General features: G+C 36.4%; 3 protein-coding genes and 1 long non-coding RNA gene across 6 annotated transcripts; 3 read left to right on the top strand and 1 right to left on the bottom strand.

Annotated features, from left to right (window-relative positions):
- The first annotated feature begins 2,992 nt into the window (after positions 1 to 2,992).
- On the top strand, positions 2,993 to 4,645 carry LOC112461310. Its single transcript, XR_003041534.1, has 3 exons — positions 2,993 to 3,070; positions 3,179 to 3,247; positions 4,415 to 4,645. It is a non-coding gene; the product is annotated as an uncharacterized LOC112461310 (long non-coding RNA).
- Positions 4,646 to 26,064: 21,419 nt separating this feature from the next.
- On the top strand, positions 26,065 to 43,242 carry LOC112461308. Of its 2 annotated transcripts, none has more exons than XM_025026510.1 (4): positions 26,065 to 26,267; positions 40,518 to 41,061; positions 41,235 to 41,416; positions 41,766 to 43,242. In XM_025026510.1, exons 2-4 carry the CDS (start codon positions 40,525 to 40,527, stop codon positions 42,181 to 42,183), a joined length of 1,137 nt encoding a protein of 378 aa, XP_024882278.1. In that variant the 5' UTR covers positions 26,065 to 26,267; positions 40,518 to 40,524; the 3' UTR covers positions 42,184 to 43,242. The 2 variants fall into 2 exon arrangements, with proteins under 2 accessions (XP_024882278.1, XP_024882276.1); XM_025026508.1 differs by lacking the exon at positions 26,065 to 26,267 and adding an exon at positions 38,411 to 38,646.
- A 2,432-nt stretch (positions 43,243 to 45,674) lies between these two features.
- Positions 45,675 to 52,292, bottom strand: LOC112461306 (dynamin-binding protein-like). 2 transcript variants are annotated; one of them, XM_025026506.1, is made up of 9 exons: positions 51,844 to 52,292; positions 51,569 to 51,746; positions 51,310 to 51,428; positions 49,757 to 51,226; positions 49,498 to 49,647; positions 48,625 to 49,245; positions 48,362 to 48,544; positions 47,742 to 48,278; positions 45,675 to 47,607 (listed from the first exon to the last, which is right to left on the bottom strand). In XM_025026506.1, exons 1-9 carry the CDS (start codon positions 51,931 to 51,933, stop codon positions 47,413 to 47,415), a joined length of 3,543 nt encoding a protein of 1,180 aa, XP_024882274.1. In that variant the 5' UTR covers positions 51,934 to 52,292; the 3' UTR covers positions 45,675 to 47,412. The 2 variants fall into 2 exon arrangements, with proteins under 2 accessions (XP_024882274.1, XP_024882273.1); XM_025026505.1 differs by having other exon boundaries at positions 47,673 to 48,278; positions 51,844 to 52,291.
- Positions 52,293 to 52,942: 650 nt separating this feature from the next.
- Positions 52,943 to 54,789, top strand: LOC112461307 (putative GTP-binding protein 6). The gene is made up of 3 exons (XM_025026507.1): positions 52,943 to 54,163; positions 54,262 to 54,448; positions 54,536 to 54,789. The coding sequence occupies exons 1-3, from the start codon at positions 53,147 to 53,149 to the stop codon at positions 54,760 to 54,762; spliced, it is 1,431 nt and encodes a 476-aa protein (XP_024882275.1). The 5' UTR covers positions 52,943 to 53,146; the 3' UTR covers positions 54,763 to 54,789.
- Positions 54,790 to 72,089: the final 17,300 nt, after the last annotated feature.

The following is a 72,089-nucleotide window of genomic DNA, read 5'->3' as shown; positions in this document are numbered from 1 at the left end:
ACGGCGCTATACGATAAGACGAGCGAAGTTGGACGATGTCCGGATTCGGGACTGCTTGAGAATGCACGAACGCTTTCACAAAGTTTTAGCTGCAAATTTCGTCGACTCGTGCCGATGGCGTGCGCCGGCTTATCGTCGCTTTATTGCACTGGCAAACCCTCTCATCGTTGGTGTCTCAAAATAAATTTTCTCGAGATAAATAGGAGTTCCAGTTTGTTCGAGATAAGCAGACCAGGCGTGCGGTCAAAATATAACGATACTGGATACTAAAGTTCCAATTGATGAAAATTTCCTCATATTGAATGCAGGAGAAATATGAAGATGACAATATTTACGAAGTTTTAGAATTATCAATTTTAAAGTCGGGCTGATGAATATAAGCTGCAACGTAAAACGCACGATTCTTCATTTGTGGATGTACTTCATTGAAAGTTACGGCGGTAATAGAAACGAGGAATGATAATTTATAAGGAGATAATTCTCTTTCCCGCTCTCTCTCTCTCTCTCTCTCTCTCTCTCTCTCTCTCTCTCTCTCTTTCTTTTAAAAATATGACATCTTAGGTTGAAGACGTGAAATATGTTAAATTGTTAAATTTAACTAGTTTTGCAAATCAAAAAGTCTCGAAAATTTATGTAGTTTTAAAGCAAAATACATTTATTTTTACCATACATAAAAATGTAATGCTCTTCGATCTGTGAATTATTTATTGATACAATTTGATTAAACTTAATGACACTTGATTTATTAAGGACATCCATATTTTAAAAGAATATTGATATTTTTTAGATTTTTTTCAACTTTGTTTGATCGATCCATCAGTTATGAAGCTATATAAGTACTTGATTTAACTAATGCATTCTCCATTTAAATAAACAATACGTCATGATTGATACTGGCCCCGACATAGTCGTCTCGCAGAAAGCTCAGATATTTCAAACAAGAGAGAAAGGGCAGCTTGGAAAATCTAGCGACAGCTTAAAATATTATAAACCCAAGTTGCCGAGTTCTCGAACTGCCGGATGCATATCGAGCGCGCGCGAGATTGCCGGGGAAAACTTTCCACCTGGAATCTCGTTGTCTCTCGCGACGAGATCTCACCGTTGGAGTTTCATCGTCGATGTCCACGTACATATTTCCCCCGCGATAAATAAGGTTGACCCATTTAGCGGAGGCGACGTAGACGACTATACCGAAGAGGGGGTGGTGTGCGAGGGGTCAAAGTGCATTGTGTATTCCAACGTAGTGGCAGCGCAGTTTATACAACGGGGTCGCAGTAGCAACATACCAATTAGCCGTTTTGCATGGCGACCCATGCCGACTATACGCGTCGCGGCGTTTCCCCGGTTCGTACGAAAAAAAAGTTGCTTGCAACTTCAAAAAAAGAGGCTCCCTCGCCGATGGTGTGCCGATACGCTCGAGCGCGCGAGTTATCGAAAGCTTACTTACAAAATGCGCATCGATCTTCCTGAACTTCTCGAGAAGACAAACTCTCGTATAAGATATTGATTTTCATATATGTCCCAGATATACCTATCAATCTGCATCACAAGCGTCGTAAAATCAAAGTGTCAAGAGATTTCATCAGAAGATCGAGCAAGTACGTGCTTATGTTTCTGTTCTGTCACTGGTTATTCGTTACTTTTATATTGTACTAGACATCACAGACGTCTATTTAACTTTAACATTATAACTATTACTATTACACTATTAACCCCTTACATAAAACTGTCAAAATATATGATGACAGAGGCTCACGAAGTCAGCGCAATGAGAGAACCAATCAGCATCATCACTGGAGAAATGTCAACAATAAAATTTCTTACACGACTTTTTTATGAGTGGATGGATGGGCGGAAGATTACGCCCACAAGATTATTTCGCCTTTATCTTGAAATTAACTTATTGATAGCTTACTGCTGCGTTTCAAAGGGCATTTAGCGAGAGGCAATCGGCTAAAATTGCAGACGGTAATAATGGCGATGAACGGATGCCAGACGATAAGCTGCAAAACGATAAGCCCCTGTTTAAGTAGCAGTTAAGTGCAGATAATTAGCTACGATAATGACTAATGCATGCGCAACGTTTTATTTGCTCAAACGTCATGCAAACGTGTGCCCAATTATTCGCTCGTAATAATGTTCGACATTGAGCTTTATCGCTCGCGGAATGAGTAATGAGTAATGACTCAATGCCATATAACAGAACCTTAAGACTTGTCACGGGCTTCCAAAATTTTTTTAAATGTTTGTTTAAAATTGTATTATTTGCCGTGATAACACCCGGCATCGTATGTATCATTTTATTATTTATTTAATCTATTATATCTTCGAGATCTTACTTGTCTTAATTAGACCTTAATTATACTTTAATAAATGTAATCAGTAAAAACAGTAATAAAAACTTAATGATGCATCATTTAATCTCGTGGAAGTTTGTCGAAAATTTGGTGGAAATTAATCATGCAAAGCGAGATCACAATGTTTTATGAAAAAAAAATTCGGATTTGCTATTATTATCTCCACTATTGTCATTTCAAAATAGAAATATCTGCGCTTAAAAATATTTCATCAAAAAAAAATTAGATAGAAAAAGTTTCTGAAAATAAATAAAATTAACAAAAAGATTAACAAAAATTATTCAAACTAATAATATTTTACAAATTTGATTGTGTTCTAGAATATATAATATAGGATTTTTTAAATAAAACATAATATGTTAATAAGAAATAATTCTAATATATTAGTTTGCTTAATGAGATATTTATTTCTGAAAAAGTTTTTGAATTTTTTACATAAATTATCACATCTAGTTTTAGACACGTGCGCACACTTATGACAAAAATGGTATAATTACTTCAAAAATGACGGCTACTACGATGAATTACACATATAATTTTCCAGTAATTTAGATATGGAACAGTCTGTATGTAGGCATTATAAAACAATGACACAATTAGTATGATAGCAATAGTATATTATATATATATATAGTTTACAGAAGTAACATACGATAGTAAATATTCCATTCTTGTTGCATTTCTGAGCTAGCAGTCGTCTTAGCACATATTAGGTAAATATATGTATACATATATTACAATGATATATATATTGTTTACAGAAACAGTTAAAATATATTAACATATATTACAATCTCGCTCCATTTTTTTGTGATTATCAGTTTTCACCAGAAGAAGATACAGGAGAAACTAGGAAAGAAATCCCTTAAAATGCCTTCCTTGAATATGTCGTAAGTTCTGTTCATGTAGTTATTATTTAAGAAAGTACATACATCTAAAACGACGGGATAGAAAGTCACTTTTCTGAATATTTTAAAGGAAAATACCCAGGTAGAATAGCAAGTCACAATAAAGTCATGTGATGTCAAAATCAAATGATGTCAAAATGTGTCGATTTTTTGTCACTTTACCATCATTTTATCATTTTGACGTCCTTTGACTTTATTGTAACTTTCTGTTCTACCTAGATATAAAATAAGGTTTTATTATTAAAAAACATATATAGGCTTAAAACATTTTTAAATTTTTATATTGACACTTTTTAAAATGACATGGTGGTACTACAGCAGTTGACATCAAAAGCATCACAAACCGACTTTAAAAAATGGTACCAGCCGAGATAGCTAGAAAGAACGCATCTGCAATAAAAAATAAAAGTTTTTCTTAAAGTAAATTTAAATATTTTTTCAACTTTTTAAAAATTTTTATTTTTCAAACAAAGTGATAGATGTTTGAAACAAGCGTATCAATTTTACTCGCAAACTTTTATCATTAATTTTGCAATTGCAGGCGAAGAAATGTATAAAATAAAAAACCCTTACGATGCTAAAAGCAATTTAACATGTAAACATATAAAATTTTAAATAAATTAATTACAGATGCGTTTTTCATGGCCATTTTGTGACTATTTTAACTAGTAAATAATTAAGTTCTTATACATATAGATTATAATTATTTTACCCTGCAATTTGTAGAGTTTTTTAATAAGGTGCGTATAATAGAACGACATTAGTAACTTTTTAACCCTTGGTGGTCACACTTCTTTTTTGAACATTTTTTAAGGATTTTTTTGAACATGACGTCCCTCAAAAAGTTAATTTTTTTATAATGAGAATACATTCTATACAATGTTAAAACTTTGATCACTTGATCCTTGATCATCCTTTGATTCCGTGTGACTACCGAGGGTTGAACGCATAGTGTAATTAGTGTATTCGCACTACTTCCTATTTCTAATTCCTATTTCGCGATGATATTATAGATAATTCATAATCTCGAGGTACCCCGAGGTACCACGAGGCATCGTGTAGGTATGTCTGCTTTCGCGTGTGTGTTATATTACGAGCGTGCTCGAACGTTACGTATTACAGAGATCAGTATGACACTTTTATTTTTAGTTGTCACGACCTGTTTGACGAACGAGGAAGAAAATGATGGTCGGAAGTGCAATCGCGTCTCTACGCTGCACTCGATGGCTTATCGATCTTTGCATTTCCGCGCACTAGCCCCAATAAATTTATTTATAATAATACGAGATGCTGATTGCCACAGCTTGAACTCTTGAAATAAAAAGAATAAATATACTGAGAGAAAATCTGCATAAAGTGTATATCTTTTTTATAAATAAGAGGGAAAAGAATAATGAAATTATATGATTATATAAATAATAATATAATATAATAAAGAATATAATGAAATTCTCGTGCCTCTCTAAAAAGCACCGATCTGTCGATAATTAGATTGAACTATGTATAAAATTTTATTGAGACATAAGATTTTATTGAAAATATACTTTGTACATGAAACGATATAGCTGCAAGATACATAACACTCTCGAAGAATGTCAAAAATTCATTACTTTAAAGGAAACGTTTAATACAAAAGTGTTTATTACAACATTTATGTAGAATACAAATATTTTTCGTACCTAAAGTGACTGATTTTTCGGTATAAAAACGCGACCTTAATTTCTCCAATTTTTTTAGTGTCATCAGATATTTTGTAGAATATAGCTTACGATAAAAAGTCACCCATCGAAACTGCCTCGATATCTTTCATATTGATGGAGTATCCTAAGATCATGGGTATCCTAAGATAGACAAAGAAATATTTCAAGTAAAAACTTTATGATGTAGAAAACTATTTGCAATTTACTTTAACTTTTTGAAGACATCAAATATCTTAAATTCGAAACTGTCAAAAAAAAAATTTTAATTTTTCCAAATATTATAAGTCTATAGCAATAAACAGCTTTCAATATTGCGAGAATAGAATTTAAAACATTGTTTTTATGTATTTTAACCATGAAATTCAATTAAGATCAAATATATCGAATTAATTTTAAAAAGAAATTATTGTAATGCTTAAATTTATGGAAAATATAAACAGAACATAGATATCTTTTATTCTTAATTCCATTTCAATTACACCTACGTATTTTATAGACAAAATTGATCAAATATTAAAATAATTAAAGAGAAATTGCTAGACTCTTGTATTTCTTTTCTGTATAAATTCTTTATTTAAAAATAAACGTGCGAATTTTCTATCGGTACTGATACTCGGTACACCTCGATGTATCTCTTGCGCGACAATACCTCGTAAGGATCAATAAAGGATTAAAGCGCTGTCTTCTTCGCTTCGTGTATCGAATTACTGTGCGGACCGCATCGGTGACAAGGTTCAATCTTTTCGCAAAGTAATTAAAGACTCGCTATACAAAGTGCGCCAGCGCTCGAAGAATATTCGGTTTCGCATATTTAACGCGCAAGGAACCTTTCGCTGCGATGGTACGCGTGCCGTGAAAGCGAATCATTTCGAAGGATATTGCATTACAAGAGGCCCTGTTCGTGCAACGCGAGAGACGGGTCGATCCTAGCTAGAGTCTAGATACATTCGAGAGAGAGAGAGAGAGAGAGAGAGAGAGAGAAGGAGGGAGGGAGAGAGAGAGAGTTGGTAGGCTGCGGAATGCAAAACCAGACGATCTAAAATGCATGGAGCCTTCGAACGGTATTCTAAAATATTTACACCATCGGAGCACAATCTCGCAGCCACTATTCACCGATCGGCTTTCCCGATGCAAAACTCATAGCCAGTAATTATGCAACATCGGCTGCTGTTCTATCGGTATAAATATTTTACTGATCTAAATAGATGAAGTTCACCACACGACCTTTTTTCGGAAATTGCCTTGTATAATAATGCTTGAGTCAAATTTTTATTATATACTTGCGTACATAAATAATACAATATTTTTATTATATTATTCATATACGCAAATGTTCCATTATATGATTAAACCCAATTTTTAAAAATTGACAAACGTCAAATGTGTATCAAACAAAACATAAGTACAATCGAAGATAATGACTTGTAATCAATTTATAATTAAAAAAATATATGTTAACATAAAATAAAAATTTACTTTATATTTTATTAATTAATATTAATAATGAAAAAGAAACAAATATAGATATTCCAATAATAATATGACGTGGATATTACACGCTCGGATATTACACGAGCGCAGCATCGAATAGTTTCAACTTCGATAGAAATTCTCTCAGCTTCACTTTAAAAATTGTGTCTTTATCGAAAGGAATCTAACTGCGCCTCTGATCTCGGTGGTAAATTTTAAAGCTTAACCTTTTCTGCCGGGAACAGCGTCGACGATCAGATGCTCTTCCCAGATAGCCGTGATGGCGTCACGTTTCGGCATTCCTGTACGAGAAAACCCTCTTCTCTTAGGGAATATCCCCCGCGAAATATTCTTCCACCCCCGCTCACTTATTCCATGTACCGGCGCACGTACACCGCGCGCTCAGGCTTCGCGGGATTGGCAAGTCGGATGCTGTGCGACCTCCCCAGGTGCCCACACGGTGTACTTATCCGCTTTCTTTTTCCCCAAGACAATTTTCACTCTTCTGGCAATGTGATTTAACGGACCGAAACCACACTTTCCATGCATATTTATGAAAAGTTGCAGGAAAAAGCTTTACCGTGCAACGTTTGGCTGAAAATTAGAACGCCTGCGAAATACGTCACGGTACGGTTTTTTGTTATAGACGATATAGACAATCGATATGAAGCGGCTTTCATAGATTTTCAGATGCTAAGTATCCTCGAAGCGATATACATTTGTACGTTTTCCATTTGTTATTATTATTTTATATGCAAAATTTATCAAGTATTGAATTTAAATTAATGTAATAGGCCTCATTATATATATTCTTCTTTTGTTATTAATCTTATTTGTGAGATATTGAGCAAATTTATAATGGAAATTTCTTTTAATATTTAATCACATTTTATAAGCAAAAACCGCAAGTTATTTTTAAAAGGTTTTTTGCTTAAAAAAGAAATGAATAATGCTTCTAAGTAAAGCAAGCTCATCAGTTACATCCTAAAGCTTATATAAACTGTATGAAGCTTTAGTGTACACATATGAGTCATTTATTTTAGAACATATATAGTAAAACATAATTAAGAAAAGATTTCGTTATATTACTAAATACAGTTAATCCGCTGTTTTTTGCATTTTTATTAAAATAATTTTTATTTTTATAAATATATCTATACATAAACATTATATTAATTAACAAGATTTTAAATAATCTTGATATCTTAGGTTTCCAAATTTATAAATGTAGCGTTAACCTAGTTTACCCTCTACCTTTGGCAAAAATTTTATACAACATGATGGTATCGCTGTGAGCATTTCACCGCGGTCCCTCCGTTAACCGCTTGCAAACGCAAAAGTTTGCTTGAAAACAGCGAGACCAAGATATAAATGTCGCCACGAAACGAAGAAGCTGCATTCGTATCGGCGATCGTGCTCTCGCGAGGAAATTGTAGAATGCAAATGGCCGAGAATTTTAATCCGCGAACCAGCGCGACAACAACATCTATAAGCCTCCGCTTGTCACTGAAAAATAGTGAAAAAGCGACGCAAGAGAAAGAGAGAGAGAGAATGAAAACAAAATGAAATAAAAATAAATTTTTATATGACGTAGATTCGAATAAAAATTTTTTTATATATGCAAGATAGCTTCTTCAAAAAAAAATTATATAGTTGCTTAGTAAATTTATATAATTAATAATTTATGTTTTTCTCTTTTTTTTCTTTCTTGATCCGATATACATGCTTTCATTTATAAATTCTTGACATTATTAAATCCATTTTTCCTTTATGAAAATATGTGGACGCATTGATACTTTCAGGATTGTCCAATTGAAAATATATAACATTTTTGTATCATTTTTAATTATCCGTTGTTGTTGCTTTAAACAATTTGCTTTTGTTAATTTTATTGAATGGGCTCTCTCTCTCTCTCTCTCTTTCTCTCTCTCTCTCTCTTTCTCTCCCTGCCAGCTCCTTTCCTCCTTTCCTTTCGTCTGTGTTCGACTGCTCCTCTTTACTTAAAGAAAATAAAGATAAAGACCGGAAGTAATTAGATCGACGCGAACCAAAGTACACACATTACGACCGCATCAGAAAGCGTACATTTCCGCCTTTCGATCCGCGCCGAATAAACCCAGTCTCGGTGTTATCCTTCAGGGAAGGCTTGCTTAAGGGCAGCGACGGAAAGTATTCCGGCTCCTCTTTTTCGTTGAAGCCAACGAGAAACAACGGGGACGGTATAAAATTCGTGGTGCGGGGCTGCAGCCTTTAGTCGTTAAATATTTATGAGGCCTGGTTCTCCATTTTTTCCCCTTCTTTTTTTCCGACCGCGCCCAACCCGAAACTTTACAGTGGCGGCGTGGGTATTTGTCGGTGCCCGTCCGGCACAGCATCCGGACCGACGGGTCATCTGTTATAAAAATGGCGCTATGTTATAACAGAGAGGATGAGGACGCGAGGGAGCGTGTCCTCGCCTCTGTTTTTGCTGTCGGCGCGCGACAATTTCGTCGGATGATGAACGCGCTCTTCACCGGACGGCGGTCTTCATATACGTTCGACAGAAACGATTATAATTACGACCGCACTTTATCGTCAGATAACGACGCAGCAAATGAAGCGATTACGGAATAAAACGGATTTTGTTGATATATCTCAAGCTCGTTAATCTATTTTGATAAATCTCATAACATTGTTTGTTTTCCGAATCGCCAAGTTCGAGTGAATGTAGTTAATTGCAATTTGCAGCTTCTTTGATTCTGTCTTGCTATCGCGCTCTTCATCTTCCTCCTCCCCGTCTTTCTCTTTCTCTCGTATGCTCTTTCTCAGAAGTTGGGCTGCCTGCTTAATTTTATATTCCGGGCAGAAAGATTTCAGCGCAGTACCCCCTCATCGGAGCATACTTCACTTAATGGGTTGCTGACTTGGTAATTGCCGGTAGAGTACCACGTAATTTAGTCGTCCGTAACAAAGAGAGAGGAATATATTACCCCCTTTAAGTTAGGCCTCGCCCTTAGAGTTTAATGGAAATGCGAGTAAGAAAAATAAGTGCACCCCTTATAGGAGGAGACGGTAATGGGTGTTTGCCTATGAATACAAATGCACCGAATATCTCGCGCGTGCGTTTCGCATTTCCTCGTATGAGAACCCAAATTATAGCAGTGTAACAACTAACGGCTACGCAGACTTTGCGGATCTTTCGGAGAGATGTCTTTAAACAGAGGAATAGAAGGAAAAGATAAAAAATCGCTCAAATTTTTGCTAAAGAATCTACCAAGTACTCTTAAGATGTAAGAAATTAAATCCGCTCTTGTGTTCTCTTTCTTTAATATTAATTCTGTATGTTGATTACACGTACTATTGCAAATTTGATCGCGCACTTGTGTGTCTCAATGACATGAGAAAAGAATTTGTAATGGGTTTTTATACATTCTCAACAGCGTTTACATTCTGAGATCATACTCGACCTGTAAATTATCAATTATTCATGGATGAGTGCCGCGCAGTTTATTGTCCCCTGCTTACCGGGAATTTAAACAAAAAGAAGTATTTTTCTTTCTCTTTATTTTTTAGATTTTATTTATCTCTTAATATGCTCTCTGAATTTATAAAATTAAGGAAATAATATATTTAACGCAAAGCGTTAAGTGTTAGATCTGTTAGAAATACAAAAATATTGTGTTCACATATTCCACACGCATTAAGTTCAATCTGTTCCAGTAATAAAATTAAATTACGTGTTTCGCACAATTGCGTGAAAAAATATTAGCAGGACTGTGCCGGAAACACACACGCATTCTTCGCGCGATTTGCAGCGTTTCAGGTTGGCCAATTAAACGGAGAGCTTTCGCGATTTCGCGCTTTCGATACGCCGCAAATGCTACGGATGCACATACCAATAAAGCAGTAATTAAATCCAGCAATTATATTGAACGATTCGTAGTCGGATCGCATTGCACGCGGTATTTCTTGTGAGGATTCCCTAACAGCTCAAATGAGCAACATATATCGAAAACAAGATATTAGCAAAAAATTCTTTCAGACTAATTGCTTGCTTATCGACAAGCAAATTATCTATATGGAAATTTGTTATTTAAAAACTACAGAGTTTGATAAATGAATCCAAGATTTCTATAGAACCTCAATGTTGCGACTGTTGCGAGTTTTAATTACATTTATATTAACGAATACTTTTTTCAACTTTTAATACATCAGAGCATCTCAAATTCCAGAACTTAAATTTTAGCTCCTATTTTTATGTAATATAAATAAAATTAAACATATTAATTTTAATATCATAATTTTTCCTCTGTTTTGTATGTTTTAGATATCTTAGTTTAAAATAATTAATAAAAAACGGTCTAAAAACGAACCAAAACATTAATAAAATATGAAAGATTTGTTTATTATTAAGGAGATCCTGCAGGAGTGACAGCGACACTGACATAATCGGTCTAAGCAATATCTTTGAATTGGTTGAACAGAATAGAAAATCCTTTTACACGATTAAAGTACGCACAAAAATGTAGAGGGCTGTATACATGATTTTTTCTGATAAACTAAAAAAAAATTATTTTTATAAATATTGTCTTTACCTGACGACAATATTTGCTTTATACAAAAATTCTGCAGTTTTTCTGTAGAAAATTTTGATGCAGCCCTCTACAAAAAACTGTCAAGAATAATATCGTGCAATTAGAAGTAAGATTTGAAGCCTAAAAAAAATAGGTAATTTTGTCGGTTATACAGACGGCTCCAGCATCACCTTAATTATGTCAACTTTTTTTATATCACCAGCTAAATAAGAGCAGTTATTATTTCCATATGTAATGCAAACAGGAAACTGTGATAGGTATTTCTAGAAACAGTGACCATCCCTGCGCTATTCTAATAATAGTTATTAACGATAGCTTCTCCGGGAGATTGTGTTCTCCTTAACGCATGTGATCGCCGAAACATTAACAACAATGATTAGATTTACTAACTATTAGGTTTTTATTATGGATTATTCATTCTACGAACTATTGCGTACATGCTTATCGCCACACGTAGATTGACTCCTTTCTTTTATGTGCTATTTTTTCCCCTGTTTACGTGCAACCCCTTTAATGAATTTTCCATTTTTACTTAGCTCTAACGTCTGTCACATCTAAGAATAAGTACCTTTCGCAACTGAGTTGGTTAGAAAGCGTATCTTAAACGCTCCGTAGTTAATAATATCGCGTAATGAATAAAGGAATATATATTGCAATAATATTGTAACAATAAGTGCTCGCACGACATGAAAGAAATATAAATTTAGCACTAAAACCACTCAGTGCTATATATCGTGCCAAGTCGTGCCAGTAATTGTAAAAGAATCTTTGAGCGAACAGAAATAGAATAATTAACCCCTCGCAAACATATTAATTTGTGCACATTTCCTCTCTTTCTTTCTCTCTCTGTTTGTCCTCTCCTCCCTTTTCTATCTTTCTCGTTTTCGCTCGCAGAATATATTAACATTTAATTACGCATTAATGTGTACGCGCATGTACGTGATTTACATTTTAAATCCGACGCACGCTCATGATACACTCGCACCGCCCTTATTGTGTCCATTGATAATACTTTCCTATCGTTATATCCTTCGCGCACGTTGCACAAAATTTAATTATAGCATTCAATATCCGCGCGATGTTCTCGCAAAATAAGAAAACGGTGGCTTAATTCTTTTTGATACGGTGCAACAAATAATTTGAATGCAGCCGATGCAACGCAGATTCGCAAGATAAAATTTCCTAAAGATTTCGTATTATTGTAAAGCTGACGCAAATTATTCCTTTTAAAGTGTTTACATATGTTTATAGTCTGTTCTTATACGGCATGCATATCAATGCCGATAATTTTCCGCACAGAGTTGCGATCGGTAACGACTTCTGTACCACATTAACGATAACGATAATGATAACAGCAACTTAATGCTGTACACTACATGTGTGTCTGCGAATATACACATGTATTTTCGAAAAATTTTAGAAAATGAATAAAATACATTGGTTTATTTAATTAATAACATACGTTTTATTAACAAATTATTGTCATTTGATATTTTATTAACGCTTTTGCATTCTATCTATATCAACAATTAATTATAATAAACATATGTTAAATATCAACTTGTGAATTAGTTTCGTAATTAGTGAATTAATACACATTTTGTAAACATTTAATGAATGTTTATTAATTTTTAATTTAGCAATGAGCATATTTCGAGTGAGAAGTTATCTTTTTTCAAATCTTATTGCCAAATAAAACCTCAAAATATTTTAAACAATATTTAAACAATTATAATACTTAATAAATGAAATGATTCTAACCGAATAAACATATTTTTCACGACTAGTGTGAACGGAATAAATATACAAACTCCTGGCATATCGCATGTCGAATATATATATATATGTATAATTACCGATATACAGTAGCATCTATGTATTTATAACTTGTTGTTGAATTAACACAAGTTGAGATGTTTGTTAATGCTATTATATTTTAAACCATAACTGTTTAATTTCTATTAGTTATATGTAACCAACGGTTATATCTAACCAATTATTTTCCCGGATAAAATTTGAACCCTCAAGTAATATATATCTACAGTACTATATTACAATTTATAATAATCCAAGTAATAAAGTTAATATTTTTAATTGTAAATGTGGCAGCTTTATGAGTTACTGAGCGCTTGACAGCACCAGCAACTCGACTACCATTTTCTCTTGAGCGCCGAACGGCAACTCGGTTAATACTTTCTCGCACACGCATCGAGGCGAGACCTTTCGCGCGAGTGCTTGCAAGCACGCTTAGGTAGCTTCGCCAACTGCCCGGGAGAGATGTAGGAGGCCCCAGTCATACCCATAAGTAAGAACCCCTACGATAGGTAATAAAAACCGCTATATAAAAGGGCGTATTAATGCATTCATCCTCATTATGTGGTAGAAGGTGGATCCTGGTATAACGAGTTTTTTTTACGTTAAGACTATTCATTAAGAAGGTACATAGCGAGCGTCGACGGAAGTCGGCGTTATAGCCTGCGGAGCCCGGTCAATACTACAAATCCTCTCAATTGTCAAGAAAGGATTTCCACCTGTGGAAGTTATATTCGCATTTGAACTCTACTATCAGCTGCATACCGTACACGGAAAAAAAATTGCTTCAATTAAACGTCGACGTCACGAGCTGCCACAAACATAAATAGTTAATTCAATTGGATATTATTGGACTAAATATTTAAATTGTTAAAACATTATCTAATGTTTTTTGTTCATTAATATTGATGTTGCATCAATAGGTTTTATCTCAATTAAACTGATGCTGTTCATACATCATTTTCTTTCTGTGTAGATTAGCTAACAAGATCACCTACTTGGAAAACTGGTGATTTTCACGCAAAAAATGCAACACAGTACATTATATGTAACCGTTTGGTTCTTATTTATATTCTTATTTATTGCACTGCATCATAAATAAAAATGAATAAAATATAAAAATTAAAATTTGGGCATTATATATTTAATATTTAATATTTAATATTATTTATAATATAGGTGACATTAATATTAAATATAAATCCATAGTTCCATCTCTTCCATTTCTTTCTATTTATTTTGAGTTTTATTAGGAATTAATATTGAGTATTACTCTTGACTAACGTTTAAAATACGTTTTATATATGGAGGGGTAAAAGTCATAGTGGTGTAAGTCAAATTTTTTTAAATTTTTTCTCGCATGCGTATATAGATGCAATGTATACAATATATAAATCGCATCTATGCACACGAAAAAATATTTTTAAAAATTTGACTTACACCACTGTGGTTTTTACCCCTTCATATAGATTAACAATATATAAATAAAACATGAAAACAGACGACAATATTGCTAAAAATGACATTGAACACAAGTGTAAATATAAAATCCTAATGCACATTTTTACACATGTATGCAAAATAAATGTCAGCGCTTTAATTATATTTTATTTCACGTTTTGCATGTAAATAACAAAGCAACCATTTAAGTAGTAAGCGAGAATAGCTTTTCCATAAAGTTTTTTCTATCGTGCATTTTCACACAAGCCTCGAAACTCGACGCGGAAATGCATTTGTCGTTTGCAATATTGCACTCACTGACGATCCCGGTGCATTATACGGAAACGTTTCGCCTTCCTTATTTACGGGAGGAGGAAGTACACCGTGACGTGTATTCTACGCAAAGTCATTTTCGCGAAGGCTTAACGCGTATTTCATGTTTTGTCGTAACGACGAGTAAGCCCCCCTCTCCTCCCCCCCGTACTGCAGGTCGCGCTTTCGACTGTTCATTCCAAGTAATCCGGGTCTTGACTGGACGAGAAATATAGCGCGCCTCTTGAAAAGCGCAATGAATAACACCGCGCGCGGTTTCAGCTGGCCTTGTTTAGCATTTCGGTTGATCTGTGCTACGTTCTACCGTCTAGCCGTCTAGCGGGGAAGACAGATGTAACAATTTTTTAGCATCAATTGTTTTTTAATGTTATACAGATGCAAGAACATGTTTAAATAAAAGCGACATTTTACCATACTCGAGCCACTTGACTAACAAATGAAATGTAAAACGGTCGACGAAGATATTTTAACCGTGTCTATGTAGAAGTACATTTTTTCCGTAAACAGAAAGTATATTATAAATATGTAATTAATATATTACGCAGAAAATGTTAACTATTTACAAAATCTTGAAATCAGAAGACTTGGATCCGCTTATGAACATATTCAAGTTTAGGATGAAAATCTATCCTTTCAGGAAACTCATAATTTCTGTTTCGTATAATTTATTTGGCTTCGGGAAATTAACTGAGAAACTCTTAGTAGTCTTTGTAATCACTCGGCCTGCGAGAAAGCGTGGGTAAAATTTAGGTAATTATAGCGCCCCACCTCCGTTACAAGCTTATCTTAATCCTCGCTTACGATTGTAAGTCCAGCTTTAACTTCTATATGCCATTTGGAGAACGCGGAAATTGAGTATTACGTTTACAGATTAAATTTTGTTAACGCATCGACTTCGGTTCTACTAGCCTACAGCGAAACTCTGCAAGCTATATGTGGTTTTCGAACCAACTTTGTAACGTCGGTCAAAGCAAAAACGATTTATCTCCGCAAAGCAGAAAATGTAACTCTCTCGTAAAATTATTCCGAATTCACGGAAACACCCGGCACCAAAAGCCGTACATTTCGTTGTATCATTAAATTCTCGATGTGCTCCGTTGTGAATATAAGTGTCTCTATTTTGAAACTTTATCATAATATATGTGGCAGTGTATATTCATCAGATTTTTTTGAATAGATATAATATTATACAATAAACAAACTTTGAGTTATTCGTTTTTATTATTATTATATTATCATTTTATAATGATACAGAAATTTTATATGCGTGAAAACATCACTACGAATAAAATATGAACCATCAAAGCAACATTATTCTTTATCCGAAAAGAAACATCTTAAGAAAAATAAGACAAACCTGTACAAAATATAGTTTGAGCATTGTCATATTTATTTTTTGATAGACAGAGCAAAGCAGTTTTATTTTTGTATAATTTACTCTTTTTATAATCTCTATATTAAATATATTTGGTAAAAAATTGTTAATATCCATATTTGAAGATATAAAGATTGCAAAGTAATAGGATGTTGAAAACTGTCTACTATATTCGCGTGTAATTTTTACGTTTCTCGAAAATTATCAAAGAACTCGCGAGAAGATTTGTTAATCGACCAATTGATCCAATCACCAATATCGACAAATAAAATTTTTTCGGGATAATCGCGCGTTATCGCATTGCGCGGCGGAAGTATTTTCCACAAGATTACCTCCCGAAATTTTAGGAACGCGCGACTGCCAGTGCTTTCAAAGAGTGCATTCACAATGCCAATATACGCTGTTCCTGAATGCAAGAATTCCCGCTTGAATGCACCATTCCGCAGTGGGAACGAATGAAAACACACTTTCGGCAGCCGTACTCGCATCCTTTGATATCGATCACACATGACAAAATTTAGTGGTGATTACGCCTTAGAAGCCAAATATATTAAACACATTTATTTAGATCATACGCGTTATGTTATTAGTTTATTGCAAAATATCCTAAAGTGTGGCTTATATAAATATGACACAAGTAAATAAAATCGCGAATATTTATATTACTAAATTGCTTGGAGATCTAATTAATCCTAAATAGGCTACAGGTCTAAATTATATAACATGTAACATTGCAATAAATAAGATAGCGCAAGAGTTATTTACCTGATTCCCAGGATTTTGAAAATCTTTTGCTAATCTTTCTACATACAATTCTTTCTTTATATATCTAAAGTATTTTTTCAAGTTTAGTCTGCATAAAATTTATATATTACTCTTCGTTGTTATACATAATATTGTAGTTAAAATTATATTCCTTGTAAACACATTAAACAACTCATAAAATATTTTACAAATGTTAATATTCACTTAATTGTACGACTTATTAAAATTGTACTACTATAATCAGAATATTAAAGCATTATTAAATAAAACAACATTGTGGTTACAACATCGTCAGCCGGTAATCATCGAATAACGCATAATTGATTACTGGTGAATCGTGCGAAAATTATGAAGCATCACATTGATAACGTAATAATCGTTCGCTGAACTTCACAGTGTAAGCTAGATTCACCGCAAAGCCGGTCGTGGCTTCTGTCAATTTGTCCGTGTCGACAGAACCGACAGATAAATTAAACGGATAAAGCAGAAATTAATTTAATGGGGTTTCGATTACACAATATAATTTTCTAGTATGACATGCATCATTCTAACTTGATGACAATTGTAATATAAAATTTATGATACCTCACCGCTCCGATAATCCATAAGCATTTCACATTTATGAACGTCTTCTTTTTATAATAATCGTTGTGGCAACAAGAAATTATGTTACATTGTCCGCGTCAGTATCCTCGCTTGAAGCGTAAAAGGAAACATTTGTAAAAACAATATAACATTTGTAAAATTTGTTGTTTTTCCGTTATGGAAAGAATGCAATTTACATTTAAATTAGTTCGGTGTTCTGTTAACGCCGTTCTGTTAACCTTTTAATTTGTCATTTATTCATTGAACAAATGTTTGCGATATACAGCGTATATGATCAAAAGAAGCATCACACATGCGTGTACACGTAAACATAATAACTTCTTGCACGAAGTAATATTGAAACCCGACGATTCTTGCTTCGGTATTATTGACTGCATTTCCCTTTCTGCTTTCTCGCACAACTCTCGTTTCGTTTAACAAGAGCTATGGGAGCTTCCAAAGATGCACTGAGGATATACGAACTCTTTTGTGAGAATCTTTCGTGCGATGGTAGACGAGGAAATGTGTGCATTTCGGTATGTACCTACATTGAACGTGAATATGAATTTAATATCATTGCAATTCGCCTAAGATCGCGAAAATGTGTACCTTACCTCTCCTGCGTTCCTTATTGCTTTTATTTGTCATTTACTTAATTGTATACAAATTTATGACATCCCGCTTATTAATACTCTTATATTTATAAAATAGTTCAATATGTTTATTATTAAGGTATTCACAATTATGTATATAGCCAATATACATATTCATATATTTATATATTTATAAATATGTTTAATTAGTAAAAGAAAATAAAAAGTAGTATGTAGCCTGAACCAAAAGTTTAAAATACACTCAATAAATCGAAGCGGTTAATCGAAGTAATAGATCGTCTTTAGTATTTATTATAATTCTATATAAGAATTAAAATCTAGACTGTGAATAACTATGAGCAGTGTGAGCCGAATAAAACAAAAGAGAGAAGAAAGAAATGGCAAACTAATCCCATCAAATGATCGACTGCTCCACTGCTCTTATTCACTTCTTTTGATCTACCACATTCTGCTGATGAAAGTCATGTAACGCACAGCGTTTTACGTCAATCAAACGATTGTTGCAAACAGAGAGAAGTATGCGAGTGAAATGTGCATTCACTGCATTGTTCGCTTTTTAAAATAAATTGCGTTCAACTTTTCATCGGCAACTGCTGACACTTGAATGATAAATAAATTTTGTTAATTAAATTAATTAACTAAATTTTTAATTTAATTAACTTAGTATAAATTAAAAGAAACCAAATAAATTTAGAAAAAAATATATTAAAAAGGAATCATGCATAAGGATCAGCATTCACGAAAAATTTTATGTATATATGCATATTTACACAATATTTATTATGTAACAAATTATATAACATATTTTTTCTGAGGATTTTAACTCTTTTTCTCTCTCTTTAAAATTATTGGCTGTTAATTATCATATATATTCTGTAAAATGATAGACTATTTTAAAAAGAACATTTTAAAGAGTCAATCTTCTATATTTTCTCAGGGACAATGTTCTCCTTTGAAACCTGTCCTGTGTAGAAGCTACGAAATATGACATAATAGCTACAGATTCTTCGTCATAATGTCATCCAAACATGATAGTATATTAAAATTTCATATATTCTGCTAAAGTAGTGCAGTAACAAAAAGAAGAATAGAGACTGATAGATGTGACGGGGGCACGTACACGGGGGTTGAGGAATTAAATAGCTGATTTGAAATTCCCTGCAGGACACTGAATTATTAAGTAACAGACGAATTAAATGGAAAGGAGAGGGAAGAGCGTCGTACCATAATTCGTCTTCGGCGGTATTATCAATCTTACTCGGTCCGTGAGATGTAAATGTAAGTAACCGCACGGTGCGTGCGTTGAAGCCAAAAGAGAGGCAATTCAACATGCAAAATAACGATGATTGTACTTTCTCACGGTTTATCTACGCTTTTTCAGTTTTCTACCTTAATGAAAAATCAAAACGCTAGAACAAGAAATCACCTGAATCATATCTCGATGAAAACGAAGACTCCGAGACGCGAATTGTTACGACCGTACTTACGTTTTTCCTGATGCGTATTTTATCTCGTCGTTCGAGATAAAATATCCAAGTTTGGTTATAAGAGTATATAATGATATATACTTTTGTAATCGAGTACATTATTATATTTTCTAGTGTACTAAAATATTTTCTGGTATATTTCTAGTATGCTAGAAAATATAATCATAATAATAGCAAAGAGCTATATTTCCTATCAAATTTGTAGATGATTTTTTTCTTAACAAAAATTTGTTTGGTGCATCGTTATCATTAAACTACGCTTAGAACAATTTTATGTAACAAATAAAAAAAATCTTGCGAGGAGATAAAAGAAAATTATTTATATTTTTGATATGCCATTATTTGCTTGTTATTAATGACTCGTTGAGTAATAATATTACTTTAGCGATATTTATCAAACAAAAACATTTGATTTTATGATATATACTCCAATATACACGTATACATGCATACACGCGATTTACCTGAAACTGTATGTGCTTCGCGTTTGCGTTTGACAATGTTACAAAAACTAAAAAAAATGCTACGCATTCGTTGCAATCAATGCACCATTATTCTTGTTGGTTATCCTCTCGGGAAAATTTATTGATAAACAATAGTCCGACGATTGCGGTGTTGATCCGTGAATACTATTGCCGAAGCGCGTCATGCGCTGATCGACGGCCGAGCCGATTTTCATAGCGTCCGCTGCGCGCGAATTCGATATTCCTTGACAAAAAATAAAGAACACTTTATACGTATTAGCAGAACGTATGTCTTTAAGCGTATTTCACTAATCTGTTCATCTGTCGGTCCCCACGCGCGAAATAACTGACCGTTGGCAATGACGCGCTTTTAAAACACATTATTCAAGTTTATATAGAAGCACGCAGCGAGATTCTTTTTTGGTATAAAACGACGTGAAACAGCAAACGTTCGTGAGAAAGGAAACACGTGGAGTCTAAACTGTGAATGAAGAATCGAGAAGATAGTTTTCATGTTATATATAAAAACTTTTAACTGGTGTTGTATCTCTAATTGAAAATGATGGAATATCTTTATCTCTTCTTTGCTTCTCTGAAAAGTTTGGTTGTGTTTCTATATTTTACTATCTTTTCTTTCCGGCTTTGTAAATCTGTACTTGAGAAGCAGAAGAAATAAACCCAAACCTGTAAGATTATATTTATGTCGTCATTAATGGGAGAGGCAAACTTTGCACGTACAGAATAAAGTAAGTTCAAGTATAACTCTAAATACGGTTATATGAAAACATACAATAATGCGACAAGATCCTGTTACAACAAAAAGTCGTTATAACTTTATAATATATAAATATAATCTCCCTTTTATTTTTTTAATAAAACTTATTTAAGTGAATTACAACTTTACCTTGTTATTTTGGACAGAAATATTTATTTCTGTCCAAAATCTTTATTTATAACTAAAGTCTATTCGTGTTTATTTAATTTATCTTGAAAGTGTGCACTTTTGCATGGACCTCCTTGCAAGCTTTTACTAAAAGGATAGTCGGTGAGCCTACATTCTTCTGCTTCTTCAATGCAGAAATATTTTTTGCTTCCCTCCTCGTCTGCGAAGGAAACGAGATTTTGCGAACACGTAGAATGCCGTCGTGTACGAGCGAAACGCGGCGAAATGAAGAGATAATCCAGAATACGTCGAATAATCGGCGCTCCGGTATAGCTCGTTCGTTCGTGCTGCGTTTCTTCGTTTCTTTCCCTTTTTTTTCGCATACTCTTTCTCCACGTCATTGGACGAAGTTGCGCGAACCGGGCATGTAGAAATAAATGCGGCAATCGCGCGGAATAAACGTCTCACAAATCACACTTGTCCCCGTTCGCTCGCGATTTTCAGCGACAGCGAATTCGCTGCTCCGTCTCTTTCTTCTCCATTCCGTAGAGAGATCACAGCGGAAGTAAAGTTTCGGAAGAGGCGAAAGCAGACATAGATATAAAATCGGTTCAATATCTTTCTTCAATATATGCATATATATTTAAATAGTTTTATATTCTTACATACAGAATCTTATAATATAATTGCAATAAACTGCGAAATAATTATATTTTACACAATATTTACGCAAAGATATAATACCGACGTATAAATTCGTGGTTATCAATCTAAACTAATAAACGAATTTAATATATCAAATAATTTTAACTATTAAAAATACAACATAAATGTTTAATTATTTTTTAAGAATTACTTATATATTACTTGGTAATATATTATATTGGTTATATATTACTTTTTATTTTATTGTCACGTAAAAAAGAATGGTCATCCTATGCGAGTAGGATTTCGGAAATAGCAAAGGTCTACGTGAGAAAAATTCGCGGCCGTCTCTTTGAAACGAAGAACGATCGCCGATTACCGCGACGACATTCTGCCTATTTCTTATCTTGCCACTCTCAAAAATATCCTCGAGTATCTCCTCTTTTCTTCAAGATTCAACGCCCTTTCAAATCTTCTTCTGTCACTAACGACAATGCATTCTATTGCATCGCGATGGAATCACGACAATTGGTCTCGAGAGAGAATCAATATATTATCTCTCAAGAGATGCAGTATACTGGAAACATTGACATAATTATGTCAACAATAGCACCGATAATTGATACATTATATTCGCCAAATTAGTAACGTAATTCTGTCACCGATTGTGGACCTCTGATAATCGATATACCGCAATATATGATATATACAAATGGAGTCAGGAGAATAATATATATATAATTGAGAATAATATATAAATACACTTTTTTATATTATTAAACGTTTTGTCTGACACAAGAGTTAATGATGTTGCATAAGTACATATATTATAAAAATTATTGATAGTTGTTTAAGAAAGAACTTTGCAGATAAATGTAAAAGTACGATAAATAATAATTGATTGAGTATTACCGAGTGTAACTGCTTTTACAGTAATTTTTAAAATAAATATTAATATTAAAATTATTAAAAATAATTATATTTTTATCCAAAACTATACAAGATGTTTTATATATTAAAAATTTATAATTAATAATTCTTTTTATCCAGAAAATAAACTCATTATTTTGCATATGTTTGATATTAAAGTGAAAGTCATCATTATTTCCTACTTTCTCGTAGGAAAATGTATCTCAATATATTTTCCTTCTCAAGCTGTGCATGTTTCTCATGCATTTAACCCACAGCAATGTATTCCATTGTGTTCTCATAGATAATGATGTTGTCGATTCTTCTTGAAAAACAGAAAAGATAGGCAAATTACTGTAAAATTCGCAGTTGAATGTTGATATTGTTGACGAAGCTTTGCGTGTCTGATTACGGAAACCTCGTTCTTGTGTAGACAAGGAAATATTTTTTGACCAAAAAAAAACACATCAGTTGGTTTTAAATAATGTATATTTGTTAAAATAAGATATAAAAGGTTTATTATATAGTTAATATTATCTTAGACTCAATAGTAATTTTTATCAATTATATTAACATGCTGCAATAATTATTTTTAATAAGCACACTACAATAATTAGTTTTCTATTTATAAAATTAATTATAGTAATATGTTTTACCTGTATATTAATGCATATAATATAAATTATAAATTTATAAATTTTCCAACAATCTATAATTCCTTTTAAAATTTTCTTTAATATACTGTAGATAATGTAAAAGAATGCCAAAAGATCAAAATAATTGCAGTATCTTTTCAAACGTGAATTGAAAAAGTTGCCAACGTACATTTTCTTATTTATATTTGTCTAATATATTTTGGACAAATTATTTAATGGTTTCTTTCTGCTGTGCTTCACAAAAGAAATATTCTCAAAAGTTTTTTTAACAACCTTTTTCCATGCATGTTCTTTTTTTTCGAATTCTGGCGACCAACTCGCAATTAAAAATTTTTTAATGCCAGGAAAAGATCGTGAAATGGGCAGATCTGGGGCAAAAAAAAGATTGGGTGAATTCACTGAGTGTAATGTCGTAAAATTCGGTAATGACCTGGTAATGAAATTTCAGAAATTTATGGTAGCTCGTCACGCACTCCTTTCTTCATACGAGAAACGTTTGAATTTTACGACGACTCACGTTTACGGGTGCTTCGCATTGGTTACGGATGATACGTGCATTTCCGCCTAGAATCACCGAGAAGAATTATGCAGTCTAATTTTTTTTATGCCCTCACAGTTCTGCCGTAAAACTCGCGGAATACCGTGTACCATTTGGTACGTGCAGAATAGGGGCGCATCGCTCGTTGATACATTCTTTCGATTGCATCATGAAACATGCGTATGTTATTCCACCGGGTTTGTATTAAACCATCTTGCCGATAAAAATAGGATTGGTTGGTAGTAAATAAAGCATATTTGTAAACATATTGGCGAAAGTCGAAACTTTATATCTATATCGGGGGTCGACATTCTTACCAAGAATTCTTTCTACACGAAAAATGTAAAATATTAATATTTTAAGCATACATACCTATAGATACTTAGATATTTATATTAAATATTTGTATTTTTTATCACATATTCACGCTGACGGTATAAAGGAATATTGACATAAATTCATTTGTTTTATAAATAAAGTCTTATCAAGAAACGATTGGAAATAAAAAATGTATTCTGTTATACGCCCGCGGATGTTTTCATAGAGAAGAATGTAGTTTTTGTGCTGACTGATCCCAATGGCGCGGAAAATGAGATTTGTGAACAATGAAGATCTTTATTCCGTCGGCAGAGAAAGTTTACAGTATTGTTGCTGCATTTATTGCAGCAAATATTCAAAGGACGACGGACAAGCCTTAACATTGAGCCAAGCATTTTTATTGAAGTTAACTTCCCGTTAAGCTCGTTTATTGCAAACCTTTCCTTGCTATTTTATTGCAAGAGAAATTACAAATTTATGAAAGATGTTACAATGGAGAACGCACGAATTGGATCACACTTCATAACGAAAAATCATCCTTCGAATCGTGAAAAGCTTTCTGCAATATTTCTTTTATTTGTATCTGTATTCATATATCAAGCTCTGCATCATTTTTCTCAATAAAATATTAACTTTGGATAATAGCTGTAGAATTCTACATAATAACATTATTTCTACATGTTGCCATGCATATAATCCCTCAAAGCTTTGCAGGTAAAAACACAAGCTTTTAATGTGTAGTTATGTCAACTCCCTACAATATACTGATCAAATTTGATGGCATACTGCTAACATATATTGCTTGCTGGATGATTTATATACCACTAAAACATGTTTTATGCAATTTAGGGATATGTATATGTACGCTAATTGAGATATTGTAATTTTTAAAATTACATTTTTCTTATTAAATAATGACTAAATGTTGGACAATACATACAACATCGTTACCACGAGCTGATATTGGTGAATCCCTAGTATACCAAGTGAGAACTCGGTCAAAAACAAGTTTTCTTGATTTTCTACCGTCGCTATATAGCTCTTGTAAATATAGATTCGGGTTATATGAAATCAATATTATAGGAATATATAATATTTTTCTAATTAATTAATTTTTAATCAATCAAAAAGATAAAACTAAGAACATAATCCAGAATGTATTCTAAACAATTTATGCGTAAATCTAAAAATTTATCATTACCAATATTTTTCAACTTTATCAGACGTTACGTTATAATCTACTGACGCTAACACATGTAACTGCTAAAAATTTGTAGATAATTTTCTATAAATAAATTCTTTTAAACAAATTTATTGAATGTCCAAAGTTTGATTCAATATATAGAATATTGTGCCGAAAAACATTCTATTAATATTTGTCAGACGTTTTTAAAAATATATTAAATATAAATTAAAATATACAAATTAGCAATAACGATCGTGATTTGTGCTTATATTTATATTTGTAAGAAGCAAGTATTAGAAAGATATTTCTAATATCAATTTTAAAAATTTTAATATTATTATTATTAACTTTATTATTATTAACTTATGATTTATTAATTTTAAAAATTCTCATTATTATTAATCTTAATCATATGTCTTATAATATCTTCTGGATTTGACACATTGCTATTTTACTTATTTATCTTTTTCCAATCTTCTAAAATACCCTTCATCGTCAATAGCAACTTCTTTCGTCTTTTCCGAGACGAAAGAAATTAATTTTTCTTTGTCAAACTTACAATTTAAGTGGAACATCTATCATTCTTACATCTTTCTCACAATTCTTTTATAATTAATCCACGAACTTTAAAATTAGTATAATATTGAAACAGAATAAAAAATTTAAAATAAGCTTGTGATCTATTTTTATTACTCCAGAAACTCTTAATTCATAAAAATCCCTAGACATGCTACGGCTTCTAATCCAAAAACTATTGACGTATTCCGACACTTTTATCAAATCCAAATTGGTCAAGGGATTCGTAGATAACAGGAAGATTTGATTAATGAAAATAACAAGGGAATGATGTTTTTGCATCTCTCGTCACCTATATATTTGCCGTTGAAAGTACAAGTTATCGCAAGAGAGGAGAATCTGGCTTTTAAAGGCCGTAGACCTCACCTAGTACGAACGATCGATGATACATCCCTTCCCCATGAGGCATCTGCGACCCAACATCAGCTTTGCAGACTTTTCGGAGTCGGCGCGATGGCATGATCCCCTTGAAGCGCCCTCACCGGGTGGGCCCTCCTTCGTCAAGCCCATCAGAATCTCGCAAAGCTTCGTTCCAGCAAGTCATCACGTCAGTGAGTAATTTTCGCGAGGAGGTGCGAACTCCGGTTCATCGAGTTTGACGTGCATCCCTTGACAGTTCTCCCCCGCGGTTGTCACTGGCCATCGGCTTCATCAACGCGATCGATCTTCAAGGTGAGAGTCTAACCTTGATTCGTCCATTTTTTATTCCATTTGCAGTTGCTCGAAAAAGTTTAACCCTCCCCCGACAGAAGAATCGATGACATTTCGTGAAAATGCGGCATTGATAGATTAAACTTTGGATACGATATGATACACGTTAATAGAATATCTTCGAGTTTTTGCAATATGCTCGAATGTTTTCTGCGAATTAAGATAAACCTGTTTACAAGCTATTTGTGTGTGAATTGTTCAACTTATACGTTATGTGTTTACAGAACATAAGTCGATACTTTACAGAAAAAAAAACATAAATTTAAGTGTTTCTCTAAGAAAGGAAGAAGAAATTTTTAATATTTCCAGACAAATCCAGAATATATTTAATTTATAGTATTAATCATGCACAGTGACAGCGATTTTTTTATGACGTTGTAGTATACATGGATAAAAATAGTTTCTTTATCCACTGCCTATATACAATTTTTTCTAACTTATCTTAATAATTATTAAAACAAAATTTTTCTCTTCTCTCTCTCTTTCTCTCTCTTCCCTCCCCCTCTCCCTATCTCTCAATTTCTTTCTTTTTTTTCTTTCTTTTTGTTTTCTCCTTCTAACTTTAAACTCGTTCGATTAGCACTTTATAAACATAAAAAAATGTTTTATTTGTATACAAAATTAGAGCGTCAATACATTATTAATACTAATTAATCCTAATTCTTTTATCAGAGTTCTAATATTAATAATGTATTACAGTTATTACTTACATAATAATTTTCCTTGATCGAAAACATTGGCTTTATTTTTCTTTTGCGTTCTGGATATTGTCTGGATCATCAACAGTAGTCTCTTAACAGCATAATTGTCGTGTTTATTATCTTCCCAGTTAATAACTGCCATGTGAGGTCTTATAGCTAATTCAAGAGATTTTTATCGTCGCTAAATCGACGCGATGTATGAAGTAAACATACGCGAAAATGAACAACCGGGTTAATTTATCCATTATATCAAGTAGAATGATTAATACTACTGACATAAGGAGATATATTGCTCGGATTTTACGCGCAACGCCAACAGTATCACAATTCGAACACCTGTCTGTCACTTCGCAAACAGCTGACTGTCGGACTACGTGTACGGTGTGCGTTACGCGTCACTTAACAATCAATACTATGCACACTGCCTATCTTATTCGCCCTGAACGAAAATACGACAAAAAGCGGAATCGCTACTCTACGATTTTAGAAAAATATTTTCCCTTCTGAAGCAACAGTTTCGTTATTTAGGGCAATCGTCCGCGCATGTGTGAGTGCAAACAAAGACTGAGTTTGCGACATGCGCATTCAATTTCGATTCGTCGAGGAAATGGTCTGATTGACGTAATAATCGATTTATCCAAATGTGTCCTTGAATTGATGATTGTTTCAAACTGACTTATCAAGTTTATTTCACGAACTATGGAAAGATGAATCTAACATTTATTATTATAGGTACTACTATTGAATTAAAAAACATATTTAAGTTGTTTTGTATATTACTTATTCCTATATTGAATCGAATTTTTATAAGTAATTAATATTATACTCAATGCGAGATAATACAAAAAAATAACACGTGCGGTATAACGACGAAGCACATTGCGTGGGACTAACATTAATACTCCAATTGAACGTAACTGGTACAAGGTTCAAAGGAAATCGTTTAACAAGCTTGAAATCACTTATTACAGTTAAACTCGCTCGTTACGTCATCTAATTGCTGCGCTCTCCTAACAGAACTGTTGTTTCAAGACACGAAATATTTGCGCATTCGTAATTGCGTCATAAATCAAAGTGATTAATCGTTTTTAATAGATTGTTATTGACCGAATTCCAAAAAGCAACCGACGTAAAGTGATCAATAATCGTGAGAAGCAAAGTTTTAATCATGCATAACCTGTTATCAGCTCGCTATTATTCGGTAATAAATACGATAAATATCTTTAACTTCGATATATTGTACACACGAAACCAATTATCTGAAAAAAAATTATCTTGTTTCGCATCTTAATTAGGTAAAATTGTCATTGATAAATATCTTTTCTCGATAATAATAAAATTACGTTATTATACTTGAATATATTTAATGTGAAGATAATAAAAAATTAATATTTAATTTTAAAAATGTTATACTGTTTTGAAAATATTGCAAACATTTATGAAACTCATCCTTGAAAATATTCTGATTGACTTCCATTAAATTCAGCAGCACGTGTAAGGAAGTAAAAACAAAGTGATGTGACGTAATATTGTTTCACATATGAAATGTTCCTTCGTATTCTGTTATTTGATTGCCATACATGTTATATTTTTATACATATATATTGTTCTAGATGTATTGCAATGTTCGTACAGCCTGTTATTGATATAATAGCGATTATTATTTCAACGAGTTTGTTATTGTTTGTAAAAATATGCGCTTCGTCGGCACGTATCATTTCGTATTATTTTGCATTAAATAAACACAATTATTAATAGCAATTTGATTTAATATATAGAAATGAATAATATATTTTAAATATTAAAATATTAAATTTTTAATCCGATATATATGAGTTTTTACCGGATAAAATAACAAAATGTAGAAAAAGACATAATATCACATATCAAAGCTTTTAAGGTGTGGAGAAAAAAGTAAAATAATGAAACTGCATTTCATTATTAGAAGCTTTTGTTATAACACAACAGTTTTACATCGTATATAAATTAAGTTTAGTTAAACAAGTCTTTTTTTATCATTTTTCCGAGAAACCATTAAAACAAATTTAAAGGCAATTGAGTCATAAAGTATTTCCAAAATAAAATATAACATTTTAATGTCTATAATAAAGACACAAATTGTAAATGAGCACAAATATTAAAATTGTATGTAATTTTCGTGTTTATGGTACAAAAGTGACGTTAACATACAGCATATCTTTATATAAAAAGTACTAATATATAAAAGTATATAAATACACATAATTTTGCAAAATGGATAAAATTATTACAGAATATTTATATAAAATTTGAAACAAAACAATCGAGGAAAGTACAGTACATGACTTTCTGAAGTAAGTTTGAGACTTTCTCGCGTTGCGGTAGGTCATCAACCTCTGGACAGCGGCAGTGAAGGTGAAGCGTATAATTGCTTTCTTACAGGGAAGTAATTCTGACATGCTCCGGAGTTTAACACTGTCATCGTGTCGCAATAGAGACGTCAATTTAACGAGACGTATATGATGGAGGATTTGTAGAATTGGAAATCATTTTTCGTGAAAATACGACAGCTTGTATTGCAGAATTACATATAGAGTTATGTAGAGTATAGAGTATCAGAAAGAATTTCTTATTGTCACCGTTAGGGAATGATATAACGATAAAATAAACAATGCCGTTCTTAGAACCGTCACTATTGTTCGACGATCACTATTGTGACGAACTGCAAGTGATAGACGTAAGATAAACGACGTACACCTCCCCTCGGATACAGTGATGTGACAGAATCAACGCTTGATAAGAGCTATCTCGAAGTACAAAACATCTCACGAACGCGACAATTTTTTACGAGAAGATATTAAAAATTAATTAAACAAATTGATGGAAGTTACTTAATGAAAAACAGATAGACGAATCCTGAGTAATTGATAATCGATTATCATATCCGAAACGGATTGCTCATGCAGTTTGCATAACACAGGATATTATTCTTGTTATCGGAACGAACGACGGCAACGTCAGAGAAGTTATTCGATCGTCGCAACTTATTTATCGCTCCGCTCGCCTTGCTACCCAACACCTTCGAATACGGCTGACCTCATTCGAATGACCGATCAGTGCGCATCAACGATGTAAGAAAGCGTTCGTCGAGTCCTCTATGGACGCACCGGACGCGCGTGCAGGATACGCTTGTTTTGATCTCTGAGAATAGGTCGACGGTCTGAGAGTGAAGTCATGCACGAAGTTATACACCATTCTATTTGTTGATACATCTAAATTGAAAATAAACAATGCTCTATCACCGGAATTGCATTACTCATAATGTCTGTTGCATGACTTTCGCTTTGCAAAGACTCTTTGAAAGCTGCACATAAAAATACAAGCAGAAAAAGCTTATAGGTGATTTATAAGCATTATTTTATTCCAATGCGCTTATTCTTTCGCCAAAAACAAAACATTAAATGAGGGAAATTTATTCGCAAGGAATTAAAGTATAAAAATGCATCATAAAATTCGATTCTTTATAAATAACGAAATAACGCAAAACGTCACCGGCAATAATTAATTTAGAATGCTACTTTGAGATTATTATTTCAAATGTAACGCTCTTTACGAATGTAACGCTGTTCTTTACGCATGTACGATTGTCGTCATACATTCCTACTTATCTTCTAAAATGAAGAGACTTATGACCTCATATTTTCAATTCAACAAATACTCGAGCCCTGTCATCAATTAATATCACTATCATAGAAATCACGCGATTCGCAGGCGACTAGCATGCGAAATAAATAAGCGATGGAAATAAACAGACCATATTGTTTATCAAGCTATATTCTATCGTAAAAACAGCACGCATTTTTTAACAACGAAGTGACTAGATATTGAAGTTATATCATAGGATGGGCTTGATAAGAACCGCCATGTACATACGTAGAGTTGCGAAATGACGCGTAGAGCAACGAAACATGAGATACGAGTGCTTCCTTTTGAGAATATGTCGTGCGGTTTTACTACGTGTCAATGTTCTTCCAGTTAATTTATCGTCCATATGAATAGAGCGAAACATATAACCGTGACATATCTACTTGTCAGTTAGCCTACTATCCACTTTGTCGAACGCAGGTAATAATCGTTCAAGAGTCAGCATTCCAACGTCCACCACTTCCGATATATTTAAATTTAACGTATCTTCGTTAAAATAGAAAATAAAAGAATTTTATTGACACGTACCTTTTCCGTTCAGTACAGCATTTAAAAGTCATAGTGCTGCGTGACTCAAAGAACTTGAAAATAACTGCGTGAACCGCGATGACTGTACGACAGCCGGAGCTACATATGTTCCATGTATTATGAATGAAAAAAAAAACGAACATTCGTCATGTAGATTTTATCGGTGTGTTGAATGAGTAATGCAGATATACGTATTTTTTTTTTCTTCTTCTTCTTCGCTTATTCTCCGATTGAGGACGCTCTGGCAGCGCGAGGGGGTTAAAAATGCCCTGGAACACCGCGGGCATTATACTCGAGAAGCTGAGAGCGCGGTGTTCCAAGCGGATCGGCACGGCTGAACACGCGGATGCCTGCTGATGTGCACGTGATTCCAGCGTGCCACGGTTCCGCGGCATCGACCGACTTCCCCCTCTTCGTGGTACACTGATACAGCCGTGCCGGCGCACACATCCTCCGGTTTGTCCGACACCTGCGACGCCACGGTGCACGAGACGTATATCGTCCGTCGGATTTAACCCTGAGATGCCCGAGGTATATGGGGTATAACAGCGAGAACTTACGAAAATTTGAAAATAAATTGTACGAACGTTGATTCGATTCGAAGCGACTATATTTGAAGAGAGTTACGGTTGTTTTTCGTTTTGATAAGGATGAGCCTATCTTTGAATACTTGGAAGACAGAGAATATAGACAAAATATGATATGGGACTCACAATATGGGTTCTTACAAAGAATTAATTTTAATCTACAATTGAGAGAAAGAGAATTAGGAGATATTGAATTATTCAGATTATATATCGATTTTTCACCTTCATGAGTATCTTACAATTAGAGAGATGCAAGTTCTAAACATGTGGAAGTTTATTCAAATTTATCTCGAGTTATTTAAGACGCAAAACGATGGCTGGGTCATACTAATCAAAATATGACTGTAAAATCGGGGTAAAATTAAAAGATATTAAAAATATAAAGCTATCACGTTACTACTTCGTGTGATCGCATTATATTTTTGTTATAATTACAATAATCAAATTATCGAGTTGATATACAGTACTGTTAACATATACATCTTTTGTATCGACGTGATCGTACAATCATATAATTCTGTTTCTTTCTTCGAAACAATCGTGATTGTTAATTTTCATTGATCAGTCTTCGACGTTCATTGGGCATCAGTTATCAAGAAACGTGCAATGACGTCAAAAATCTACCTCTTTTTCCTTCGATTGACTTTACGTGGTTTATCGCAAAACTTTAAGAATATCAATTCTAAAAGTGGATGTCCGTAACTGCGGACAGCGATCACTTCGGAATACCTTTATCCATGACGTATACGGCATAAAAAGGGGTCGTGTGTCCTCGAAAGAACATGAGGCGGCTCTTACACGTGTAGGAACACGAAGTCAGCAAATAAAACTGCACTTGTGCTTCAACCTGCAACATTGCGTAATAATGGACGGGAGTGTATTAAACAAAACTATTTTTTGGACTTAATATTACCGTGATAATTGCCTCTTTCTTGATCACTTTATAATATGCATATTGTACAACTTAACGACCTTAACGTGCATTTTTATTAATTATACAAATTTTCTTTATTTTATATTTTATTTAAAACACACGTATATAAAAGAAACTTTATGTGAATACTTGAAATATAGAGAATAGGCGATTATTTATACTAATTAAGCTACTTTAATTTTGTCTCTCTAAAAGAATGAGATACATGAATCCATGTGAGAAAAATAAGAAAGAGAGTCAAAGAGAGAGAGAGAAAAAAAGAAAAAAAAATAAATAATACAACCGTTAAATGAGAAAGTCAGGGAAGGAAATTTCAGCCGTATCGAGTATTTTCTCCTCTTAAAGTGTTCACCATAAGACGTTGTGTTGCACGCCAGCTGATTTTGCTACGATGCATTACGAATGAGCGGACAAAGACTGGCATCGTTACGGTGAGTGACTCGACCTGTTTCCGTACAATGAAGTGATGTGAAAAGAGCAAAAATACAGCCCAAGTTTTTACGAGCTGTGTATTATCAATATTGCAATATCTACTTTAAAAGAGAGAGATTTTCAACTTATTATTTTGAAAATTTTTTTATGTCATACACGAAGCAGAAATTTTGTCTAATATTATTTAACGCAAATGACAGTGTATATTTTTATTGTTAGAATATTTAGTTAATTACAGAATATATAACATTTATGATATCACGAGCAAATTTCTATCTATAACATAATAACAAATTAAAATAAACAAACAATGTCTTACAATAATATCTTTCGGATTGAAATTGCACCCGGCTATCAATATGAGTCACATTCTTGATTTTTACTCGTCTGCTCGACGGAATAACAAGATCTATTTTTGAAAAGTATACCAATCGAGCGTTCGTTTCACGCGTACTACTCGTGGCAAACAGCTCCTTTGTGTTTAACGCCGCTGCGTACATTGCTGCATGCATTCTTTGTTGTAGCTCTGCCACCGTAGTGTCAATCCTTTTCCATTTTCTTATTTATCTGAATGATTAATTTAATTAAACTATAAAAACCAGAAATTTTCATGAATTAAATTGTTTGAACGGTATATTATTTGTTAAAATGTAATAAAATTCTAAAAATTTATTTAATGTTAAGTTTACTTCATAGAAAATTAATTTAAAACTGCTTCAGTATTAAATAATAGAATAATTTTATTTAATCAAAATATCATGCTCAAATAGAAATGCTCATGAAACTTACAGATGTAAAGAAACTATCATATAAAATATTTTCTAAAGAATGATATTAGAAACTTTTTACAGCATTGTTATTTGAAATTCCATTTCGGATTTCCATGGCATTTTTATAGTCTTTAAAACTTACCGTAAACTTTACGAGCATTTTATAGTTTACGTATTATAATTCTTCACTGTTTTTAATTCGTGCAAACAAATCAGTTTAGCTTATTATTCACGTCGTGTTTAAAATCTCCCGCAGTTATCTAAGCGCGTAAATTCTTTATCAAAGGGTTTACTTTATCACAGATATTTTTCATTAAAGTAGGTCAAGTAATATAAGAGCTCCCAAGGCTATATCTACCCACCCATCGCTAATAGAAAGCGTTCCAAAGGTGATGAGGAAGAAGCAAAGTCCGTAATGCTTGCACTATATATCACGAAATGTATCAATTTACAGAAGAAAATACACATGATACATTCTTGCGAATAAGTAATTAGAAAAGCAATATCGCACGTATTGTGGAAAGCCCCAATAATTTTTTTAATTGTCGATTGTTTGAACGTTCTTAGCAGAAATAGTTAAATAATTACCGTCACTAGATATTGTTTTCGTAATACTAGCCACACGTTTAGATTAGTTGATGAGAAATGACCATGATATTTATTCGCAAAACAAACCTTGAAATAGTTAGCGATAAATGCTATGACGTAAACGCATCATACGGATAAAAAAATATAATTAATTACTAACGTTTTAATCATTATGTAAAGTATTCCAATATACATGACAATGTTATTGTGTAATCTTTTTCATCAAGTTGATATCGGTTTTTTCTTGACAAAAATATCGAAAATGAAATAATCTTGCAATTATAATTTACAAAAAATAAAGAGTACTTAGCTTCTAATGCTGCTGTAGCAGTACTAAAATATAACAAATATAATTGTCCGTTTAATTTCAAGTAAACTTTTATTCATAATTGTAATTTTAACAAAATGTTAATTAAGATCTAGTTACCGATATATCAGTTGCAAATAGAAATAATGTCTAATCAGATTGTCATTAAGTATCTATAAATTTATTGCAAATATTGGAACGACACATTATTGATAACATCGGAACGAGTTTATGAACTACATAGTCAGTTATTATTCATGCATCAGCAAATATATCGATACCTTGCACCTTCGCCATAATTAACGCAAGTTGCATAACGTAATGCATAATAATATGCTTCCTGTAATTTTACGACGAAAGATACAAATCTCTCTATATTTTTACAACGCGAGTGAAATGAATAACCAACAATCACCGGTTGAAATTGTAGCACAAATGTTTTTATGTTTTCGTCACGAATGAATAAATTTGTAGCATATTATTAAATATTACTGCGCAAGAAATCCGAGAAAAATTAATTAATTGTTAAAAAAAATTATAAGAATTTTTATATGTGTGAGCTTTTCTTAATTGAAAGAACTTTTAGCTTACAAGTTTGAGCGTGGATATTCTGCGCGTTTATCTAAATCATGATAGTTCCAACGTCGTTTCCGTGATAAATCTGATAAATCATTTTGCGTCAATTTAAGAAAATATGATAACGCGAGCTTTAGAAAAGTCAACAGAGTGATTATCATCGAGAAACAGAGTCCAAACCTGTCTTATGAGTAATGCACGTATCTATTCCAGTATCATCACTTGTTTACAGATAGATCACGTGATTACGGGCTGTATAAATGATTTCACAGATGAAACTGGTAAACACTTGGTAATTAATGCAGAATAACTTCCATTGAGGCATTTAAAACGATACAGAGATCCGAAGCTAAGAGTGCATTTTCTTTACTAGCTAAATGAGAAAATTAATCTTAACTAACAAAATTACTGTACTTAATTATTGCAATATACCGGGTAATCCATATATTATTTAGATACAAACTACAAAAATAGATAAAAAAATCTTTTTTAAATGAAATTATCAATTTAGATCTGCTTTCAAAATGCGTTCTTTAAAAGCATTGAGCTTAAGTTTATCGGAAAGAGCTGCCGAGACCTTTCAATGACCGTGACAGTTAATGAACTTGCATATCTTTTTAATTTGCATTTGATAACATTAATTAATTGCATTTTATCTCGACAGAAAGTCTCTTCTAATCTCTTTGAGAAAAATGGTGAATAATATTTCACCTAATTATCCTCTTATTTATTACTTATACCGCAATACTGATGTATCGTGTTGTAAGCAATAAAAAATTTTATTTTTATATAACAAGAAAAGAAATAAAAATTGAAAACATCTATGTGTCATCAAAAATTCTTGTGTGCGATTCATCTTATATAAATGGTCGAGGAAGAATTGTCTGTGGGTCTTGCCAAGTGACACATACATCTTCGAAGTGTTTACATCAGATTGCAAATGGAATTTTTGCGTAAGAAAAATCGAGGAGTAATATAAGCGTAAGATAGAAAGAGAAGAGATCATTTCGTTTTCCTCAAGCAATGTCAATTCTACATTACGAAACGTAATCGTGCTAAACCCATGTACTGTATAAGTTAAAAAACTAAAACGATTAAGATACAATAAACTTCGAATATAATTATTTCATTTAATTGATCTTTACATGCTATTTTTGGATTCTGAAATGTAAATATTTTTTAATTTCAAGATACGACTGAATAACTGAAGATTATATAGACTCTTACGTGTGTACTTTCGCTACTAAAATAGTATAATAATTATTTATTTGAATCGTAGAATTGAAAAAATATATAATTGTTTTATTTATCTCTAACATTTATTGTGTGTGGTTTAGAAATATAGTTCCTGATACTTTTTAATTATTCAAACTTTCAACGTATGTACGAGAATCCAGGAAGATAATAAAGTCATTAAAGTCTCAAATCCTTTGTTTATTATTTCTGTTTAGGACCAACTTTATAAAGCTAAAATGAAACTTTTGATGTGATCTATTAATTTCTAGCTTGAAACAAATAGAGCAGTGCAATATTATTTGCACTAATATGGGCTCACCGCTAATCTAAATCATATATGCAAAAGCACTTCTATTGAAGTTTTAATTGTTTATCTTAAATTAAAGCGATAAGATGTCTAAATCAATATTTTCGATATTCGAGTGATATATCGCGAGATATCATTTTCTTATTGCTCCATTTTGCAAAGTAACTCAACAACTGTGTTTTGACTTCTGAGATATATCTTTATAGATATATCGATCATTACCAAAATTTTTTTATCGCGATATTAAATATCTGTGAAGCTAATTTGTAATTTATATTTATATCACAAATTTTAGCAAGTGATAATATTAAGTGTGTAGACACGCCTCCACCAAAACTGATTATGATAAACATATTCTCTGTTCAAGTTATATTAAGGTCAAGTAAATTAAATGTGATTCGATCATCCCACACGAGATTTATTCAACGAGCAATGCAAAATATCTCAATTAATTAAATTATTACTATAACATAATCTCGATTTTCTGAATAAGAATTTTAAACGACAAATATATAAGTCAGAAGATTTTTTTGTATAAAAATAATACTTGAAGTTCCGTTTGTTTTAAAACTGTAAAACGTGCTGGTTATATATCGCTTAATAGCGTAATCATGCACGAACGTGCTAACCTCGATTCATATTTATTTGAACAACATGTTGAATCATGCACTTCCAGAATATCAGACAAATCGTCTAACATTATATTATGTGTAAAACGATGACAATTCGACGGTGTAATAACCTACTAAAGATTGGATAAGAATGAAGTCAACATCCGCGTAAATCATGCGAGCAACCGATATGTCGAAAATAGCTCACATCGTGCTTCTTCTGAAGCTTAAATATTCAACAAAGATAGAACTTTGCTGATTGCAATTAACATCCTTGACAGCAGAGAAAATAAATGTTATCTGCTATATGCAATGCAGGGGATTTAAAAAAATTGCAGATAACCCATAGATAAATGAACAAATTATCATGTCCGCTGATAGAAACTATACATAGATACACGCGTCATCCAACTGTAATAATAATATATTAAAGCAGCGAAAGAAATGTTTTATTTATTTTTAAACCAAACGAGAAACAACCAAGACATAATATTCGAACCAACGAGATGCATAAAATGTGGCAGTCGATCAAATATCAGAGGAAAAATTGACTTCAAATTAGTCTTGTTGTACGTAATGGCATCATTTCCAGTATAAAAGTCCATCTGATCATCTCGTCATTATCGAACATAAAATGCTTTGCGTCGCACACGCGATCTCCAGCAGCTGTGCTTTGCGTATACCCCGAGGTGCGTAAGACGGGAAAAACAGACGTTGCACGTGGTCGGCGAGTGACCGCGTGTCTTCCGCCCTTCTCCCCCCCGTTCACTTTTCCTACCATCTTGTCGCAAATGCGTTGGTCTGCATACGGGGGGGATACGGGTATAAAAGCGAACGCTCACCAATAGAACGGGTTAGTGCCTCTCACGCAGCGTGAGAACGTATCAAGGATTCGTTCTTCCTTGTTCTCCATTGTTGCAAGTGCTTTTGCAATATTAAGATTTAATCGTTCGAAACAGTGTTTCATAAAACGATTGTAGATCTCACGGAGTGTCGAGATCTTTGAGTGAAAAAAAAAAAACATTATATTTTGTTATGCCGGCGGTGGAATTCGAATCGATGGCCCCTATCGCTCACAGGTAGGCGATTATAAGATTTTTATGTTAACTTTAATCGTTAATTTCTTTTAGTGCAAAAAGAATATTGTGCATTGATTTTTCGAGGATAATAGCACACAATGCGCATTAATCAAATCGAATTTCTTAGTCGCAGAAGAATCTAAATTATTTCTAAAAATAATTGAGAAGATATTTTTAAACTCTTCAGACATTTCTTAAGAGATTTTTACTATGACAAGATTTAATAAAATGACAATTACATTTAATATATTGCAAGAAGTAAAATTATTTGCAAATTAAAAGCAACACAGATTTCTAAAATATATTTAACTTATATTTAGCTCCACAATATTTGTGGCAGTTTAAAGCTTGCAGAACGTGCTACATATACAATATGTTTAGTCAGGCGATATATCATGCAGTACGTTAACGTAAAAAAAAACTTTTTGTGTTATTTTTATATTACTTTTTTATATTACTTTTTTTTGTAAAAAGTTTTTATGTTATCGACACTTGACGTGTCTCCCGTGTCTTTTATTTAAATTCAGTTTAATAAAACTACTACACGATTATATGTCACGCGTTTCCTATACTCGTTACACAACATATTTATAAGTACTTCACGCGCTAAAACGTGCTTCCAAGTATCCGCTTGGGAACGATTCGAACAGCTGATCCACAGGTCCGACAGGTTTCCTCATGCCAGGCACGTTGACATTAATGACACACTTCCGCCAGTTTTAGTATCAGCATATCAGACTGGGATTTCAGAAAAAAAGAAAAATATGTCACTGTTAATTGAATGCTAATTGTACTTTCTTTCCACTGACGATAGTCATCTATAACAATTCTCTTTATCTCGCTGCTGAAAGGAAATTACTTCGACCGGAAAATGTCATATTATTAATGCCTTCCGCATGTACTTGCTTCTTGTTAAGCCGTCTATTAGAGTTGAATGTAACTAGAGCAGATCTCTGTTATCCAGCATGTTTCACATATAAAATGTTTATTAATTGCGTAAAATAGATTTTTTTGTTGCTTATTATACGCAATTATAATTTCCGCGGTGAAGGACATTTAATACATCTACGAACACTACTTCAATATTTTTTAAATTATAACATAATAATAAATAAAATATATATAATGTAATTTATTAGTAAAAACCCATACAGAGTTTCATATATGAAGTTTAATAATGGCTATAAATAAATAAAATCTAAAATACAGTAAAACAGTTTACCTCAAGCCCCCTTAAGCTTTATAAATATATGCACGTGGCCTACGTCACGCTTCTTTAAAATATAAATACACTACTTTCTCTGAACTATTATATTGATCGACAATACTGCCTTTCCGCTTTAAGAATAATTCATTTTGTTAATTGTTATTTGCAACAATAAATATTTTATAATCTTTCTACAACGCGAAATAAATGTATTAATAAATTGTGTCGATGAGTTACATTGTGTGTTATATATTAGAAAATCATATTGTAATCTTACACCGTACGCAACATACTCACTATATGAAAGAGATTCAAACATTATTCAACTTGAGACACAATAGAGATATTATAAGAAATGCATTAAAGAATTGATAAGACATTCTAATGATCCGATACTTCAAATTAATTAAATTTAATAGAAGAAAAACTTCCTTATCAATTTATTAATGTTTAAAGAAATCTGTGATTTATATCTACAGTTTTTCTTTAAATAAGATGTATGGAGACTCATCACTTTTGCATCAAATGTACATAATACCGAATAACAATAAATAATACAAAAGATATAACTGAAGATGACTTATAAAATAATAAAAAGATATGAGAAATAGAATATGAGAAATAGATCCTCCCAAAGCTTCATGTTGCCGATTTTGTGTTACAGGGAGAAGATGAATAAATTGTGCCGTCAACTCTCGATCGAGAGCCCAAGTGTGACCGGGCGGGATTGCGTCTTCAGCTTCGACGTGCCCGTGCCGGATGTGCCGGCGCACGGCGCCCGCATCCGGGTAATGTGCGCCGGTGCATGCTATCATCCCCGACGGTCGCCGAGTCTGACCAGCTTGACCTCGGTCTCGAGTGGCGGCAGCCTGGCCGCCGACATGTCCGTGGAGACCGAATACCCCACGGTGTCTCTGCCGCATCACGGGATGCGCGACGCCGCTCTGTTTCCCGGTTACGAGGTGGCTGGCGTGATCGAGTCGTTCGGCACCGAGGTGCCCGAAGACCGCGAGCTCGCCGTGGGCGACCGCGTTATACTTTACCCTTACGACGGCATTCCTAATGGCTACGTCGAATATCTGGTGGTGCACGATCTCAAGTACCTGATCAAGCTCCCCGACAATATGTCGTTCAGCGTGGGAGCTATGCTACCAGCCGGCGCGCTTCTCGCCATGAACACCGTCTTTGCCGCGCACGAGCATGTGCAGGTATATGATTAGTGGACAGTCTTTCATATTACATCTCACTTTTGTCAAATAAAATTAATAAATACGCCATAAAGAGGATACATTTAACAAATAAATGTAACGAAACGTAATATTTTAGAAACAAGCGATGCTTCTCTTTAAAGCTTTCTTCAAAGTATGATAAAATATTGCAGGCATTACTGAAGGAGAGAGGCGAAAACAGCGTATGCAAGATTCTGGTAGTTGGCACAGGTGGTCTTGCTTTGTGGGCCCTCAGAATCGCATCGTATCACTTCAGTAACATGAGGGACAAAGTCACTACTACGATAGCCACTCTCAAGGACGACGGTCTTCTCATAGCTCAGGAAGTCCAACGGTAAGTTTTTTTATTCAATTAATTTCTAGATGTAATAAAATAGAATTAGTTACTGGTTAATATTAATAAACATGGTATTGACATATCGTAGTCACAAATGGACTTGAATGGGCTCACGAAAAGTACGAGCAAATTCTTGTATTACCTACATCGGGAACATGTAAAATGTTTACATAAAAATTATTGGCTCTTTTTTCCTCCTTCTCACTTTAAGAAAAGTGTAAAAAGAACAAAAAGATCAACGAAAAACGTTTTCAAATTTAAATGCTCGTATTTAGACTTGATGCCTTAAAAGTTCGTTTGCCATCTCGTTTGATTTATTCAGCAATAGTCGGCACATTACTTACAGGGTGAATGTAGTGCAGTGGAACGAAGATCTCTACGAGAAGCAGCTGATTGAACGCACAATGGATGCCTGCGGTGGCCAGGTGGACGTGGTAATCGATTTCGGTACGACTTCACGCAACCTCCATCGTAGCATGCAGTGCCTAAGTAAGGGCGGCGTGGTGTTCGTGATCAAAGAGGTCGCCGATCGGCTGCTGCCCAAGTTCAGCCGACGCGCGGAAGAGCGGGAGCAATCCATCAAACCGGTAGAACCGGGCACGCTGGAGCAACTGCGAGAGTTGGTGCAACTAGTCGCCTCCGGTGACATCGAACCGCCCCCGCACACCGTATATCCCGCCGAGGAGGCTCTGGACGTCGTCCAAAAGCTTTGCCACTCGGAGATACAAGGCCGCGCAATTCTTCGCTTCTACCCCGCGGACTAGAAGATTTTCCACTGAGAGATTTCTCCGCGATCGCGGATCAGGCGACAGATTCGACGACGACAACCGAAAGAGTCAGGACCCGGCCCGGGTGATGAGAATTGTACGGTTTACCATGCGGTGTGTGTTTCGAAGTTTCGATAATGAAGTTGAGAGGAGGACTATCGAATCCCGAAGTAGTTGTTGCTTCAGACTGAGGGCCGGAGTTTAGATAAGGTGTTGACGTGCGTACGTCCTATAGGGGCGATAATTTGCGAATGAGGGGACTTGACGAATGCAGGGATGGTCTTCGTAGAGTGAAGCGATACTTTAACTCGAGGAGATCTAACCGACCGAAGATCTCATAAGACACAAAAATTGACGATACACTTTATTACGAATGATAAGAGAGTTGATGAAAGAACGACGTCCTGATTTATGACTGATTGAAACATTTAACTACTAAAACTTGACAAAATATTGTAACGGCAACAATACGAAATACTGCGCGAATGTAATTTGACTTTATTGGGTTGATTAATCAGTCTCTTTAATGCTGAGAAACGTGTCATCTGTGAAGGAAAATTTTCGTATAATTTATATAATAATTTTCATATGATAAACAAAATTTTTCTTGCAAATAATTTCTTTTTGAAAATTTGCTGATGAAACAAAACATCAGTTTTCGTGTATCATTTGATGGATTATATCACTTTGAGTATCTTTTAGACGAGCAATTAACTCTCGTAAGTGGATAATCATATACGTGAGACAAATTGAGAGCAGGTGAGATAACAGCTTAGATAACACAAAAAAAATGACATAAAAGTGGCCATGCCAGAAAAAAAAGGTGCGTTATCATCGAAGAAGTGACGCTCTCTACTTCCTTTTCATGGATGTCTAATATTTGTTGTTTCTTGGCGCAAAATTAAGTCCAGGATAACATTACGATTTACGCGTACTTATGCCGAGCGCACTAAAGGAGTTATGAGTGGTTAATGTACGGCGGTTAATGGTATTCTGCTTTCTTATTTAAGAATCCTTGAATGGAAACATACTGAACGATGAACATGGAGACACAAAGCAATACAATTGCGCGTTCCTTCGATACGCGTGAAGCTTTGGCGCTGACATATAAAAATGCGCACGATAATAAGGTAATTTCGACTTCCGTCAATGTGTGTTGATACTTTTACTAAGAATTAATGGATATCGGCAACCAAAAAATAGTCATATTGACTGTACTATTTTTAATATTTATAATTAACGAGTAAAACAGGAAAAGTAGACTATAAGGATCAAACGCAAATATTTGTGCGTGAATTTACGTTATGTGATATTCAATTATGCACAAATAGCCGCGTTTGACTCTCAGCCCACTTTCCCTGTTTACTCGTTAACTTTTATATTGAGTCTTTAGCTAATTAATCATTTATTTTAATATTTATATTGTACACTGTTGGAAAATTTTTGTACTTTTGTGAAAAAATTTGCTGGTTAAATTATACGATCAAAATTACATTTCTTTTCTGTTAAAGTATTAATATAGTATCGGTGTTACCGTTCAACACATATTACCATTTGTGTTAAATTAACACAAAAATTTGAGTAGACCGTTTGGGACATGTGATTTATGTTATATTTAACACAAATTTTCCAACTGTGTAGCTAATAATACGAGTACTTAAAATCATTGGTACCTAGAAACAGTGATAAGAGGTACGAAATAATCTTCAAATAATCTTACAATAACCATACTACTTCAATTACAGCTAGTAATGACTATTTAAAGTTGCTGATATTTGTAGAAATGCCAACAGCACGAAAAGAATTAAAGTTAATATTTTTGCTGGAAACAGATGAAGGAATGTCGAAGGTTTTTCTAAACTACTTTATTGATATCGCTGTTACGTGTTTGAACAGAACGTTTGGAAAGAATTAAGTCTGCATTCAAATATTTGAAATGCAATTTCAAACTTCTTTGTTTAATTACATCAATGTGTAAAATATTGTTAAACGGCCGTGTTGAATGTACATAGACATGACGAGAATATAGACCGGTTTGTTACGATAAATTCGATATGAACAGAAGATTTTAGGATCTGGACATGTATATTCGCACTAATTGCGTGATGAAATCAATTGCTAGAGACTTTATTGAGCACACGTTTATTTTAAACGTATTCTTTACGGTGTTAGCGGCACATACTGCTATTTATTTTAATTATCGAGAAATTTTGCTCGCGGTACAATAGATGATGACAAATTGATGTCTCTTGTAATTATCTGAAATATATAGAGTTATTAATGGGTGTAATTGTTACGAACGTTCCTTGATAATTAAAGGACGCTGACGAAGATACCGCTGACCCAATATAAAAGATACTGCAGAACTCAAGACAAGTCCGATATTTACGAGCACACTTCAATGCATACTGCAATGAGATATTGCACCGCAGGATCAAACGTGTATATTTAATGTCAATTCAGGAATAATAACCGACCGGATGCGCTTGTACGATCGCCTAGAATAAGTTTCCCGTTAAGATAAGGATGTCGAACTGTAGTAAATATCTGTCCTACCATAAGGTGTACGTGAGACGTTGTCGTTATAGCGAGGTAATCCCAAAGCGATGTAAAACTCGATGAATAAAGTGTCTGCAGAGCTAGGAATGTGATGAAAATTGCTTCTTTGCAAGGCGAATATGGAAAGAAAATAATTGTTTCGTTAATGGGCCCGGGCTCTATTTTGTATATAATTTAAAAATGATTAACGAACACAGCTTTTTAGGCATTTTATTGTGAAAGAGTGGAATATCGTATCTGCAAAAATATTTTAGTTAATATATCGACATATTTAACTGTGCTCAAGTTTCTTAATATGTTTTCCAGATCAAAGACAAGTAATGAGCTAAACTTAAATGCATCAACGCTAATGGTACGCTTGATGATATTTTCCTAATTAAATTTCCTCTCGAGGTCTAAGATGTTTATCTTGCTATATCGTTAGCACTTTATGGCACTGGGCAAATATTCGCGTAAGGACTACGTTACTTCGTTAAGATTCTATCCAATATATATATTGAGATTGTATTTAAAACACGTAAAGATACACGTGAATTGCGAAAGAGGAACGAGCGATCGTGTTAGATGAGTTTTACGCTGACGGTTTTGCCGTCATATCTGCCGACGGTTTCGCGAACCTGAAAGCGCGAGATCGCGGATCCGAATCTTATCGTTAACCGGCACAATTTAAGAGCATAATACTTTATTGAGCGTGTACACCCGTGTCCGAGATATCTCGTTGATCGTCGTTTATCGTTAGATCAGTATTCATTTTTTTTTGCTTAGCATAAGTTAATGTAAGTCCATTCGCGTAAACTTGCGTCGTAACGATGCTCGCGTCAGTCGCAAGTCGCTGTCCTCAGAAAGACTGTTCTGTTTATTTTAAACGGTATATACCGGTATACCTTCTTTTATTATTTTTTATCGTATATGTACATTTTAGGCAATAGCTTATAGGGCCGTGGTACATGCACCATGTAACATTGCTGTACCTACTGTCGATTGTAACAGTAAACGCATTATTATATTACGGTGATAATATAGCCAAAATGTCTTATTTTTCCTTTTTTAAATAACATCTGTGTTTCATTTTTCTCAATCTTTCCCTATGTCCTATAATTTATAATATATCAAATATTTCGAATTTCTGGTATATGTTTGTTTAAACTATCAAATTTTATAAATATATGTATAATAAAAATGATTATTAAGAAAGAAATCAACTGGCATCCGGCGCGCTGTTTTGTATCAATAAACGAGAATCCTAATGCTGAGCCATGTAATCAGATACTAGTTTTAAACTAGCTTGCTAAATTTATTCTAGAACAATAATGAAATGGCACGACAATTATATGTATATTATTTTTTGAGTAATAAGTATTATTTACTTCAAATAAATTATTATTAAAGCAATTTAATAAATTTCTAACTGGAATTAAAATAACGGTCGGTCATAATTAAGAATTGATCAGTGTTCTTTTCGTAATATTTTTATTAATATCTTTACCGTAAGTATTCATATTTGAAATAATATATAATTTTCGAAAAATTCAACACTATATACAAATATACATTAAAAATTGCACGTTAAAAGTTGATTGTAGTTAAAATATGATTAATGTGTACAAATAAAAAGATTATCACAAATATATGTATACTTATTTGATAGGCTTGTGGCATGTATTGCTTCCTATAAAAATGATTTATTGGAACACAATTTTGTTAGGCAAGAAGCATACGTGCAATTTTTTATACTACAATATCAATAAAATTAATATCAATTTTTAATCCTGTACTATTAATGACGATCCAACCGTCACAGGAAAAAAAAAATAAGTTGCTTCTGATAAAGCGCTACATTTATACATGCATATATTACATTTAATACATTTTATACATGCATATAATAATGCAACGATGATTCAGTATATACTATATATGTAAAAATCTTAAAGAGTGCACAACAAGTATGTATAAACCTAAGTACTAACGAGGAATTTAAAAAGTTAAAAAGTTATTTTCGAGTATTGGCGTGATATCTAATAATATTTTGATTGATCACCTCCTTTAGATCTTTAGGTTTAATCAGACCAGATAAAAAATTTTATAGTATCCGGTAATTATTGACATAGCCGAAGTGTGAAGGTAAGGCATTGGATCAAACAGCGTGATTGGATCAACAGCACATCAGCGTGCGTCCGCGTGATTCAGCGAAAAGAGACAGCCCAGCGTTTACCGTCGCTAGGTGCGTGAAGATTCAGCGTCACGCGTCATTTGTGCATAGCCATTGTTGTTTACAGAACACTCCTAATACCTCGTCGCGCGCCAAGCAACGGTAAACGCTGGACTGTCTCTTCTCGCCGAATCGTGCGGACACACGCTAATTCGCGGATCATTATTAATCTCGTTATTTATTGCAAAAATTGCAAAACGCTAAAGGTCTTTTCTCTTCAATTTAACCCAATTCACTTTCGCACTCGGCTGTGTCGATTACCGAACACCCTGTATAAAAAGCTTCTTCATTAACATAAAATATCAATAATATACATGTATATGAGATAATTCAAATACTGACAAATCGCTACTATATCGAAAGTTTCTATCAATGATTATTAATCTTGCAGTCGAGATCACGATCTTAGCATAAAACTGTAATGTAAAACTTGTGCTTAGTTTTAAGTTTTATCGTTATGGCTTTGGTTTAATAGGCGAGCTTAAATAATCCCGTGGAACGTAGCCTTGTTTACCGTCGCGATTCTCTACGAGCCACCATTCATCGTTTCCTTTCTCGTCATGAGGTCTGAGAAGTCGCAGGGCTTGGCCGTTAGTAATGGGCAACGTACCCTGCATGTTCCCAGCAAAATCGTACATCGCGTAGTAAAACTAAAAATTAAATCACATTAATAAAAAGATATTGGAGCGCAATATCGAAATATTAGGATACTAACTTCGCTGTGTACATTCTGATACACTCGAACTCTCGGCGTTTCGGGAACGTTGCCGTAATTGTGATTTACCTTCGTTTCTTGATTTAATGAGAGCAAATCTTGCAAATGCGACGAAGACACCTTCTTGATCTCTTTTTCTGGTGAATCCAACGACATCAAATTTGGAGGGCTGGAACTCTTTCTCCCGACAGCAGCGACATCCGACACAGTTGGATCGTTATTCGTGATCTGAGCTTGCCGCCGAACCGGTCTCAGTTTTTGAGAAGGCAAAAACCCTTGAGTGACTCCAGTGTCGACATACCATCTCGCCGTGTCTCCCATTGGGTCTTGTTTTTTTATAACTCCAATCAACGTACCTCTCGCAGCATCCACCTCCAGTGTAGATGTACTGACAACATCTTCAACCACCACATACAACTTTACCGCAGTGTATTTCTCTCTGAGTGAGGATCTCTGCTCTTCAGTTTGTTTACACAATTGCGATTGGCCCTCGTCTATTCGAGTATTCGCACCAGCAAATGCGAAACGCGTTATTTGATTCCATATTAAATTGTGATTCACGAGAAATGATTCCAGCACATCTTGCGACGATATATGCGGTGATGTCTGGAAAAAAAAATTATGTTTCGTACATTCACTCTCGAATTACATCACACTGAAAGTTTTCTATTAAAATGTTATTCAAATACTTCGCAAAGGGTCAAGTATTGCTTGGTAATTCTTCCGTTTAATAATTTTCGTGCGCCAGCAAAAGCATTTATGCACGTAACTAAAATGTTCGCTGCTGCGTCCAGCAATATAGGCAATTCCTCCAGTAATTGTTGATTCAGAGCTTCGTAATTACTTTTAGCAGTGAATAATTCTTCTTGTACCTAAGACAACGTAAGATAAATCAAGAAAAATCATGAAAGGAACAACATGCTTACAACAAAAAAAGTAACGTAACAATTACAATTTTTGATTCTCTAGATTTCTCACTCTTTGAAATAGCGGCGTCGTAATCCAGCAACTTATCGTGTCTCTTCGCTACCAACACCGCCGGTCCTTCTAGCAGCGTCGCCAGGAAATTTAATGGTGCGCTGACTGTCTTTTCGATGTACGACTTAAAATCCCGTATGTATTGTGACCAAATTACAGATCTTATATCCCGCAGCTTCTTCACCTCGGCAGTCGGATTTCCCTGATAATAATGAACCAGCAAATCGGCTATCGCTTCACCGGACATAGCTTCATCACTCAGATATGTCATACATTGTTCAATATCTTTCACTAATTGCCATGTACATTTCTCTATAGATCGAAATTGCTTCTCGAATTCCTCGAACTCGGTATCGCTCGCGACATTCGTCAATCCCAGACTCGCCGACAATTTCGTGCTTAATCTTGTTGACATTTTCGCCACAGAGTGCATACTTAATTTTGACATTTTGCTAAATAAGGTATTATCATTATCTAAATACTTCGATACGATATCTTTCCTCCGTTTGTACTCGTTGATGTAACTGGCCACATTTGTCATAGCCTCCCACGCCTCCATTATGGCTGCTTTATCTGGATGATTGTCTTCTGTACACTAAAAATTATTTTCCATGTAGGAAAATATTACAATGCGAATTGTAAAAACTTTGAATACACACATGCGTATAAATATTTATCTGAAAAGTAATCTAAATTCAATTTCGCAAATGTTGCTAAAGTTGATATATATATATAAATTTATTGGCACCTCATTAAAATATATATTTCAAAATTAGACTTCTATTGCCTTCGAAATAAATTATTCGTACAATTCTTTACATTTTATGTAATTAATGCAGTTGCTTACCTTTGTTAATTCATATAATATTAGTGGATACTTTAAAATTCTTTGCACCGGCTTGATCAGAATAGAGCTCATGTCAAAACAAGCAACCTGACGACGTAATGTCTCAATACCCTTATTAAATACTTTCATGATCTCTTCATTATTTTCATACTAAAATACAAACAGATAAGATTCGATTATATAACTTGAAATCATCATAAACTTGTTACATCACGATAAGATTTGTCAATTAAAAAATTCGGTCACATTATATACATACCTTTTTTAACAAAGCTAATGCAGCTTCGTGATTTCCGCAATATTTAACATAAACATTTTTCAATTTTTCGGCCATTTTCACGAAGCAAGGCCCAATTGTTTGCAAACTTTCATCGCAACCTTTCATAGCTCTCAAAATCATATCCAATAACTCCTCAGCAACGTGAATAACTTCCAAAATATTTCCAAATAACGTAGCGACATCAATCCCCTTCGATTCGAGGAAACTCGGATTGTGCAAATTAAATGTTTCGTATGTTAGCTTCAGATCGCGAACATATTCTTTTTCCGTTATAACCAATTCCGATATTACATTTTGCCGTTGATCCGCATGCTTCTGCTTCATATCTACAGTATTATTGATTGCACATTCGTTTTCGCACGTTCCTTTCGTGTGAGCAGATACTTCGCCGTTCGCAATAACAGTTTCCTTCTGTAATGGCACTCTGCCTGGAGCAGGAGCTGGTGGCGCTGGCCTGTGCGGTTGCGACATTCTCTTCGGATTTTGTTCCTCGCTTGCAACAGCGTTCGCTTCCTTATGCCTAATCATCACAAAATCTTCAAAGTCTTCCAAATTCGATTCCTGCAGACTGTCCAACGAATGTTCGGACACCGAGCTCAAGTATTCCCGTGGACACAAACCAACTAGACCACTCTGATTTTTCACTTTCACCCAATCTTCATTAGCCATTTCTAGCACGGTGACACTCTCGCCCTCGTGGACGTTTAAATCACCATCCATCTGTGCGTCAAAGGTATACAGCACTTTTACAGTAACTCCCGGTTCCAGAGCATCTTTTTTCGCAGAAATTACTTCAGATTGGACTTGTTGCTGCTTTGCTTCCGCACAATCGACTATGATATTGACGTAAGATGATGGAAAAATACCTTTAGTGGCATCGATCATACCCTCTATCCACTCGGAATCGATGTGTCTGGCGAGATGCACCACTTCGCCCGCTCCGAAGCTCAATTCGTTTGGAAACTGTGCATTAAATGGATATAACGTTATAGCATATGGTTTAATATCGACGGAATTCGCATGACTATTGTACTGTGTGTCTTCTGCATTATTGGTTACTGGCAACGTGTCTGGGAACAAGTCAAAGTAGTTTGGAGCAGGTTCGTCAGGCAAGTTTGCATAAGAATTTATAGAAGTTTCATCAAAATCTTTGTAAGTTGTGCCATTGTGAACCGTCGAGAAAGACGCGAGATTGCTCTCGGTTGTACATTCGGTTGTCATTTCTCTTTGATCAACTTGATCTTGATCTGCATCTACGTAAGATATAAATCCTTCGGGAAATATCCCTTCTCTACCATCTTCCGCAACGCCACGACACCAGCCGTCATCTAAAATTTCCGTGACAACGACCGTCTCTCCTGCAGTCAGGTCCAATTCTTCGTCAAGTTGTGCCTTCAGTGTCGTTTTTACTTTGGCTCTTTTTCTTATTGATTTATTTCTTATCGTTTTCTGTAAGAAGCATTTCCATTAGCAATTTTATTCACAGCTTATACGTAAATAAGATATAATCTTCTTTTAATATAATGTTCTACTTTTATCAATGTCGCGTCCAGTTCCCACGTATGTGTCATTGGAAAAATTCCATTTCTGGAGCTTATTCTGCCCACGCACCATCCCGAACCTATGTCCCTCGTTCCAATTATGAGTTCTCCTAACAGCGAGAAAATTTATGCTTCAATTATTATTTATTTCTGTGACGTTAAAACTTAAAAAAATCATTGTTACACCTACGATTTCATGTTCTTCAAAACAAGTTTGCGACACGACGGCATGTATCAGCAATAATCTTACCTTCTGCAAAAGACAGATCTCCACTTTCTTGTCCAGGGAAGCTAGCTGTAGAAACGAACAGTCTTTCCGTATCGCTAAAATGAGGTATTTCCACTTTATGCAGGTGACTTAAGGGAAACTTGCCGACTCTGTCTCGAGACTGGCCGTAGCACCAGTGTTTGTCCGCGATCTCGTGTATCTGAAACAAGGAGCAACAGGCCAGTCTGTTATATTCTCAGCTGTTTACACTTGACTGCTCGCTTATTAGGTTAGGCCGGTGGAGCGTCGGCGAGTACCAGGAAATAATGTCCCTTGGGAAGGCTCAGCTCTCCGTCGACGGTGGTGAGGAAGTCGTGCAGCACCCTCGCCAGCGTTCCCGGCTCCATTTCCGCTGCGACGCACTCGCATCCGTTGAACTCGCGATACTACGACCAGTGTGGAATGTCTCTGCGACTCGCGGAGCGGAGGCGAGGGCCGGAGGCGCCTGACAGCCGATACTGCTCCGATAAGTGGCTGTCACGTGGCACACGTTCCTGTGTGTGCGTGCCGTGCGTGGATCGAATTATATGTCGTGATCAAATTATGCGGCATTGCCGAGAGAAAAACTGTCCGCGTGTCGAATAAATGAATGAAGTGTCAATATTTTTCGCGATAAAAATACATTTTCTGCGACAACCGACGTAATCGACACCGTGCAATATCGAACGGGAAAGTTTCTGCCAGCGCTAAAGCAGTAAAGATTTTAATCATTCCCGATGGAATTTTTTAGCACTTGAAAATTTTAAACTGTATCTATAAATAGAATGGACGCAAAGTGTATTTTAGCGCTCATATTTATATAAAATTTAATATTTTACATATACAAAATCGATTGGAATTAATTTCACGAATTTTAGATAAATTTATATTTAATGATACATCAGTTTAAGATGATCGTATAATTTCTCAGAAGCATATCGTATAAGTTTACATATTTATTTTCTGAACAATTTATTTTGTAGTGTTGCAGGTCGCGCGTACCGAGTAGATACGTGTTGAATGTTGATATACACGCATTACACGCGTATATTCGTGGAATCAGCTGATCGGAGAGTGCTGTTCGCGCTAAGCATTCTCTGTAATCTCTGTAATCATTTCGCACAATTGAAACGACGTATATTTAGTGTGCACGTGTGTTAGCGTTATACACAACGAATAGGTCTTACGAGCAAGATTGCATAATGCGAAAAAGTCGTACCGGGCACTGATCGACGTACTTTCGCCAGTGACGAGGTTAGAACGGCCAACATAACCTCGCACAAGTGTGGAGCAACTTCTACGGAGAATAATAAAGAATGATAAAATAATGAGCGGCAGGGTGATTTCCCATTATTTATAATCTAAACGTATGTTAATTGTTAATTGTTTCTCTTATAATTATTATGTTTTCGTGCGGACAAAAATTAAGAGAAACATCAAAGCATGTCAAGAAGATTAAATGATCTTACATAATAAAACTATAATGCTAGGATGTTTAATAGCGCTATTAAAATACTTTGTACAATTTATATAGATAGCGATCGTTACATTAAGTGTCGAGACTGACGATATTTTTGCAAAATGCATTGCGTACGTAGGATCCTAAATACCGCCCAGCGAAATCTGCGAGTGTGTAACAACGCTGATACAGTCTACAGGAGCTCGGGAATACAAAATGTTGTTCGTCGTTCGAATCACGATTCCGAGGAGTACGTATCCACGGAGGATGAGAAGGAGCAGCAGACCTATGTCCAGATCGCCAATCGTTACTTAGGCGTCGCGCTCGACGGACACAGGACATTTGTTTTGCAGCCGTATATAAAATGGGGCAGGGACAAGAAGAGGAACACCTCGCCAGAACTGCAAATGGCCGAGGCTGTGGCGCTAATAAGGACCTTACCCAACTGGTGCGTGGTCGGGACGAAGTATGCCCCGTTACTCACTTTACAGAGGAAGCAGTTGCTGGGTAGCGGCTCGCTGAACGATCTGAAGAACGAGTTAAGCAAATGCCACCCCACCGCCGTGTTCGTCAGCACCAATCTGCTGAAATTCGTCCAAATCACCGAGCTGGAGAAGATCTTCGGCATACCGGTCTACGACCGTTACTCCATAGTCATCCACATATTCCGCGCGCACGCGAAGACCGCGGAGGCAAAATTGCAGGTAGCCCTAGCGGAGTTACCGTACATCCGAAAGAAGATATTCGAAACGTGCGTTACTCATAGCGGCGCGATTAACGTGACGGAAGACACCAAACTGTTGCTCGACGGCAAAGAGAAGAGACTGAAGAACGAACTGAAGAAGCTGCAGCAGCATCGACGAATTATCAGGAGCCAGCGTAAGAAGCACGGCTTTCCCACGGTCGCTGTGGTCGGTTACACGAACGCAGGGAAAACCTGCTTGATAAAAGCGCTCACGGACGACAGTTCTTTACAACCTAGGGATGAATTATTTGCAACCCTTGATACGACCACGCATCAAGGCATTTTGCCCAACAGATTAAAAATCTTGTACATAGATACTATTGGATTCATTCAAGACGTGCCGGAAACTCTGATTGAACCGTTTGTTGTGACTCTAGAAGATGCCATAATCGCTGTACGTTGACTTCGTACTGTCCCCCCTCCTTTCTCTCTCGCTGTTATTTTTTTTTTATGAAGAAATTTCTCTACTTAAGAATTCTCTTTTTCCTACAGGATGTCGTAGTTCATATATATGATGTCAGTCATCCTGATTTGAAGGCGCAATATCAGCACGTCCAGAAAACGATAAAACCAATGTTGGACGATCGTCCAATAATTGACGTGGCCAATAAATGCGATCTTGTTCAAAGCGACTGCATACCCAAGGATGCGATTGCCGTCTCCGCTAAGACTCTGATTGGTGCGATCAGTATTCATTGTTACCATTAATAAATCGAATGAATGCAATATGAGCGCGACAATTTTAAAACGGTTTAAACATTTACAGGAATCGATTTGTTGCGCTTGAAGATACAGGAGGTCCTTTTAGCCACCACGGGACTGTTGAGCATACGCGCGAGGGTAAAATCGGGCAGTGCTGCGGCCGCCTGGTTGTACAAGATGACGACAGTGACAAACGCTCAAGCAGATCCGGACGATGCTCAGTATTTAATTCTGGAAGTTCTTATTACTTCGGTTGAGATTCAGAAGTTCAAAAATTTTTTAAAACAATAAAAAGTTTATTGAAGTTTATACAAAGTTCATACAAAGCTTTACTTTTTTGCAATACTCCCTTCTTTTTATGTAATAGAAAGAGTTCAGGGTACTTTCTCCGTGGGGATCTAAAATAATTTGGCACATTGAGGTATTCTTTCTTTTTCAATTAGTCTTATCTACTTTATGATTAAAAAAGATTATTTATCGCCGTCACTACATATTTAAGTAGCAGTTAATAACAATTTTATACGTAGAAATTTTCTCCAAAAAAGATACTTGAAATTTATTGTGCCAGATATGTATATCAAAGATCTTTGATGCTAAATTGCATGATTCATGAGCTGACTTGCAGTTACGTATGTGGCAGAAAGATATAACAAACACATATGTCGTCATTGTTATCTAGATCCTGCGTATCAATTTAAATATAAATATCTGAATCACTAAGAATGTTTTTTTATTCAAATGAATCACGCGTGCTCATACATAGAGAAACGCACTTGAAAATCTTTAGGAATATCCTTGGGCGCGGCACACTGCCAAGAAGTCATTTCTTTTTACAGCCCGGGGTGTACACGTGCTCAGCACGTGTCCCTTCGCAATCGGCAGATGACACGACTTAAAACTTCAACCAAGACATACTCGTTAGGGCTATTAACGAGATTAAAAACTTTATTACGGCGCTTAGGCGCACAGGCGAAGCGAGTATACAATTTGTAAAGTTTACTCTGTAAATAGAATTTCGTACTTAAAACGAAACTTATCGTTTGCGCTTTGAACTCTGTAATGTCGCTATATTGGTATCCATGTTGTCGTTGATTATAGAACAGAGATCTATCGCAACGTTCTCGATAAGCTCTTGCCAAAACACATGGAAAAATATTGGAGATAAATTTAACATTCTCGAGATAGGAATTGGTTGTTTTTTCTTGTAAAATATGAAGAAAGATTATTCAATATAATTCTCAGAAATTTTGGAATCTGAATAAGATCATAATTCTATAACTATTTTAAGTTTAAGTTCTATTAAGTTCTATTTTTATGCTTTTCAAGAGATAATCCCGCAAAAGTGCATTTTGTCAGAGAGATTTCCATAAATTTTCACATTTCTAGGGCTACTGTAATCGATACCGTCGTGTAAATATTAACATCCCTCTACCAGAAAAGATTGAAACAGTTTCAACGAATTGTAAATTTTTAAACTTTTTATTAATACTTCTATTTTTTTTTTTATATAAAAGTTTAATGCGTTCGTCATATGGCTTCGTGCTTCTCGAGGAAAATACGATGCTATTTCAACGTTGCGGACATGTATCTGACGAGAGAAGCATTGAAATAGGAAGAAGGATCTCCGAGGAAGGAAAGGGGCTCCTCGGGCTTTCACGCGGAGATGCGCATGGCCTGAAATTTGGCAAACGATCGATCCCGCGTCTGGATCGTTGCCCGAACGGGAAAGATCGCCGCTCGCCGTTTAGCTATCGTCGCCGTTTTATTAAGAGTTCTCCGTTTGTTTGCTTTTTCTCACCGCGCTCGCGCGCGCCGGCGATCATCCACCGCGAGAGAAACTTCACGACGAGGGTTGCCGTCACGGCGCGATGTATAATTCATAGAACTCGATGGGCTCTGCGCCGTCCAAAGGGTGCCTCGGTAATTTTATACGGCGATAGCGGACGGAGATATATTTTTTTTTCGCACAATGACGCACTCTTTATCTAAACGAGGAGTTTAATCTGTTCGTCGTAATCTCGAGAGGCCACTCCAACTTCTATCTCTCTTATCGCCCCGAAACTGCGATAGCTTACGCCAACTGTGTGAGTGCCATGCGATTTCACCGTCGTAAAATCCAGTCGAGGGAACGCGAAACGAAACGCGAATCGGAAAGGGGGTGATCGCCAACGAGCCGCGACAGCTACGTTCTATGCGGGCGACTCTCGACCGTAAAAACTCTCTCCAGTACGCACTAACCCGAGCAAACGCGTCATTAATATCCGGTGACGGCGGGACACCCTGTGTGTAGCCTTATAAAGTGCCCCGGCAGAATTAATCGCGCCGTGCGGAGGAAGAGTCTCCGGACTCTCCGCCGAGTCTCCGCGCGCCGCGCGTCGTCCTTTGGCCGCGGGAAGCGGGAATTAATGAAGGATTGATATCGCGATTATGTTGTAGCAATAGCGCAGAAGTGGGGTACGGCGGTGGGGCACCGTGTGGGCCGATCGGCAGCGGCGGCGGCGGCAGCGCGGATCGTGGCGATAATTAATTGCAGGCGTGACGGCGCTTTAACGTCGTTAATTTTCATTATCTCGATCGGAATCCGCTTGTATAGCGGCGGAGCGCCCGCGCCGCGCCGCGCTTCGCCAGCTCGCTAATTTCGCGCGCATGCTCGCTCGCCCGCTCGCTCGCTCGTCTCTCGTGACCCCGCTTTCAGGAAACGCGTTAACAATTCTTGGGGGTGAGCTCCGCCGGGGATGGGAGGAGCGAGAGGACGGAGGGTGGCGGTGGTGGCACGGGGTTCTTGCAAAATTTGTCACACGCCCGCGGCTAACGGTGACGCTTTAATGTTACGACCGCTTCTGCGGCCGGGATTCGCGGCGCGCGAGGACGCGCGCGATGCACTTTGCGTGCTGTTTGGATTATTAAAGCGCGCCGAGTAAAACCTAATTATCGTGGTGGCCGACCGAACGACAGATCTCCACCGTTGCCCGGCCGGCCCAGCGTGTATATTGAAGCGATATAATCGTCGACAAAGACCGCTATGCAGTGTATTGCAGATTCAGGTTGTCACGCACGTTCCGTCTGACGTGCTCGTCCGCGCAGCTTTTCGCTTATCAAGCAAAAAAAGCTGCGTTCTTTATCCAGGACGTGAAAATGAGCGAATAGTCTTCAATTCTTCAACAATCGCGTATCTTTGCGAGCTGGATGTGACTATAAGAGCCTCTCTAATCAGAGTCTGGCCAACTTGCAGTTCCGGCAAAATTCTGCGAGAGAGAAGGATATAAAGAGAGAAAGAGAAAGCGATATACCACGATATATATTCATATCGCTTTCTCTTTCTTACTTATATCTCTTTCTCTTTCTGTTCTCTTGCTTTTGCCAAGAAATGGCGAACCAATTAAAAGTTTCTAACTGTATGGCCAGACTCTGATTAGAGGGACTCTAGATGTGACAACCCAAACGTATGTCCCAAATCGGGACATATGACGTCTTATCTTGTGTGCCGATTTGGGACATTTGTGTCCATTGGGAAGTTTTCCATTCTCAGATCAATTTAAGAAAAATGAAGGACGAATAACAGTTTCTCTCCTTATCTTTTATTGAATCCCCTGGAAAAGTAGCAACGATAAATAAGGAGATTTTTTAATACGATGGTCCATTAAATCGTCGCTACCGACCAGCCCAGACCCGACCCGTATTTATTTAAACACGTTTAAAACACGAAGCTGCGGCTTGACCGGAGCCTATCGGTGCCTGTCCCGCCCTCCCCCGTCCCGGCAATTAAATGAACGATTGGCTAACGAACGTTGATCGCCTCGCCGAATGTGCGACTCGTGTAACGTAATGACCGGCGTGCTGATTTGCTCGCCGTGTTACGGATTCAATTACGGGCGGCCTGCCCTGGTATTTTGCACGGCGCGGCACGCCCGAACGTTCCGAGATCAACAGCGGAAATTAAATTAAATCTAACGCCGCATATACGCTACGGCTACGCGCGCATAAATAACGAAAGTGACACCGCCATCGGCTCGGCACCTAACGAACATAATCCGATACTTGTTGTTTCAAGCGCCGTTCGGCCGCTCTCGCGAGGGCTGCGGAGGCTGCCTACTAAATGAAGCTCAGATCAAACAAGGGCTAGCGCTAATTGACTTTAACCGATCGGTTAGCGCCGATCACTTTTAATTCTATACCGTCCAATGTAACTTTCAAGTCACATATTCGTTCGTTTTGCTCATGTGTTCCTGCTCTCGTTTGTCACTAGCGGAAATTCTATAGGCTTTCTAGGCTTCGTATTTTTCCGAGTACATAGATTTGTTGTTTATTTTATTTGAATTTATACAAATTCGTTTGCTATATGATATATATTGAAGATTTCTTCAAAGACGAAAGATTGTATTTGCATGCAGATTTAACGTCTAAAAATCAAATCTGTTGAAACTACAACTTTTTGAGCTGCTTGAAAACCGATTTGTCTGTTAAAGCCGGTTCTACAATCAGTCATATGTCGGAACGTAGCCGATGGTCCAATGAGGAAAATTCGTTTTTAAAAAAGAAATTCTCTCATTGGACCATCGGCTGCGATCTGACATACGACTGATTGTAGACCCGGTCTAATACGCGAGGTATTCCACGGAAGAATACAGGAAGCGCGTTTGAGAGTTTCTCATATATACATATAGTATTCTCACATCCAACCGTCATAGTGTCATCGTGTCTAGGAAGTGTCTGAGGATCTGAAAGACACGAAAATTAGGTTCAACGGTGTTTGACTTTTGCAAGTGCAAGTTTCTCCCACGTTTAATCGCTCAAAAGGAGGCACGGGCATGCCCAAGGTGTGAAGTCGGCGACGCAAGGTGGGGCCCGTTTTGCGGCCGACATTCGCAGATTGGTTAGTAACTCTCGAGTTTGAGCGGCTGACTTCAAAGGGACGCGAAAAAAAATTCGCGCGCGACCGACCGACCCCGCGTATAAAGGAATACCTTCGCGAAACGATCAACGCGATTCCCTTCCCGTGAATTATCTCTCTCCTTCCCTCCGTTTCCCGTCTGCCTCCTTCGCGTATCTTATACTCTCGCGCGGGAGGTCGAACGTCGTGCAATACGCGCATTTGCGTACGCGCCCCATCTCCCCCCTCCTCCCGCCCTGCTTCATTCACGTTCTCGTCATTGCGACTTAACGCGTGTCGTCTCGCGCGTGCAGTCATTTATCGCCGAGAGTTTATACCGGGTGTCCCGTCACTCCCGCATCAATTTTTCATGATTTTAGAAGGAGAATTTCTGGGTGCGATGTCTCGGAATTTGGTATAGCTGCTGAACTTAGAATGAGATGCTCTAGGGCAAATAGATGAGCAAATTGCATTAATAGAATTTTAATTTTGTAATTATTAAAATATGCTAAAGATTGAAAGCCGCGAGAAACGATTATTGACGAAAAATTAACTCCATTTACATAAGTATATCTTTTGGTCAAAGAATTTACGATTAAGCGTTGAAAGCGTGGCAGTGGCAGCACCAATTGTACTTGGAAAGAAAGAAGGTAAAAAGGAAAAGAAAAAGGTCAAAGAAAAGAAAAGTTTTTCCATAAGGACCATAAGGTTTCCCACAATACATTCATATAATACTAATGTTGATATTGTACTGTATATAAATCGAACATTTTATGCAAACAAAACGTAAACTTTTAAAGAGAAAAATATATTTTCTTAAACGACATGTTATAAGTCATTATCAATTTCGTGTTCTTTTTATAACATAAGAAACGATCGACGAATAACGGTACCAATGAGGAAAACAAAAATGTAGGTAATATGCACCCCGGATTATCTCCCGGATCGCTCGATCTCTGTAATTTGTACCGGCTTTCTCCCTTCCCCCTAACGTCGGCCACAGCTGTGAGAATAGGTCGCGTGCAACCCTTGTAGGCCTTTCGCGCGATACGTCCCTGCGACCGGCGGCGAGTCGCGCGATTGGCCGTACCGCGGGCGTGGGAGCTCCGCGGGGGTTCACGGCTTGCCGCACGGTTAGTACAACTGCGCTGGGGGTGGATCGAGGCGCGCGGGACGGTTAGTATTTGGGGAATTGATAGGGCGGTAGACGGGGGGGTAGGTAGGCCGAAGTGATAGGGTGATAGCCGGTCGGCGCAAGTGCGACTGCGGGGAAGCGGCGGGGGGTGAGGGGCGTATCGCGGCCTGGCGAAGCCCAGTCGAGTCCCGTGAGTCCGGGCAAGCACTGCTATCGAGTAGGTGGCATCGTGGTGGTGGTGGTGGTGGTGGAGGTGGTGGTGTTAGGCGTCGTCCGGGACCGAGGAGAGAGAGAAAGAGAGAGAGAGAGAGATTCCTTCGAGAGAGAGAGAAAGAGAAAGAGGGATAGAGAGAGAGTACCGCCATCGAATACCGCTGCCGCCGCCGTCGTCGTCATCGTCATCGTAGTCGTAGTCGCGGTCGTGGTCGTCGTTGTCGCCGTCTTCGTCGTCGTCGTCTTCGTGTTCATCGTTTACCCGTCGTGCTGCCGCCGTGCGAGGCGGTGCGTCGCCGTCGCGCGCTCCCGGTAAAAGCAAAAGCCCAGCCCCGAAGAAAGGAGTAAACAGCCTCCCTCGTCTCTCTCGCGCCGCGGGAGAGAGCGAAATGGATTGAGAACGAATAAGGCAGAGAGAAAGAGAATGAGAGAGAGAGAGAGAGAGAGAAAGTTAATGCAAGCGAATGAGTGAGGGAAAGAAATGGAGAGAGGGAGAGAGAATGTGTGTGAATGGGAGAGATAAAGAGAACTAGAGAACGGAATGTGTGACTGCGAGCCGAGAGAAAGGGAGAACGAAGCGTTCTCCGAAGCGAAAAGAAATACCCGTCCAGGTTGTTATCGGAGGGGAAAGGGAGAGGACGCGCCTACCGGCCGTGCAGCGCGCGCGAAGTCTCGTCGGAGCCGCGAGAGCCGAGCCTCGCCGGCAACGACGAGAGGCGGCAGTGGAGGAGGAGGAGGAGGAGGGAGGTGTAGGAGGAGAGGCGACGGCAGCGAGAGCTGTCACTTCGATCGCCATTTTAGCGCCGAGGAACGGCTGTGTAGGATACGCACGTCGAGGCCGGTGCGTGCCGACGACGCGCCGCAATGGATGCGCCTCGCCTGGCCTGGCCCGGTCTGGCCCGTGTCGCCCTCGCCTAGAGTACCTTCAGCACTCGCGAGTGCTTCGCGACCCTTCCCCTTCCTCCTCGCTCCTCCTCCTCCTCCTCCACCGAACGCGCGCTAAAGTCGAAATTCGAAGGAAACGCAACGCGCGCGATGATACTCGCGATTCTCCTTGGTTGGATGCTGTTGCGCTTTTCGTATCGCGAGAGAAGAGACCTGATTCCTTTCGAATTCGCGCTCGTCTTGACAGACACGTCAACCCTCTTGATAGGCGATCCCTTTTAAACGACCGAGAAGAGTAGATCGTTAATTCTTAATTTCATTTTCTAGAGTCTATAGAGTCTGGAGCGACGTTGCGTGCTTGGAAACGCGAGTTTTCTAGGCCGTTGCGTGCTGCACGCGGCGATGATGAATGCATCTCGAAATTTGTGCGCTAGTAATTCGAATAATCGCCGATCGTTAGTGGCCGATTTCCAAAGCCTCGCCGCGCCGGTGATGTGCCGCGAATCTTTTGAACGCGGCGAACGATTCGCGCGCTTCTCGCGACGACGCGCGCTATCGAAGGACGTATGAGCAATCGCGCGTTCGATCAATCGCGCGTAACTTCACTCGGCTTGCGACTCGAGTTGACCGTTACGTTGCGACGCAGTTTTTCACGGGCGACTGTGACGAATTTCGAAACCGTCTCGCGGATCTCGCCTCAGTTTCGTAAAAACACTTGCGACTTTCGAACGAGGAGCGCTCGTCGACTCGAATTCGCGGTGAGTTGAAACACACGAGTGAAGGAAAAAGGAGCGACTGGATGGAAAGGACGATATGCATGATGTATGCGTGAGTCTAGTGGAAACTATAGAGATAAAAAGAGGAAGAATGAGAGAAAGGGAAGAAAGTGAGCGAACAAGTGGTAGGAAGGAGACAAAATGAGAAGGAGAGCAGTGTGAATGGGGCGAATGCGATGAACGAGCGAGCGAGTCGGTCGGGGCGAAAGAAAGAGGAGAAAGCGGTGTTGGAGAGAGAGAGAGCGAGCGCCGCGCGCGAAAGAGAAAGAGGGAGAGGGAGAGTACGAAAGAAGCCCGGCGCCATACTGGCTCCCCGCGGTTTCGCGACACGCACGCACGCACGCATGCCGGCCGGCTCGGCTGGCCGGCCGGCCGGCCAGCCAGCCAGCTCGAACAAGCGAGCGAGCGATGCCGTCGCGCGATTCGCGCCCGATCTCGCGAGCGAAAGACGAGGCGCGCTCTAATCGATCGCGTTTTCGAATGCTTTTCTAGCATAATAGCGAGCCCGGCGGCCGTATGTGAGTGTGTGTTCGTCGCTCGAAACACGAGGAACGTGTCGAGAACGGTGGGTCCCGAGTGACGTCGGGGGGGCGCGTGCAGAACTGACTTTGCCCCCCCACCCCTGCGCCTGTAATCGTCACCCTTGGAGGCTCGCCGCGGTGTCGAGGAGAGGATCGCTCGTCGATTTTGCAGCGGTGCGGTTTGGGTAAGTCTTGAAGATGTTTATTACGCTCGCTCTCTTCGTCTATCGATTTGAGAAAATATCAATTTCGCACCCGCTCCGCGAGCTTACAGCTCCGATATACTCTTGTCAGCTGACAATCGGAGCTGACAGTTGCGAATAATATTTATCGTTGTATACATTTTGGAATACTATATCGATGTAATTGAGTTAATTAAGACAGTTAAATTGAAACGATAACAACAATATTGTTTGATGATAAAATTAAATCATTATTATGTTGTGATAATTGTAAAATTAACAATCGTTTATTACTAACAAATTGCTCGTCACGAGTAATACAAGTAGAAATTAAAATCGATGTTTCTGAGTCCTTAATTATCTAAATACTCTTGACTTTCTGCGCTCAGATGAAGGTATTAAATCTGAACAATAAGCTTAACCTAATGAAATGCTGCTAAAGGACCTCGCACAGTTTATATGAAAAAAACCTTTCCGGTTAATTTCCCTGAAAGGTCTCAAATTTCGTCAACTTTCTATGATTAGTTTCCGAATAGATATTGAAAATCTACACAAGAAATTTGAGACTTCATCGGGGACACAAAAACTACAACATATCACAAATTCGAGCAAATTGACCGAAAACGTCACGTTTTTTTTTAATATAAATCGTGCGGGGTTCTTTAAAAAATTAAATCTGTTTCTTCAGATTTATTTAGCATCGAATTTCGCGCTAATAATAAATAACAATAAATAACAAAAACCAACGATACCATGTGAACATTGAATAATATTTTCTCATCTATACAATTTATAGAAACTTTATCTATTTATGAAACATAAATGGATACAGTTCCCTCTTCCTGCTGAACTTTTTAGTCTTTACTGTCGAGCATTTCGCTGGCATGATAAATACGAATTCATCATTGTAATATATGCAAACTGTGTCGGATTCCTTTTCCTATCTTCACGCAAATAAAGTGTTTTATAGTCTTCAGGGTTAACCCTTTCGTGTTCGTAAAGTGAGATATACTCTCCTACTTACTTCTTGTCGTGAAACCATGTTCAGCAAATGATATTCCTCGCGGTGCACGCCTTGAAAGGCACATAATTTTCGCAAATGTGTTTTTATTTTTAGCTTTTAAAAATACGGTAAATAGTAATTACCTACATATATTGTAAAATTAATCTAACGGAAGGACCGTGAATTATTTACATACATCCACGTAATGTCTGTTGAACAATTTACACACTAACTTCCTTTCTCTTTCTACACTCCGTTGTACACTCTGATATATTATTAAAGTTGTTCGCGGATAAAACGGTTCTGCTGAAGTATTTAAAAATTTAGCTAGATACAGATCTGAAAATAATTTTGTTGCATCATCAAAATAATTATGTAGAACATTATGTAAACATTTAAACTGATTGTCAAAATGTCAAAATTTTTTACAGCATTATTATCATATATTTCAGTGACCTGCTATAATTATTTACTTCAGCAAAACTTTGTTCTTTCCGTGTAATAAATTTTATAATACCTGTGACAGTGATATGTTTCAATGATGTTTATTTTTATGATGTATTTGAGTACAAGCTTTTCTATAATTCATATCGCTCATTTGCTACGACATAACTAAAAAATTATCATTTTTTTAGTCGTTTGTAAAAGAATGGTGAGAATTTAATACACCGAATAAAAAGCTAATATATAGCTAGATATTTTTATTCCTCTACAATCAGCTACTGTATCAAAATCGTATTAAAAATAATATTACAAAATTTTAATGATTCAAAACAAACTTATTTTTTGGAAAACTGTGTTTTTTGAGTTATGTCGTCATTGTGGCAAATAAGCGCGATATATTACAAAAAATTATTATAAGTTGAGCGAGAGATTACATGGAAATTATCACGCAACATCAGTTAAGTCCCATAAGCTTTATCTCTCGTGTTATCCATTTTGGCATTTACTTTGATTGCTCTTATATTTTAAAAAGATGGATAAAGAGAAAAATATATATATATATTCGTGAAAAAATTGATACACAAATTCTTCGCCACTTTCTGCTTCGATTTATCAAAGATGTGATAATGAGACAGATCCGCATACATTGCTGATCGAAGAAAAGAACATTTTGCTATACATGTCCGATCTGATTTTATTGAGACTTATTGTTAGATATATACTGTGTCACTTCGACATACATAATCGCCGTGCGATTTAACATTATATTATGCGTTTTTATCGTACACTGTTACGTCGGGAGACAGATCACGTATAATTTACGAAAAGTATAACGTTACCCAATGCACAGCATCTATATTTTACGTGCTATTTTCCCGCATAATTCAGCGCCTCGATAATGATATTATGTTTAATGAAACGACCTGTGAGTGATTTACTATAATTCACTCGTATTCAGTTTGTTACATATCGCGTATCGCACGTATATTTACGGATTTATATTACATGATAGCAGTGTAAACGTAACATTATTCGCATTTTAAAGTATAACATCGCGGTTTTACTCATTTCGCTACTGATATTTATCGCCAAAGATTGGCGACTTTAATGCATATACTGTTAATGACGAAAAATGATATTTATTATTAGTGGAGAGCATAGCATTAGCGGTATTATTTATTTTAATAAAAGTAACGTTAATAAATTAATAACAATAATGACCATAAAATAATAATAAGAATAACGGATATTTAATACAACTAATGGAATTAATTACAAACATAAAAAAGTAATATAAACGTAATATAAAAGAATTATTCAATCTTTGATTAAATTTCTTTTATTTTTCTCAATGTGTTAGTAAATATATGTAAATATAAGCAATAAATACACACTGTTAAATATTGAAAGATGAAATTTGAACCAATATCTTAAATTAAATAACATTTTGTTATTTTGAACTGCCATGTTTGTCGAAATTTATTAATTTGACTTTATTGGTTTAGTTAAATTAACAATTTTAGTTAAATTAAATTGACATTTTGGGTGGGAGCAATGACGACTTATGGGAATGGTTAAAAATGACTCAAATTGAGTATAATATGACACTACAAATTTAACGGTGCATAATGATCGATACTTGTTTCGACAGTAACGTCTCTTACATATTTTTAAAATAAATGTTGTTTTTCTAAATAAAATATACAAATTTTACAAAATCGTTAATGAAAAATGAGAGCTTTTAATAATCGCTGTTTTATAGAGCTTGCTGTGACAGCGATAACGATCATTGGTATTAAATGGTACTTAATGCCGATGATAATTAATCTATTTTCTTTTTTCTGAAACTGAAGCGGGTCTTTTTCCCAAGCTTTGTTCACGCTTGATGGCGGAACTGGTGCCGGTAACGCAAATGACTTTAACGTGTTCGGCTTCGGAGAGCGCGCGTTCTAATGAACTTCATCTAGATAGCGCGAGCGCGCGCTCGCTCGATTCTTTTTCGCCTCGTCACGCGATCGATCGTTCGCTCCTTCGCGTTCGACATTCAATAACCGGGAGCCGCTCTCGGGGAGATCATTCGGCGCTTTCGATGCGGGAGGTCCGCGACTTCATTCGACTCGTCCACGTCCGCAATGATGAAATATATCGCATTATCGGCATGTTTTCATCGCCGCGTTCTTCATAAGTGAACTTCCTTTTGCACCGCAGGAATCCGCGGGATGAGATCGAATAGATGTAGAATCAGTATTCTAAAAAAATCGATTGTTTTTTTTTTTAATAATGTATATGCAAGATATATGACAAAATGCCGACTTTTAGTATTTTTTATCGGATTTTAACATTTTATAATTTCTAGATGCAGTTTTCGTGAATTAAACTCGAAAGAAGGAAGAAAAATTAATTTTTAACTAGTCGAAGAACGGTGAACGAACAAAAAAAAAAAAAAAAGTACTGTAGCTCGATAGATCAGTGACCCCGTCTTGTGTAGATATTTTTTATATACAGATTCATAAGATTGTGATTATATATTTACAAACCTCTGTATTCTTGCCTCAAGCTACATTCACAGCAGCATATATTCGTGTGAATGATGTAGAGAGATCCCTCAATTATCCAGCCTTCTGGTTCTCTTAAGAAACGTGTAAAAACGGATCTACCTGCTTTTTTCTCTTGTTCCCGTGTCTTCGTTTCGGCGCTCTCGCCGGAGTTAATCGACGCCGCAAAAGAGTTCGTTGCCGACTACTGGCGACTTTAAAATACGGCCGGCTTTCGTGGCTCTGACCATTAACAGGCGGCACGGTTAACCTCAGAAAGTCTACGGGTCGGCCTTCCGCCGGCCTTCCGCGGGCAATTTCATTCCGGTATATGATGAGGAAGGATGGCAACGAGGAACGAGGTCGACCGTTCGTTCTTTTTCTCCGTACCCTTTTCCGGCCCCCCCGACTTGAAAAAAATGCGATTTTGCAGCGTTATCAGAGGCGCGGATAATCATTCTTCGATTCGCGATCGCGTCTTCTCTATCCTAACATAATTACTTTAGAATAATAATGCGATATTTTTAATGGATATACCTCTTGCCGGGCTGTATGACAATAATGTTAATTTTCCTTTTACTTCCGTATTAATTTTTATTACTTATTATTCATTTTTATCATGTATAATGGATGCGTAGGAAATTTTCGTTGCTTATTTATTTGTAACGATTATTTCCCTCGTTCCGAAAATACTGCAGTTCTGAAATCAAGTAATCATTCGCCATTATTTTGCTTATATGCTATCCCGCAGGGATAATTCACACAGGTATTTGGCTTTAACAAACAGGCTCGTTTGACTATGGACACTCGCAAACCCATTGTAGACCCGTATTAGTCATTTGTAAATAATATAGTGCAGTGAATAGTTGAAAAAAGCCCAAAAAATAATCTGATTTAACAAGAATAATAAAAATTAAATGGCTAGATGTGTTAAAAAAACTTTATCAAGTTACAAAAAACTTATAGAAAAAGAGGAGAAGGTTTGCTGTATCTTCTCCGTAACGTTGAATCTGGCAAATACGCCTGTTTCGCCCATCCGGGTAAGCCGGCCCCCTTTGAAATACAACCTACTATAATCCGATCGTGCAAAGAAAAAACCCGGGCAAGATCATTCGGCGTTGGGAAGAAGGGTACCTGAAATAACAGGCGCGAAAGGGTCGCCGGATTACGTCTAGTATTTGTTCAGAGGGGTCGATATGCGAATTGTTTTTAGAACGCATTGGCACCCGGGTTTGTTTGTCTCCTTCACAGGTAAAGACGCACGTGCTTAAAGATCGAGAGGGAAAGAGGACAAAACTAGTACATTTTAACATGAAGAATAAAAATATCATATAATTTCAATGACTAGCTTAAATGTGGAATTATATCAATTCGGTTATTATTGTATTATATCAATTATGTCAATCGTTGAATTATTCAATTATCATTCCTTTCACAGTGAATTTCTGCGTCTTTGTTATTTTATTTTCACGATGGACAGCTATTTTATTCTTATGAATAGAGATTACGTTTTCGTATGGATAATTTGTTTGCTGACAATCTTGATTTTACATTTACAATAATTTAAGGATTTTAGGACGTAGTTTAAGGATTTTTCTATTTTAAAAATTTTTGAGAAGCAGATATAGGAAACAGTTAAGATCGTCAGGATTGTTAGGTAGCGATACAACGATATCCATCTCCATAAATTACATTTGAAACGTAAAATAGGCCCTCAGCGTTCAGACAAATCGCGCTGAAAGTTGCGTAAAAGTTTTTTTTTGTCAAGAAGAGGCTCGTGTATCAGACCTGAGCGATGTCGGAGAATGATCGTTCCTTGAAATTCCTGCAATACTCCTACGCCACCACGGCGGCGCGCGGCGTTTGCTAATGTTTGCCACTGCTGGGGCTTCAAACGTTACATCGTGCACGCTACGCTTATTAATCGACACGGCGCCGGCATAAATCATTGGCAAACGTAAATCAAGGGGGGCAACAAGGAAATCACTCCGCTCCGCGAAGAAGTCGCGAGATCGGAGTCGCTCGTTCAGCTTCCTCGCTCGCTCAGTTCTCCTCTCATTATCAGCGAGACGCGGATACATATTTTACGAAAGTCCAGAGGTGAGTTTCTCGCGGTCGTGACGAAGAGGTAGAGATCACTACCAGACAAGACGGAATTAAATGTAAGAAATAGCAATAGGGAGGGAGAGAGAAAGATAGAGAGAAAGGGAGAAGGAAAACGATCTCGGGCGGCGTTGGCGTCCCGTGGAAAAAGACGGAGATGAGGCGAACAGACGGAGGCAGGCGGATGGATTCGAAAGGACTGGCCACGAGAGAGAAAGGGGACCGAGAAGAGGATCGCGGAGGTAAGGCCCCGCGTCTTTGCCTCCCTCTTCCCATCACGCCGCGCCGCCCGGCCGAGATAACTGAGGACACCGAGGCCCCGTGGGACTGGCGAGCCACGGGTTTGTTCCTTCTCTCCTCTCTCACGGATACGAAAGCAAGAATCTAGGACTCGACGTGTATACACGTCTACACGTGTATACAGGGTGTCTCGACTCGTTCGCCCTCTTAAGAGTGCAGCAAGGTTTCTTGAATTTAAAGTAGACAATAACCGGTTTTTTCCAGTGTTCACTTTATGAGGTTCGGAAATGTTATTGTAAACAAAAGCGTGCCGTTTATGGCTGGAATAATTCTTGAGTTAATTAAATCGTTTAGACACGCGCTAATTTTGTAATTTAGGACTAATTGGACATTAGATAATAACTTTCAATTGCAATGTACTCATGGAATCATATATTAATGGTAATGTGCCTCACATGATTTTTAAGTAATTCTGCAGTATATTTTGTTAGTATTTGTTTTCCAAGCATTTTTTTCCAGAAATCGGGTATAATGCTGATAGCAAAAATTAGCTTTAATGACTTTTGATGAATTAATAAGCAGCTAAAAGAGTTTAAGTTTCAGCTAATATTAAATTACTTCAACGAGAACAATCGGTATAAAACAATGTTTTATAATAGATAAACTATTGTTTTATTTCCGAAATGATCACATGTAAGTATATAAATCGTGACGAAAAATAAATTCGCGAATAAAGAGAGAGAGAGAGGGAGGGGGGAATCGATTTGTCGAAGAATATTATAATCCTGAGGAAGGAATGTTGAATACTCGGGACACCCTGTATATACTTAGACCGTACTTGAGGAGGCGCGTCGTACACGAGGCATGCCTCGCTCGTTCCTCCTCGTGCGCCACGTTTGCCATAAGGGCGCCGTGCCCGGTTGCATCATTATGGTTCGCGCTCGTCATACAGCTCGTTTCATCCACGAATAGCGGAAAGATGCATGTGGATTGCGCGTACGAGGGAAGTTTGCGAATATCTCTTCTTAATTCAATTGAGTCGACCATTTTAGGAAAGACTATTTCAATGCCGATAACGCTTTTTCATCGCGTACGTATCTTTCTACACAACTGCACACACACACACACACGTGTATGTAGGGGAAAGATTTTATTCTCAGTCATTAGAATTTTCCATTACTTGAAATAACAGAATAAAGTAACGGAATGGCTGCATTAATACCATGCTATCTATACCCTCTGGAAAATAAGAAACCTGAGAGTTTCTACAATAACTAATTCAGTTTGATTATATCAATATAATTTTTACATTATGTGATGGTATGTGTAATATAGATACTATAACGGATATTTAAACTTATATTGTTTCTTTACAGTTTCAAGTAACGCAGATTATTTTTATTCACAATAGTATTATATCTATAAGAAAGAAGTTAATACCGAATCTAAATACTAAAACAAGCATCGAAACATTATCTGCAATTTTACGTCGAATTATCGGTTACTGGTACACAGTATAAATAAGAAACCATTTAGTTAAAAGTTAAAACATTTTAATAAATAAATTGAAAACAAAGGAGCTCTCAGAGTCACAATTGGGTATTCGTGTCAATGTACATACAGTGTGAACATCCAGTTGTGGCTCAGAGAGTTCCTTTGTTTTCAATTTATTTATTAATTGCTAGAGTCTCTTTATATTTATTTAAAACGTTCTAATATTAAACATTAATAAATAGTAATAAAATATATTAAAACGTTATAATACATTGGCTATTGTCAAATTCCAGCGAGACTTATCACAATACGCGTTGCGTAGCTGCCGGATTCCAATAAAAATTGCCCGAATATCATGCGGCCTTATCCTGTTCCCACTCATCTTTTTCTTGTCCACTTTTTTCTTTCTCTTTCTGTCTTGATGTTCAGTCGAACGCTCATATCATCCTCATCCGGTCTTTCGTTACTCGTTTTTCTTTTTCCATACGCCAGTCATCGTTTTCGAAGCGCGCATGTCTTGTCCATAAATTTTTTTTTTAGAAAATTTGTTAATATTATCCTTGGACAAGTACGGTTCTTTCGACCCTTCATAAAACGTTCTGTAGCAACCGAAACTTTTCAGACGGTGTTACAATTCTGACGGTTATCCCTTTTGCATAGGTAAGAGTTGCATGCTCGAATCGCCTTCCAGCCTTCAAATATGAATTTTCGATTTGCCAGTAGGTAGATGGAAAAATCGCCAGTCCAGTGGACTTCACTCTCGACCCCGAAACGTTTCGAATCGTTCTACGATATATGACTCGTTCGTGTCCGGAATAAATCCCGAATCCGAAGGATGCTACATGCGTCAGGATTCGGAGTTTTCCTTAGGTCGACGCGTATAATGATCAAACGATGTGTGCCATCTTAATCGTGCATTGCGTTCACGTAGTCGCTCCTATGCGGCTGGATCGGCTTGCTGATGTGCACGCGTTATCATCTGCCGCGGGAGTTATCTCGTGTCAGACGAAAGGGTCACGTATTCGATAACACCGCGATACTCAGAAACATCTTCGACGGGCTCAGGTTGATGCGAGTCAAAACATTTGCCGCGGTTGTTTCTCGCGGTTTGTCGGTTGATATTTCAGAGAAAATTTCAAGTTGATATTTTCACCATTAAAATCGCTGATGGTAAAGGAAATTAAATCAAATTACGACATATGACGCTTAAAATAGAAA

The sequence above is a fragment of the Temnothorax curvispinosus genome, unplaced genomic scaffold (genome assembly GCF_003070985.1).
Source record: "Temnothorax curvispinosus isolate PA1 unplaced genomic scaffold, ASM307098v1 QBEX01011250.1, whole genome shotgun sequence".
Classification (NCBI taxonomy): Eukaryota; Metazoa; Arthropoda; class Insecta; order Hymenoptera; family Formicidae; genus Temnothorax; species Temnothorax curvispinosus.
The sequence above is the reverse complement of the archived record's forward strand: the minus strand, read 5'-3'. Positions and strand labels throughout refer to the sequence as shown.

Coding starts and splice junctions, on each gene's coding strand:
- LOC112461308 (XM_025026508.1), top strand. CDS start 38,603: ATGCCGGCGGTGGAATTCGAATCGATGGCCCCTATCGCTCACAG. Junction 38,647..40,517: donor ATGGCCCCTATCGCTCACAG/GTAGGCGATTAT, acceptor TTTGTGTTACAG/GGAGAAGATGAATAAATTGT. Junction 41,062..41,234: donor CCGCGCACGAGCATGTGCAG/GTATATGATTAG, acceptor AAAATATTGCAG/GCATTACTGAAGGAGAGAGG.
- LOC112461307 (XM_025026507.1), top strand. CDS start 53,147: ATGCATTGCGTACGTAGGATCCTAAATACCGCCCAGCGAAATCTGCGA. Junction 54,164..54,261: donor TAGAAGATGCCATAATCGCT/GTACGTTGACTT, acceptor TTTTTCCTACAG/GATGTCGTAGTTCATATATA. Junction 54,449..54,535: donor CTCCGCTAAGACTCTGATTG/GTGCGATCAGTA, acceptor AAACATTTACAG/GAATCGATTTGTTGCGCTTG.
- LOC112461306 (XM_025026505.1), bottom strand. CDS start 51,933: ATGGAGCCGGGAACGCTGGCGAGGGTGCTGCACGACTTCCTCACCACC. Junction 51,747..51,843: donor CCAAGGGACATTATTTCCTG/GTACTCGCCGAC, acceptor TCCTTGTTTCAG/ATACACGAGATCGCGGACAA. Junction 49,246..49,497: donor TATTATATGAATTAACAAAG/GTAAGCAACTGC, acceptor AATAATTTTTAG/TGTACAGAAGACAATCATCC.